Here is a 63,049-nt window from a genome sequence, read left to right as displayed (position 1 = left end):
GACTACGAGAAATAGAATTACCGGTGAGTAAATTCTTATTTTTTCTTTAACCGTGACAGGGCACTGTCTAAAATGGGGGGTGACTCCCACCTTTTCCTGTCCTCTACATGGAAAAAGCTAAGCTGCCTGACTTCTTTTGGGAATCTGAAAATTAATTTTCTTTCCTTGCTTTCGGCGACAGACATATCTTCAGGTGCATATGTAGATGAGAACCCGACCACTTGTCTAGGAGATTCAGTTGGAAGGATCCAGCATGAAATCTTCCGTATTCAGAGGTAACAAGAATCATCCTCTGAGCAGAAAAACTTGCGCTGGCAACGATTTTCATTCCGGAAGTGGACAACTGGGAAGCGGACTTCCTCAGCAGACACGATCTCTATCCAGGAGAGTGGGGCCTCCTTCTAGAGGTGACAAATCTTTGGGGGGGGTTCCTCAAATAGACATGATGGCCTCCCGCCTCAACAAGAAGCTTCGGAGGTATTGTTCCAGGTCAAGAGACCCGCACTAAATGGCGGTGGACGCCCTGGCGACTCCGTTGGTGTTCCAGTCGGTGTACGTGTTTCCTCCACTTCCACTCATTCCAAGGATTCTAAAGCTCATAAGGAGAACAAGATTTCAGGCAATCCTCATTGCTCTGGACTGGCTAAGAAGGGCTTGGTACGTAGATCTTTTGGGTTTACTGCTGGAAGATCCTGGGCCTCTAACTCTTTCTCCTTCATCCACTAGGGGCCACTGGAGCGTAGTTACAATGGGGCAATAGTAGGCAGTAATTGGGAGCTGGCACTTTAAAATTCTCACACTGTGGCTAGCTCCTCCCCTACTATCTCCCCTCCAAGCCAGTCTTGGTTAGTGCCCGAGGTGAGCTGGTTCACTTGGGTTTAGCTGAAGAATTTTTTCTTTTTTCTTTATTATTTTTATTTTTCTTACTTACACTTACAGACTGGCAGCTCTGCCACTGCACCGCGGGAGCTGCCGGCGGGGTCCCATCGCAGCTGCGTGCGGCTCGGGATGGGCCTCGGCTGAAGGAGACACGGAATTCTCCGGAGCTGGCCGGACACCGCTGCGTGCGGCGCGTGTCGGGGCCGCTCCGTCGGCAGAAGATTACGGCAGCGGTAAGTAACAGTGGCCGGACACCGCTGCGTGCGGCGCGTGTTGGGGCCACTCCGTCGACAGAGGCCGGACACCGCTGCGTGCGTCGCGTGTCGGGGCCACTCCATCATCTGCAAGCAGTGGTGAGTAAACACCACCCCTTCACATGGATGTATGATTTATCTATTACATTACACATTTACTGGTGCAATAAGTTATATGTTTATTCCTTCAGTGTGCCCACTGTATGATCTCATGTGTCTGGAGTGGGTCAGATTATAACACAGAGGCGCCTTTTTTGGTTCAAATTCGGCGCCATTAAGGGGGGCGGAGCTTCAGTGCGCTATGCACAGCGCCCGCTCTGTACTGCGGCTCAGCGCTCCCCGCCCGCGACACACATTGCCGGCGGGGGATGCAGGGCGCTCACCGGGCGGGTTCGTTTAAATTTGGCGCCAGAGTGGGGGGGCGGAGCTAACTCCTGCTCGGTACAGCGAGCGCTCCCCGCGCCCGGCCGCTGCATTCCCGCTCTGTACAGCAGGCTCCCTGCTCCCCGCACGCATTGCCGGAGAGGGATACAGGGCGCTCACCGCTTCGTGGAACTGAAGCGGGTTAGTTAAGTTTTGGGGGCCGACCTAATTCCGCTCTGCACAGCGGGCTCCCTGCTCCACGGCCACTTCACGCATTGCTGGAGGGAGAGTCAGGGAGTTTACCGCTTCATTTAATGTTTGAACTGGGAGGGGGAGGAGCTTAATCCCGCTTTGCTCAGCGGGCTCCCCAGCACACACACACACATGGATTAGAGCCTGCTCTATATCAGGGGCTCATTAATGCATCATCATTATAAAGAGCTTTTATAGCTTGGTGGCCATAATAGTGGAGCATATTCACTGTGTTTGTGTGTGTGTATATATATATATATATATATATATATATATATATATATATTTATGTATATATTTATGTATATATATGCATGCAATACCATATATAGGGGGTAAAACCACTTCCGCAATGTTTTATAATAACAAAATACCGAAAACATCTGGTGCACCTAAATTAGCGGTACACTACATACAGGGCGGGGCGTTGCCTTCCCTTTATTATTCCTGGGTGTCACTGGGTACTAATGATATGGGTAATTTGGGGAATGTATATATATATCAGACAGTGTGGCTCAGCACACTAATCCCCTAAACACCCAACTACAGAGGCCTGGGTCAAAGTACCTCCACAGATACTTTAAGGCATCAGACAAATAGCGCTGCGGCTCGGAACGCCAAGTAGCGGGTATATGAACAGGGGGACCAGGGTTTGAATCCCAAAAAAGAAACAACTTTAAAGGGAGCTCCTATAGCCTAGGGCTAAGACTCCTGTTCCACAGCGCAGCGCTACTGGTTCAGGTCTCCGCTGCTCCAGAAAATTTATTTAAATCGTGTCGGTCACTACACATTATAGCGCAGACCTTACATAGGGCTGTGTTTATTTAACCAACCTTTTCTCCTTTCGTTTGTCTCACCTGGGATAGTCAAAAAGAATTCCCTCTTAGGTGTGAAGTATGCGGTGGAGCCATCTGCTTAGCCCTCCACGCACCTGCAGGACACTCCTGTTTGAACAGCTCAGATTATACAGGTAATGTCACTGTTAACCAGAGACCTTGTACATCATTTCCACTTTTCTAAATGAACCTTGATAGCCTTCCAGGTTACACGACTCAGCGGTGGAAAGGCCTCTCTGGGAGGAGGCGAGAGATGTCCAGGATACGGAGGATGTCTGGTTTCGGTGCAGTCTGAACCTGTGTCTCAGAATATCCAGGTGCATTATACAGCAGTTCGTCTTGATACTGCAGGTAAGGGAGGCGGACACGTCAGGTCCATCAGGGTTCGACGCCGATGACTAAATGGTCCAGTTTCGGATGGGCTGGGCGGCCCCGGTAGGCGGCTTGCAGACACCCGAATGCAAAATTTCAGGTATCAAACTATGTTGGTTTTCCTATCCTTTCCCCGCAGACGGAAGGAAATGGCATCAGAACCTCTCCAGGTATACCCCTCAATGTATCACCGGTGCAACAAGCTGCCATTTTCCTGAGGCAACATTGCTCAGGTATCTATCGAAGACACATATACGGCAGCGGGGTTCTACCTTGTCCGGAGCAGGTAGGTTGTGGAACAATTGTCCTCTAGGTTACAGGATATTTCACATCAGGATCAATTGATACTTTGGGACAGATCAGAATCGGGGTTCTGCTTTTATGTTCTTTTGAGGTCTCCACGTCTGCAGACTCGGAACCTGCATTCTCGCTTGGGCTGTCTTAACCCGACGACCTCTAGGGCTGCGACAGTGACAGGTGAACATGAAATCCTACGGGGCAGATGGTTCAGGGGAAGGAACTTTCTGCAGGATTTCTTGAACCATTGGAGGTAAGTCCACTTTTCTTCCTCCTACTGCTGCCTCAGCTCCAAGACGGACCTTTACCGGTCTTTCCTTTAGATCTTTCCGTGCCGTTTCAGGCTTCCGATTCCACACGGGCGATATCTCCGTCGCCAGGGAATCTCAGGGTAACAGGCTGAAGCAGAGGCTCGGCATCCTCGGTCCATTCTGATTTTAGGTCATCCTATACACCCACTACAGGTTAGACCTTCCTACCACCTGGAGGGTCCCGGGGTAGACGCATGTCGGTGGTCCTACGGGGAGACCTGAGAAGGCTTAGGAGGTTACAGACTAGATTTTGGAGTACAGCCGTCTCAGGAGTCCTTCGGCATGGGTCGGCGGATTTACAAGGACAAGAGAGTCATAATGCAGGCGGTGCTACATATGCTTCTAACCGCAAAGGGTGTTGATCCCTGTTTTTCACATATCATTTGAATCGGGACAGTTCTCAGGCCTTTGTTTTCTTTTCGTTCCGAAGCCAGTTGGCTCGGCCAGGCGTATTTTGTCCTTTAGAATCCTTTCAGTCTGTGACTGCTAGTTTAAAAAAAAAAAAAAAAAGGGGTGGGGGTTTACGCGTCCCTTGTCTTCAGGGATGCCTGTTTACTCATTTCCGTTGGGTTTTTCCTCATCGGGCTTTTCTCAGATTCCCATTGCGGGATACTCATTTTCACTGTCAGTCCTTTCCATTCAGTCTCTCTTCCGCTCCCACAGGGTTCAGGAAGATCACAGAATAACTCTTTTTCAAGGGCAGGAAGTGACGTTGGTTCCCTAATGGAACAATCTACTGCTACAATCCCACTCTGTACATTAGAAGGCTTCTGAATTTCCGGAGGATCCAGGAGCTTCTGGTTCGACACGGATCCAATTTATGCTCCTCGTAGACTTTTCTCAACACGGTCTGTCAGAGGATTTTTCTTTCCTCGGCACCAGGTACTCTATTTCTTAAGTCTGGTTGCGACGCAATGAGCGGTCGCCTACACTCCCCTCTGAGCGGAGGACAACAATCTTCTTTCCAGGTCAAGCCGCCAGGTCAGACTCCCGGGTGAGGGGACATTTCCCAGAGTTTTTGTCAGCTGGTCCGCTGTTGGCGGAGATTTCGGATCGACCTCAGGGCGTTCTGACTGACTCTTTAACCCTTTACTACTCTCGGACGTGAGCTCTGGCGGCAGTAGCCGAGGGTGCCCTCAGGGCTCCTGGGAGTTTTCTGGTTATTCTATCCTGCCTCCTTTTCTATTTCTACCTCACTTTTGGTAACACAGGAGGGGAATATGCGTGCTAGTCCTCTTGGTGGCTCCGGTTGGGCCACGCATGACTTGAAGATACAGCTACACCTGTTGTCAGTAGAGGAGCCTTGACTCCTACCTCGACTGAACTGTCTACTTCAACAGGGTCCTTTTCTTTGTTCAATCTTACACTGGTCTCGTTTAACAGTGTGACTGTTCTCGAGACCTCAGAAGGGAGGAGTTCCCTAGTTCGGTTAGGCCTACTGGGCCCCGATTTCAGAAGTCTGTTACCTTTTCTCGCTTTTGCCACTTTTGGAAAAACTTTATCGGACATAATAAGGATAAAAGAGTTTTCCCCTTCTTTCAATTACCATTCAGCTGTCATCTTGGGTTTCTCTGGGAGGTTTTGCTCCGCTGCGCTTCAAACCACATTGACCTGAATTTTAGGTCTCTGCCTTTTTCGGTTTTCTTCCAAAAGAGATTTGCCTGGCGGCCGTAAGTTTGGGCTCTCTTTCAGGGAGTACTCTATTGGCAACTCCCCCGGCTGAGCTTCGGCCTCAGCGGTCGTTTCTTCCAAATGGGATGTCCGTTTTTCATTTAAATCTGACACTAGTGTTTTTCAGTCCTCTTTGACTGTGTTGTCAGGGCTCGCCAACTCTCTCTACAGAGGTCTTAGGCTATTCGACGAAGTGTTTTTCTTCTTTGTTCTGTACGATGCTCCCGTACTAAATAGCCGGGGTCCCAGCATATGCTGGGCTGTTGGATACATCTGACCATCAGACAGTCTTCTTGGCGGTTGCTCGGGAGCCTCCGTTTTCCATTTCAGCGCACTTTACGCACGTTGTGGGACCTTCGTGGGCAGCTGCCCGTGGGGTTTCCATGTCTTATGTCGGGCGGCTACTATATGTCGGGCGGCTACTTGGTCGGACCGACATTCGTTTTGTCAAATTCTACAAGTTTTACACTTTTGCGGCCTCTGCATCACAGTTTGGCAGAGCGATTTTACAGGACTCTCAGCGCTCTCCCACCCGTTTTGGGAGCTCTGGGACGTCCCCATTGTAACTACGCTCCAGTGGCCCCTAGTGGATGAAGGAGAAATCAGGATTTTGGTACTTACCGATAAATCCCTTTCTCTGATTCCACAGGGGCCACTGGACGCCCGCCCAGCGCTGTTCCTCCTTGTTTTTTGCTTATCCTGATTTTGGAGGACCTGCTACAACAGGGGCCCGTACGCTTATCAAGACTTACCGCGGCTACGTTTGACGGCATGGAGGTTGAACGCCAGATATTAGCTCGGAAGGGTGATCCGAACAAGGTTATTCCTACCCTGATACAGGCTAGGAAAGGAGTAACGTCTAAACATTACCATCGCATTTGGAAGAAGTATATATCTTGGTGTGAATCCAAGAGGTTTCCTATGGTGGAGTTTCAACTGGGACGGTTTCTCCTCTTCCTGCTATCAGGTGTGGATATGGGCCTGAGGTTGGGATCCATAAAGGTCCAGATTTCGGCCCCCTCCATTTTCTTCCAGAAACAATTGACTGCCCTCCCTGAGGTTCAGACTTTTTTGAAAGGGGTTCTGCATATCCAGCCTCTCTTTGTGCTGCCTACGATGCACTGGGACCTTACTGTGGTGTTGCAGTTCCTCCAATCGGATTGGTTCAAACCTCTACAGGAGGTTAAGGTCAAGTTTCTCACATGGAAGGCTGTCACTCTGTTGGCCTTAGCTTCTGCTAGACGTGTGTCGAAGCTGGGGGCTTTGTCTTGTAAAAGCCCCTTGATTTTCCATGAAGATAGAGCTGAGCTCTGGACACGTCAGCAGTTCCTTCCAAAGGTTGTGTCGGCTTTTCATATCAACCAAGCTATTGTGGTGCCAGTTGCTGCTGACTCCTAAATTCCATCAAAGTCCTTGGATGTTGTAAGGCCGCTTAAAATATATGTGAAGAGGATGGCTCGTCACAGAAAATCTGACTCTCTGTTTGTCCTGTATGATCCCAAGAAACTTGGGTGTCCTGCTTCTAAGGCAGACTATTTCTCACTGGATCAGGTTCACTATCCAGCATGCTTATTCTATGGCAGGATTGCCGTGTCCTACGTCTGTTAAGGCCCACTCTACTCGTAAGGTGGGGTCTTCCTGGGTCGAACACGTTTGCTAAGTTTTACAGGTTTATGGCCATGCATCTGTGCTGTGCTCTGGGTAGGCGCTCGCTATTTCCCTGTTTATGGCCGTGCATCTGTGCTGTGGTCTGGGTAGGCACTCACTATGTCCCTGATTATGGCCGTGCATCTGTGTTGTGCTCTGGGTAGGCACTCACTATGTCCCTGATTATGGCCGTGCATCTGTGTTGTGCTCTTGGTAGGCACTCACTATGTCCCTGTTTATGGCCGTGCATCTGTGCTGTGTACTGGGTAGGTACTCACTCTGTCCCTGATTATGGCTGTGCATCTGTGCTGTGCTCTGGGTAGGCACTCACTCTGTCCCTGATTATGGCTGTGCATCTGTGCTGTGCTCTGGGTAGGTACTCACTCTGTCCCTGATTATGGCTGTGCATCTGTGCTATGCTCGGGCTAGCACTCACTATGTCGCCAGCAGAATGTTGACCTAACAATATTGATATAACTTCAGTGTCAACAAGCTGAATATCGGCATGGTCAATGTGAACATTCTCATTTTAGCATAATGAATATAGACATAGTGGATGCCGACAAATATACTATATGTGTGTGTATGTATAGATTGTGTGCATTCTGTCTCCATCCACCCCTAGGGACAGCACAGAAACCTATAACACTACGGCGGTAGCAGAGAGCGGTATATCCCGGTGCTGCGACCAGCAGACTGCGTTATGTGTTACTCCGGTAATATACAATATACATGATTACAGCTACGCCTGAGCATGATCATTCCGCAACCCAGTGGTGATATGCAACGGAATATGCTGCTGCTCTATAAATGTTCATCCATGGTGAGACGGGTATTTCAGAAACCTTCCCATTAGTTACGAGTGTGCGTAACGGGAAGATTATATGCCTGAATGTAATTCACACCCTCGTGTATTCTGATTGTCTGCAATATAATGTCCTGCTATCAATGTAAATATGTCATCCAGGTGAGCTGCACTTCTGTTATGTATTCAGGTGACTTGTGTGTGATTCCTAGGAATGGGGAAAAAGGGCCCTAAACTAAAACCACCAACAAGATGCCCCAACTTGTACAGCCACCCTCCCCAGGTCTCAACAAGAAGTAATGAACAGCTGAAACCCCGCTGAGATCCAAAATGTTGGTAAAGGAATAAACTGAGGAGTTCAGAAAGGGACATCAGGCTCGGGCACAGAACTAGCAGAGGGGATGGGGCTAACACAATCCCCTCTGTAACCCCTCCGTCCCCCCACGTCCACCCTGTAACCCCTCCGTCCCCCCACGTCCACCCTGTAACCCCTCCGTCCCCCCACGTCCACCCTGTAACCCCTCCGTCCCCCCACGTCCACCCTGTAACCCCTCCGTCCCCCCACGTCCACCCTGTAACCCCTCCGTCCCCCCACGTCCACCCTGTAACCCCTCCGTCCCCCCACGTCCACCCTGTAACACCTCCGTCCACCCTGTAACCCCTCCGTCCCCCCACGTCCACCCTGTAACCCCTCCGTCCCCCCACGTCCACCCTGTAACCCCTCCGTCCCCCCACGTCCACCCTGTAACCCCTCCGTCCCCCCACGTCCACCCTGTAACCCCTCCGTCCCCCCACGTCCACCCTGTAACCCCTCCGTCCACCCCACGTCCACCCTGTAACCCCTCCGTCCCCCCCACGTCCACCCTGTAACCCCTCCGTCCCCCCTGTAACCCCTCCGTCCACCCTGTAACCCCTCCGTCCCCCCTGTAACCCCTCCGTCCCCCCTGTAACCCCTCCGTCCACCCTGTAACCCCTCCGTCCACCCTGTAACCCCTCCGTCCCCCCTGTAACCCCTCCGTCCCCCCCACGTCCCCCCTGTAACCCCTCCGTCCCCCCCACGTCCCCCCTGTAACCCCTCCGTCCCCCCCACGTCCCCCCTGTAACCCCTCCGTCCCCCCCCACGTCCCCCCTGTAACCCCTCCGTCCCCCCCACGTCCCCCCTGTAACCCCTCCGTCCCCCCCGTAACCCCTCCGTCCCCCCCACGTCCCCCCTGTAACCCCTCTGTCCCCCCCACGTCCCCCCTGTAACCCCTCTGTCCCCCCCACGTCCCCCCTGTAACCCCTCCGTCCCCCCCACGTCCACCCTGTAACCCCTCCGTCCCCCCCACGTCCACCCTGTAACCCCTCCGTCCCCCCCACGTCCACCCTGTAACCCCTCTGTCCCCCCTCCGTCCCCCCTGTCCCCCCTCCGTCCCCCCTGTAACCCCTCCGTCCCCCCTGTAAACCCCTCCGTCCCCCCTGTAACCCCTCCGTCCCCCCTGTAACCCCTCCGTCCCCCCTGTAACCCCTCCGTCCCCCCTGTAACCCCTCCGTCCCCCCCACGTCCACCCTGTAACCCCTCCGTCCCCCCCACGTCCACCCTGTAACCCCTCCGTCCCCCCCACGTCCACCCTGTAACCCCTCCGTCCCCCCCACGTCCACCCTGTAACCCCTCCGTCCCCCCCACGTCCACCCTGTAACCCCTCCGTCCCCCCCACGTCCACCCTGTAACCCCTCCGTCCCCCCCACGTCCACCCTGTAACCCCTCCGTCCCCCCCACGTCCACCCTGTAACCCCTCCGTCCCCCCCACGTCCACCCTGTAACCCCTCCGTCCCCCCCACGTCCACCCTGTAACCCCTCCGTCCCCCCCACGTCCACCCTGTAACCCCTCCGTCCCCCCCACGTCCACCCTGTAACCCCTCCGTCCACCCTGTAACCCCTCCGTCCACCCTGTAACCCCTCCGTCCACCCTGTAACCCCTCCGTCCACCCTGTAACCCCTCCGTCCCCCCACGTCCACCCTGTAACCCCTCCGTCCCCCCACCGTCCACCCTGTAACCCCACCGTCCACCCTGTAACCCCTCCGTCCCCCCACCGTCCACCCTGTAACCCCACCGTCCACCCTGTAACCCCTCCGTCCACCCTGCAACCCCTCCGTCCCCCCCACGTCCACCCTGCAACCCCTCCGTCCCCCCCACGTCCACCCTGCAACCCCTCCGTCCCCCCCACGTCCACCCTGCAACCCCTCCGTCCCCCCCACGTCCACCCTGCAACCCCTCCGTCCCCCCCACGTCCACCCTGCAACCCCTCCGTCTCTCCCACGTCCACCCTGTAACCCCTCCCTTTCCTTCACTCTGTGCATACTCTACCTACCTCATTCCTGCTGCTTCCACCGTGGCAATATCTGTAGAATCTGACCTTTCCTCACCACTGACGCCACCAAAGCTCCCATCCATGCCCTTATTTCTGGCCTTCCTCTTCCATACTGCTGCTGCTTCCCCCTCTATAACCTGCTCCTCTTCATCCACAGAAGACACTTCAAAGGCCATAATGACTCCGCTCTCTCCTACATCTCCAACCTATTTCCCTCCACACTCTGCCTGTCCTCCCCTCCATTGACCGCCAACTACCCTCTGCTCTGGTGGCTTCCTCTCACTCCTGCATCCAGGATTTCTCCTGTGCTGCCCATTCCCTGGGAACTCATTCTCTCGCCTTATCAGAATCTGCAGCGGCATTCACACCTGCATGCGGGACCTCTTCATAAAGCCCATCAGTCCTCATAACTCAGACCCTCTGACCACCCACCTACTAGGGCCAACTTCCATCATTCTGATACTACTGCTGTCCCGTCTCCAATCCCCCACCAGTGACCGTGATCCTGTCTGCCTCCTTGTTAGTCACATGCTCCTTGTGTGCTGCGCAGGGTGAGATGTGACACATACACTCCGGTAATAATTCAGTTTGTTGACTCCCACATAGTGCTGACACAGTGATTATATCAAGGGGTGGAGTCTGGTACTTGTTAGCTGCAGCCAATCAGAACACCAGGTAGTATAGATGGAGCGCTATAACCCTGCCCACCTCAATGGGAGCAAGATTATAGAAGGCTCGCCCGTTTTCGCTACAACTAAACCCGAAAGATGTGGGAGGAAGCGTGTACTGCGCAGCACACCATCCATTAGACTTATGTACAGTACAGTGATATTTCTGTGATCAACCAGTCTATCAATCCATCCTCTCTCTGCCAATATGGTGGTTTAGTAATAGTCTCCAATAAGTCATTTCCACACAATCAGGCACTTTTATTGTTACACATGTTCCAGAACACGTTGGCGAGGCGCAAGAATAGCTGTATGGTCAGAACAGATGTAGCTGATTAGTCATTTGTGTTAATCACTTTATTCCCATGAGAAACACTCTGCAGCAGATTTGTGGCCTGCGCGGATTTGTACACTTCACGCAGAGACGGAAGTGCGTTATATCGCGTGTCCGCGCGGTCAGCTGGAAGAACGGAGGATTCAGGAAGCAGACAGCACTTCGGCGCTTTGCATAAATTAGGTGTAACTGCATTAAAGCGAACAGTTTCTCCTTTCCACATCGTTCCACCAGCGCAGTTCTGATTGTCATTTGTCAGTGTCAGAAATCTGGAGCGAGGCAGCTGTACTTACCCGCCGCTCCCAGCGAGACATTAGTATATGGCTATGTAACATAGAATAACGTGTGTGTAATGTAAACTGTACATCTCAGACTGTATAAACATATTTTACAAGCGCTCATTGTGCCTCCGCTGTATAGGTACCGGGAGGTCCTTGTAGGATTAGCTCTGCCCGGCGTGAGGACCTGTAACCAGGGGGTAAGGTGAGCCCTCTATAGACAGATATGGCAGAACGTAAAGGATATTTACACTTTTGGGACAAGCCTACGATTATGTACAATTAGGAGGGGCCCTTCCGGTGCGATTCTGCAGGGTCAGCACACTGTACACTATAGCACTGCGCAGCCCGCACATGGCGTGGCACCCAGCCGCACTTTATGCAGGCAGGATGGATAGAAAGGTTTCTCTTTATAAAGTCCAATCATAAACTGCAAATAAACAGCTTTTCTCACTTAGGGTGGGATGTACTAAAGGGCAAATGCGGTCCTGAACCTGGAAGTCCCGTCAACGCAAAGCACAGCGCTTATTGGGAGATCGGTCCTTTGCGATACTAATCGCGCACGTAAGTGGCGGACTGTCTTGCACCGCGGAGGTGATGTTTAGTACATCCCGCCCTTACTAGGAGTACGTGCTGGCAAAACCTGGCTTCTTGGGCACAGGAAGATTTAATGATAAAGTATTGGCAGATTTACTCTTAATAACGCTGGACGGAAACGCTGTTACATTTTGCGCGGTCATCTAAAAACCCAAAAGACTGAGAGGAGTGTATCTGGGAGTCATGCGGAGATATTCCGTAGCGAGACAAATAAGGGTCAGATGCTGGAGCCCCCTTGTGGTGACAATGAGTCAGTGCGATACAGTGTGACGTGTAGGCAACAATTCCAGTTCATTATAAACAAGGTGATGACTCCTCTGTGGCCGGTTGCAGGTCCACGTGTGCATCTGACCATAAACCATGAGGAACGGGGCAGGCAGGAGAAATTATAAAGACAGCGATGATGTACGGTCACCTACCCACAAAGGGACTGGGCTAGGGGCAGTGGTGACGGGATAGTGATAAAACCAGCAATACTCATGTCCGTTATATAGATTACATTGTACGTGGCCGGCATACGTGGATCAGTGGCAATTCTGACACCTGGGGTCACATTTCCTTCCGTTCACATTGCACTGGCATCCCCCCGACGTGTCACCGGGACCCTGCGCGTAAAGACGAGGTTAGATAATCCGACGAATCATCGTCATCATAAACAACAACACCAAAGACTTACTTTCTGTGCGTCAATATATCATCATAGTCTATGTGTACAGCGCCGGACAGATGATACAAAATAGAACACGTACATACAAGGTCATGATATAAAGTCACTATCTGAGCGCCGACAGCTGTGTCTCACAATAACGTGACTGTCCTAGGTAATCCTGCAGTAGTCACGCATTTCGCTATGATTTGCCATGCCTCAGATAAAGAAAGAGGGTGGCAACAGACCTACAGTGTGATGTTGGGGACCATAGCTTCTGAGACATGTCCATTTGGTAGTTGTGTAAAGCTATAGAGAGGTGCTTCACTTAGACAGGTTTAGCACCCCATGTGAGTCACTGAGATGACCTCCCCGCGGATAGGTAACATAGTCACTGAGATGACCTCCCTGCGGATAGGTAACACAGTCACTGAGATGACCTCTCCGCAGATAGGTAACATAGTCACTGAGATCACCTCCCTGCGGATAGGTAACACAGTCACTGAGATCACCTCCCCGCGGATAGGCAACACAGTCACTGAGATGACCTCCCCACGGATAGGTAACACAGTCACTGAGATGACCTCCCCACGGATATGTAACACAGTCACTGAGATGACCTCCCCACGGATAGGTAACACAGTCACTGAGATGACCTCCCCACGGATAGGTAACACAGTCACTGAGATGACCTCTCCGCAGATAGGTAACACAGTCACTGAGATGACCTCTCCGCAGATAGGTAACACAGTCACTGAGATGACCTCCCTGCGGATAGGTAACACAGTCACTGAGATGACCTGTCCGCAGATAGATAACACAGTCACTGAGATGACCTCCCTGCGGATAGGTAACACAGTCACTGAGATGACCTCCCCGCGGATAGGCAACACAGTCACTGAGATGACCTCCCCACGGATAGGTAACACAGTCACTGAGATGACCTCCCCACGGATATGTAACACAGTCACTGAGATGACCTCCCCACGGATAGGTAACACAGTCACTGAGATGACCTCCCCACGGATAGGTAACACAGTCACTGAGATGACCTCTCCGCAGATAGGTAACACAGTCACTGAGATGACCTCTCCGCAGATAGGTAACACAGTCACTGAGATGACCTCCCTGCGGATAGGTAACACAGTCACTGAGATGACCTGTCCGCAGATAGATAACACAGTCACTGAGATGACCTCCCTGCGGATAGGTAACACAGTCACTGAGATGACCTCTCCGCAGATAGGTAACACAGTCACTGAGATGACCTCCCTGCGGATAGGTAACACAGTCACTGAGATGACCTGTCCGCAGATAGATAACACAGTCACTGAGATGACCTCCCTGCGGATAGGTAACACAGTCACTGAGATGACCTCTCCGCAGATAGGTAACACAGTCACTGAGATGACCTCTCCGCAGATAGGTAACACAGTCACTGAGATGACCTCCCTGCGGATAGGTAACACAGTCACTGAGATGACCTGTCCGCAGATAGATAACACAGTCACTGAGATGACCTCCCTGCGGATAGGTAACACAGTCACTGAGATGACCTCTCCGCAGATAGGTAACACAGTCACTGAGATGACCTCCCTGCGGATAGGTAACACAGTCACTGAGATGACCTGTCCGCAGATAGATAACACAGTCACTGAGATGACCTCCCTGCGGATAGGTAACACAGTCACTGAGATGACCTCTCCGCAGATAGGTAACACAGTCACTGAGATGACCTCTCCGCAGATAGATAACACAGTCACTGAGATGACCTCCCTGCGGATAGGTAACACAGTCACTGAGATGACCTGTCCGCAGATAGATAACACAGTCACTGAGATGACCTCCCCGCGGATAGGTAACACAGTCACTGAGATGACCTCCCTGCGGATAGGTAACACAGTCACTGAGATGACCTGTCCGCAGATAGATAACACAGTCACTGAGATGACCTCCCCGCGGATAGGTAACACAGTCACTGAGATGACCTCCCCGCGGATAGGTAACACAGTCACTGACCCCAGTATATTAAGGAGCAGTACTGTGGCATCTAAGAACAGTAGCCTCATCGGGCCCCTTTAGGGACCTTCTTTCCTACAGAAAACATGACAGGGTTCACAATGTGTAACGGACTACATCTTACCTGCAGGCCCCAGCGAGGGCCCTTTGTGACCCAGCATATCTCTGTCTGACACATGGTACAGCGGATCCAATCACAGCCGTCTTTCTTCTGGACAATAATCTGACAGGCAGGACAATACATGGCCTCCCCCGTCTGCACCAGCGTCTGGGGAGAGAGGAACCTCGGGTAAATGGGCCAGGTTGTATTTGGAGCATTATTCTTCCCACATTGCTCTCATACATTTAGTGGCCGGCCTGTGAGTAGCACGTTAATCAGGGTGTGAGGGGAGGGGAAAGAGCGAGACTGGCGGGGAGTACTGCTCCCTACTTCCCTATACTTCAGATCTGAGTGCAGCTGGGTAGGAGAGGCATGCTGTAATTACAGAGCACTGGGTAATGGTAATCAGGGTGTGAGGGGAGAGCGGGACTGGCGGGGAGTACTGCTCCCTACTTCCCTATACTTCAGATCTGAGTGCAGCTGGATAGGAGAGGCATGCTGTAATTACAGAGCACTGGGTAATGGTAATCAGGGTGTGAGGGGAGAGCGGGACTGGCGGGGAGTACTGCTCCCTACTTCCCTATACTTCAGATGTGAGTGCAGCTGGGTAGGAGAGGCATGCTGTAATTACAGAGCACTGGGTAATGGTAATCAGGGTGTGAGGGGAGGGGGGGGGGGACTGGCGGGGAGTACTGCTCCCTACTTCCCTATACTTCAGATCAGAGTGCAGCTGGGTAGGAGAGGCATGCTGTAATTACAGAGCACTGGGTAATGGTAATCAGGGTGTGAGGGGAGGGGAAAGAGCGAGACTGGCGGGGAGTACTGCTCCCTACTTCCCTATACTTCAGATCTGAGTGCAGCTGGGTAGGAGAGGCATGCTGTAATTACAGAGCACTGGGTAATGTTAATCAGGGTGTGAGGGGAGAGCGGGACTGGCGGGGAGCACTGCTCCCTACTTCCCTATACTTCAGATCAGAGTGCAGCTGGGTAGGAGAGGCATGCTGTAATTACAGAGCACTGGGTAATGGTAATCAGGGTGTGAGGGGAGGGGAGGGGGACTGGCGGGGAGTACTGCTCCCTACTTCCCTATACTTCAGATCAGAGTGCAGCTGGGTAGGAGAGGCATGCTGTAATTACAGAGCACTGGGTAATGGTAATCAGGGTGTGAGGGGAGGGGGGGGACTGGCGGGGAGTACTGCTCCCTACCTCCCTATACTTCAGATGTGAGTGCAGCTGGGTAGGAGAGGCATGCTGTAATTACAGAGCACTGGGTAATGGTAATCAGGGTGTGAGGGGAGGGGGGGGGGGACTGGCGGGGAGTACTGCTCCCTACTTCCCTATACTTCAGATCAGAGTGCAGCTGGGTAGGAGAGGCATGCTGTAATTACAGAGCACTGGGTAATGGTAATCAGGGTGTGAGGGGGGGGGGGGGGACTGGCGGGGAGTACTGCTCCCTACTTCCCTATACTTCAGATCAGAGTGCAGCTGGGTAGGAGAGGTATGCTGTAATTACAGAGCACTGGGTAATGGTAATCAGGGTGTGAGGGGAGGGGAGGGGGACTGGCGGGGAGTACTGCTCCCTACTTCCCTATACTTCAGATCAGAGTGCAGCTGGGTAGGAGAGGCATGCTGTAATTACAGAGCACTGGGTAATGGTAATCAGGGTGTGAGGGGAGGGGGGGGGACTGGCGGGGAGTACTGCGCCCTACTTCCCTATACTTCAGATCAGAGTGCAGCTGGGTAGGAGAGGCATGCTGTAATTACAGAGCACTGGGTAAATAAGAATTTACTTACCGATAATTCTATTTCTCGGAGTCCGTAGTGGATGCTGGGGTTCCTGAAAGGACCATGGGGGGGATAGCAGCTCCGCAGGAGACAGGGCACAAAAAGTAAAGCTTTACGATCAGGTGGTGTGTACTGGCTCCTCCCCCTATGACCCTCCTCCAAGCCTCAGTTAGGTACTGTGCCCGGACGAGCGTACACAATAAGGAAGGATTTTGAATCCCGGGTAAGACTCATACCAGCCACACCAATCACACTGTACAACCTGTGATCTGAACCCAGTTAACAGTATGATAACAGCGGAGCCTCTGAAAAGATGGCTCACAACAATAATAACCCGATTTTTGTAACTATGTACAAGTATTGCAGACAATCCGCACTTGGGATGGGCGCCCAGCATCCACTACGGACTCCGAGAAATAGAATTATCGGTAAGTAAATTCTTATTTTCTCTATCGTCCTAGTGGATGCTGGGGTTCCTGAAAGGACCATGGGGATAATACCAAAGCTCCCAAACGGGCGGGAGAGTGCGGATGACTCTGCAGCACCGAATGAGAGAACTCCAGGTCCTCCTTAGCCAGGGTATCAAATTTGTAGGATTTTACAAACGTGTTTGCCCCTGACTAAATAACCGCTCGGCAAAGTTGTAAAGCCGAGACCCCTCGGGCAGCCGCCCAAGATGAGCCCACCTTCCTTGTGGAATGGGCATTTACATATTTTGGCTGTGGCAGGCCTGCCACAGAATGTGCAAGCTGAATTGTATTACACATCCAACTAGCAATAGTCTGCTTAGAAGCAAGAGCACCCAGTTTGTTGGGTGCATACAGGATAACAGCAAGTCAGTTTTCCTGACTCCAGCCGTCCTGGAACATATTTTCAGGGCCCTGACAACATCTAGCAACTTGGAGTCCTCCAAGTCCCTAGTAGGTGCAAGGCACCACAATAAGCTGGTTCAGGTGAAACACTGACACCACCTTAGGGAGAGAACTGGGGACGAGTCCGCAGCTCTGCCCTGTCCGAATGGACAAACAGATATGGGCTTTTTTGAGAAAAAACCACCAATTTGACACTCGCCTGGTCCAGGCCAGGGCCAAGAGCATGGTCACTTTTCATGTGAGATGCTTCAAATCCACAGATTTGACTGGTTTTAAACCAATGTGATTTGAGGAATCCCAGAACTACGTTGAGATCCCACAGTGCCACTGGAGGCACAAAAGGGGGTTGTATATGCAATACTCCCTTGACAAACTTCTGGACTTCAGGAACTGAAGCCAATTCTTTCTGGAAGAAAATCGACAGGGCCGAAATTTGAACCTTAATGGACCCCAATTTGCGGCCCATAGACACTCCTGTTTGCAGGAAATGCAGGAAACGACCGAGTTGAAATTTCTTTGTGGGGCCATCCTGGCCTCACACCACGCAACATATTTTCGCCACATGTGGTGATAATGTTGTGCGGTCACCTCCTTTCTGGCTTTGACCAGGGTAGGAATGACCTCTTCCGGAATGCCTTTTTCCCTTAGGATCCGGCGTTCCACCGCCATGCCGACAAACGCAGCTGCGGTAAGTCTTGGAACAGACATGGTACTTGCTGAAGCAAATCCCTTCTTAGCAGCAGAGGCCATAAGACCTCTGTAAGCATCTCTTGAAGTTCCGGGTACCAAGTCCTTCTTGGCCAATCCGGAGCCATGAGTATAGTTCTTACTCCTCTACGTCTTATAATTCTCAGCACCTTAGGTATGAGAAGCAGAGGAGGGAACACATACACCGACTGGTACACCCACGGTGTTACCAGAACGTCCACAGCTATTGCCTGAGGGTCTCTTGACCTGGCGCAATACCTGTCCCGTTTTTTGTTCAGACGGGACGCCATCATGTCCACCTTTGGTATTTCCCAACGGTTTACAATCATGTGGAAAAAACTTCCCGATGAAGTTTCCACTCTCCCGGGTGGAGGTCGTGCCTGCTGAGGAAGTCTGCTTCCCAGTTTCCATTCCCGGGATGAAACACTGCTGACAGTGCTATCACATGATTTTCCGCCCAGCGAAAAGTCCTTGCAGTTTTTGCCATTGCCCTCCTGCTTCTTGTGTCGCCCTGTCTGTTTACGTGGGCGACTGCCGTGATGTTTTTCCCACTGGATCAATACCGGCTGACCTTGAAGCAGAGGTCTTGCTAAGCTTAGAGCATTATAAATTTACCCTTAGCTCCAGTATATTTATGTGGAGAAAAGTCTCCAGACTTGATCACACTCCCTGGAAATTTTTTCCTTGTGTGACTGCTCCCCAGCCTCTCGGGCTGGGCTCCGTGGTCACCAGCATCCAATCCTGAATGCCGAATCTGCGGCCCTCTAGAAGATGAGCACTCTATAACCACCACAGGAGAGACACCCTTGTCCTTGGATATAGGGTTATCCGCTGATGCATCTGAAGATGCGATCCGGACCATTTGTCCAGCAGATCCCACTGAAAAGTTCTTGCGTGAAATCTGCCGAATGGAATTGCTTCGTAGGAAGCCACCATTTTTACCAGGACCCTTGTGCAATGATGCACTGTTTTTAGGAGGTTCCTGACTAGCTCGGATAACTCCCTGGCTTTCTCTTCCGGGAGAAACACCTTTTTCTGGACTGTGTCCAGAATCATCCCTAGGCACAGCAGACGTGTCGTCGGGATCAGCTGCGATTTTGGAATATTTAGAATCCACCCGTGCTGTTGTAGCAGTATCCGAGATAGTGCTACTCCGACCTCCAACTGTTCCCTGGACTATGCCCTTATCAGGAGATCGTCCAAGTAAGGGATAATTAAGACGCCTTTTCTTCGAAGAAGAATCATCATTTCGGCCATTACCTTGGTAAAGACCCGGGGTGCCGTGGACAATCCAAACGGCAGCGTCTGAAACTGATAGTGACAGTTCTGCACCACGAACCTGAGGTACCCTTAGTGAGAAGGGCAAATTTGGGACATAGAGGTAAGCATCCCTGATGTCCCGGGACACTATATAGTCCCCTTCTTCCTGGTTCGTTATCACTGCTCTGAGTGACTCCATCTTGATTTGAACCTTTGTAAGTGTTCAAAAAAATTTTTTTTTAGAATAAGTCTCACCTAGCCTTCTGGCTTCAGTAACACAATATAGTGTGGAATAATACCCCTTTTCTTGTAGTAGGAGAGGTAATTTAATTATCACCTGCTGGGAATACAGCTTGTGAATTTTTTCCCATACTGCCTCCTTGTCGGAGGGAGACCTTGGTAAAGCAGACTTCAGGAGCCTGCGAAGGGGAAACGTCTCGACATTCCAATCTGTACCCCTGGGATACTACTTGTAGGATCCAGGGGTCCTGTACGGTCTCAGCGCCATGCTGAGAACTTGTCAGAAGCGGTGGAACGCTTCTGTTCCTGGGAATGGGCTGCCTGCTGCAGTCTTCTTCCCTTTCCTCTATCCCTGGGCAGATATGATCTTATAGGGACGAAAGGACTGAGGCTGAAAAGACGGTGTCTTTTTCTGCAGAGATGTGACTTAGGGTAAAAACGGTGGATTTTCCAGCAGTTGCCGTGGCCACCAGGTCCGATGGACCGACCCCAAATAACTCCTCTTCCTTTATACGGCAATACACCTTTGTGCCGTTTGGAATCTGCATCACCTGACCACTGTCGTGTCCATAACATCTTCTGGCAGATATGGACATCGCATTTACTCTTGATGCCAGAGTGCAAATATCCCTCTGTGCATCTCGCATATATAGAAATGCATCCTTTAAATGCTCTATAGTCAATAAAATACTGTCCCTGTCAAGGGTATCAATATTTTTAGTCAGGGAATCCGACCAAGCCACCCCAGCTCTGCACATCCAGGCTGAGGCGATCGCTGGTCGCAGTATAACACCAGTATGTGTGTATATACTTTTTATGATATTTTTCCAGCCTCCTGTCAGCTGGTCCTTGAGGACGGCCCTATCTATAGACGGTACCGCCACTTGTTTTGAGAAGCGTGTGAGCGCCTTAGCCACCCTAAGGGGTGTTTCCCAACGCGCCCTAACTTCTGGCGGGAAAGGGTATACCGCCCCTAATTTTCTATCGGGGGGAACCCACGCATCATCACACACTTTATTTAATTTATCTGATTCAGGAAAAACTACGGTAGTTTTTTCACATCCCACATAATACCCTCCTTTGTGGTACTTGTAGTATCAGAAATATGTAACACCTCCTTCATTGCCTTTAACGTGTGGCCCTAATAAGGAATACGTTTGTTTATTCACCGTCGACACTGGATTCAGTGTCCCTGTCTGTGTCGACCGACTAAAGTAAACGGGCGTTTTAAAACCCCTGACGGTGTTTTTGAGACGTCTGGACCGGTACTAATTGTTTGTCGGCCGTCTCATGTCGTCAACCGACCTTGCAGCGTGTTGACATTATCACGTAATTCCCTAAATAAGCCATCCATTCCGGTGTCGACTCCCTAGAGAGTGACATCACCATTACAGGCAATTGCTCCGCCTCCTCACCAACATCGTCCTCATACATGTCGACACACACGTACCGACACACAGCACACACACAGGGAATGCTCTGATAGAGGACAGGACCCACTAGCCCTTTGGAGAGACAGAGGGAGAGTTTGCCAGCACACACCAAAAACGCTATAATTATATAGGGACAACCTTATATAAGTGTTTTCCCTTATAGCATCTTTATTATATATTTCTAACGCCAAATTAGTGCCCCCCCTCTCTGTTTTAACCCTGTTTCTGTAGTGCAGTGCAGGGGAGAGCCTGGGAGCCTTCCCTCCAGCCTTTCTGTGAGGGAAAATGGCGCTGTGTGCTGAGGAGATAGGCCCCGCCCCTTTTTCGGCGGCCTCGTCTCCCGCTCTTAACGGATTCTGGCAGGGGTTAAATATCTCCATATAGCCTCCGGAGGCTATATGTGAGGTATTTTTAGCCAAAATAGGTTTTCATTTGCCTCCCAGGGCGCCCCCCTCCCAGCGCCCTGCACCCTCAGTGACTGCCGTGTGAAGTGTGCTGAGAGGAAAATGGCGCACAGCTGCAGTGCTGTGCGCTACCTTTAGAAGACTGAGGAGTCTTCTGCCGCCGATTCTGGACCTCTTCTTACTTCAGCATCTGCAAGGGGGCCGGCGGCAAGGCTCCGGTGACCATCCAGGCTGTACCTGTGATCGTCCCTCTGGAGCTGATGTCCAGTAGCCAAGAAGCCAATCCATCCTGCACGCAGGTGAGTTCACTTCTTCTCCCCTAAGTCCCTCGTTGCAGTGATCCTGTTGCCAGCAGGACTCACTGTAAAATAAAAAACCTAAGCTAAACTTTTCTAAGCAGCTCTTTAGGAGAGCCACCTAGATTGCACCCTTCTCGGCCGGGCACAAAAATCTAACTGAGGCTTGGAGGAGGGTCATAGGGGGAGGAGCCAGTACACACCACCTGATCGTAAAGCTTTACTTTTTGTGCCCTGTCTCCTGCGGAGCCGCTATCCCCCCCATGGTCCTTTCAGGAACCCCAGCATCCACTAGGACAATAGAGAAATGGTAATCAGGGTGTGAGGGGGGGGGGGGGGGACTGGCGGGGAGTACTGCTCCCTACCTCCCTATACTTCAGATCAGAGTGCAGCTGGGTAGGAGAGGCATGCTGTAATTACAGAGCACTGGGTAATGGTAATCAGGGTGTGAGGGGAGGGGAGGGGGACTGGCAGGGAGTACTGCTCCCTACTTCCCTATACTTCAGATCAGAGTGCAGCTGGGTAGGAGAGGCATGCTGTAATTACAGAGCACTGGGTAATGGTAATCAGGGTGTGAGGGGAGGGGAGGGGGACTGGCAGGGAGTACTGCTCCCTACTTCCCTATACTTCAGATCAGAGTGCAGCTGGGTAGGAGAGGCATGCTGTAATTACAGAGCACTGGGTAATGGTAATCAGGGTGTGAGGGGAGGGGAGGGGGACTGGCAGGGAGTACTGCTCCCTACTTCCCTATACTTCAGATCAGAGTGCAGCTGGGTAGGAGTGGCATGCTGTAATTACAGAGCACTGGGTAATGGTAATCAGGGTGTGAGGGGAGGGGGGGGGACTGGCGGGGAGTACTGCTCCCTACTTCCCTATACTTCAGATCTGAGTGCAGCTGGGTAGGAGAGGCATGCTGTAATTACAGAGCACTGGGTAATGGTAATCAGGGTGTGAGGGGAGGGGAGGGGGACTGGCGGGGAGTACTGCTCCCTACTTCCCTATACTTCAGATCAGAGTGCAGCTGGGTAGGAGAGGCATGCTGTAATTACAGAGCACTGGGTAATGGTAATCAGGGTGTGAGGGGAGGGGGGGGGGACTGGCGGGGAGTACTGCTCCCTACTTCCCTATACTTCAGATCAGAGTGCAGCTGGGTAGGAGAGGCATGCTGTAATTACAGAGCACTGGGTAATGGTAATCAGGGTGTGAGGGGGGGGGGGGACTGGCGGGGAGTGCTGCTCCCTACTTCCCTATACTTCAGATCTGAGTGCAGCTGGGTAGGAGAGGCATGCTGTAATTACAGAGCACTGGGTAATGGTAATCAGGTAAAAGCGGACGGGTCACTGACCTCCCAATTCAAGTAGTGATGGCGAGGGGGACAGACTGGCCTGTATTTTGAAAAGTCGGCTTCATAAAAGGGGTTTTAATACTTAATTCTGGTTTCTCGCCTCCCAGATCTGATCCAAACACAGTGCTGCAAATAAACGCCGCTGCTGCACGGAAGGTGATTGGTGGGAATATGACGAGGAGCCTAGTACTGCAGGGAAGTGTTCCATTCAGTGTTACAATGGAAAACGCCTAGAACTGCGCTATGCTAGTGATCCATGCTGGTATAGGGAAGGGACAAAGCTTTATGTCTTGTACCTCTCTGTGGGATTCTCAGGAACAGGAGCTGAATAAAGCTTGGCCGGGCGGAGCTTGCGGTTCCCTTGGTAATAATCTACCAGTACATTTATAGGAAAAATAAAAGGTTTTACTATGTTAAATGAAGCCAGCAGCAGACTGTGGTGTGTGCCGCTGCGGAAGGGAATCCGGTCAGATGTAACGGCGCGTTTCACATTCCTATTATATGAAACAACGCATTTTACCTTCCTAGTACATGTAATGGCGCGTTTTACCTTTCTATTAGATGCAACAGCGCATTTTACCTTCCTATTAGATGCAACAGCGCATTTTACCCTCATATAGGAAATGTTTACTTCATGGGCTTAGCTATAACTGGATATCTTCTATATATAACAATATGGATTTATTTGCATACATAACGTATATCTACAGTCAGTGATTAAGCCCTGTTGTTATTGCCGCAGGTGGAGATCCTCCGCAGTCCCCTCGTTCTTTTATTATTAATGAGGAAGAGAAAGTAATCTGCGAAACCACATGATAGTCACCTTTAGCATATCGCTGGTCTGCCTAGCGGCAGCGTCATTCTGAGCGCGGATACGCAGGTCATCCTGGTACTCTCTGCAATTCATCCCATCGTGTATGGCCTGAGGGGTAATAAACAATACAGCTCAGTGTAATGTCAGGGGCTTGTTACTGTCCTCAGTACTCTCCAATGTGATGCCTGCAGTCTGCTAAATACTCAGCAGTGGTACCTCCAGCACCCCGGGTACTCAGCTGTGGTACCTCTAGCACCCCGAGTACTCAGCCGTGGTACCTCCAGCACCCCGAGTACTCAGCCGTGGTACCTCCAGCACCCCGAGTACTCAGCCGTGGTACCTCCAGCACCCCGAGTACTCAGCCGTGGTACCTCCAGCACTCCGAGTACTCAGCCGTGGTACCTCTAGCATCCCAAGTACTCAGCAGTTGTACCTCTAGCACCCTGAGTATTCTGTAGTGGTACCTGCAGCACCCCGAGTACTCAGCCGTGGTACCTCCAGCACACCGAGTACTCAGCAGTAATACCTTTAGCCCCTGTAATACTCAACAATGGTTCATGGAGCTCTCATAATACTCAGCTGTTGTACCTGCAGCCACAATAATACTCGGCAGTGGTACCTGCAGCCCCCACAATACTCAGTGGTACCTCCAGCCGCCATGCTGGGGAACATTACCTTGCAGATCAGGCAGTTCTCGGCAGTGCAAATAGGACAAATGAACTCATTGACGGAGTCTTCGTAGATGCACCATCCCTTGCAGTCTGCAGTGCGGCAGTGGTAGCTGTTCTGACTCCTGCTCTCAGCCACGACCAGGCCCCGCTCCAGGAAACGGGTGTACTCCTCCTGAGACACAAGCTGCTGACACAAAGAAGTGGTACTGAGCATTACCTTACGTCAGGATGCAACGTCTATATGCAACAGGAACCTATCTTCTAACCTTTCACCCTCTTACATTTTTTTGTTTTGTGTTAATGCAGTACCCTTATTCTAACACCAGGTGTCATGTTGAGCCACTCTGTTGTGCACCCACTGAAATAAATGGGAAAACTCACTATAAATAATGAATCAATTGTGCAGTATGGTCCCCCTTAAATCCAAAACAAGGCCCCAGTGTTAGACGGCCCGGAATGGATCACACTAAAGCAAGGGGACAATGACCATGGGCCGGCCTGTAACACTGGGTCATAATGTGGGACAGACCCGGCTTGGTCAGTGCGGTATGGGGTCTAATTAAGGGAGAGCCCAGAAATAAACCAGAAGCCCCCTTTCCCTCTCCCACCAGCCCTGAGCTGGTTCTTACACCCCGGGGCAGTGTGTACAGCAGATGAGGCTGGTGGATGGGGTACGGAGTGCTCATTTCGCTGGGTGCGCCTTTATCCAGGCCCCTGATGGCGGCTGTGTGATGTGTAACACAGAGTACGAGACCGGCACTCACCGCTCTAATCTCCCTCTGCTGCAGCTTGCTGTCACAGGCGTACAGGTCATCCCGAAAGGGACACGAGACCTCCGGGTCTTGGCAAAGGTTCACAACCTGCCTCAGACATTCCCTGCCAAGGTGACGGAGGAGAAAGGGGTTAATGATAATGGCACGCAGCACTGTGCCTCCTGAGAGCATGCGGTCCTGTATCCCTGTATACATAGGTCGTACAAGAGCGGTCTCCGCACAGGAAGCTTCTAACAGCAGAGGAGGCGGGAACAGTGGAAGGTACCTGGTGATTGGCGAGATGGTGCGTAAGGGATCACGGAGCGCTGTGTATGGCAGCCGGCCGGGTGTAACGGGTGTAATGGGGCAGGAGCCGACGCCACCAGGGTGGGGAGACCTCTGATGGAATATGGGGGACGTCACCTCTGTTCTCTAGATGTGTTATTTTACTGTAATAAGTAGGATCTATACAGAGCCGGCCTTAGGCATAGGCAAAATAGGCAAATGCCTAGGGTATTTGGTATGTCTAGGGACACCAGCAGCTTCTGCTGATTAAAATGATATGCAGCATGCCTATATTCTGTGTGACTGCGGCTGTATCTGCATATGAAATGCTACGTTGTGTGTATTCCTGGAAATCACTGTAATGTAGCATTTCGTATGCAGATACAGCCGCAGTTGCACACAGCATATAGGCATGCCGCATATCATTTTAATCAGCAGAAGCTGCTTGTGCATCCTAGCCACATACTACTGCAAATAATATGATGTATAAGGATGGAAAGGAGAAAGTCCGCAGAGACGGAATCATGGGTAAATGATGCCATCTGACGGACTTACAATGCGGGATGAATGTTGGCTCTGGCAGAGGTGCGAGCATTAGGAAATCAGCTGCACTAGTGATCTGTTCCGGGGCGGCAGGTGTAGAACTATACACAAGGCCTGATTCAGAGTTTATCGGTGGTCTGCGCTTCGCATGCGTCGTTACATTACCGTCAGCAGTCACAGCGAGGATTTGGCCGCAGTGTGACTGACCGTCAGGAGGCGTTTTTGGGAGGGAATGGGATATGCAGACGTGTCCTGTAAACAGACACAACCGCTTGGATACACATTGGCAGCAGGCAAAGAAGTGGATCTGAGTGCAAGCTCTGCGGTCATAAACTGCTACTGGATGCCTGCGCGGACCAGAGACCGGGCAGACGGCAGCAGTGCAGCACTTACACACAGTCTGATTTAGAGACCAGGTCAGACGGCCTCTCCCCGAGCGCATCATAGGGGTGACAGAAGCAGACGGCCTGTGCGCACGCAATCGCCATCTGCTGCAAGAAGTGCGAGATGACTCTGGTGTGCTCAGGAACCAGATAGTAAATGAGTGCATGTGGGTGATGTGGTCTGACGGATCACGCTGTCTGTACGGGGAAAGGGTCAGGCCGCGGGAAGAGTTAGGTTTAGGCTGTGATGAGGGACGGTTAGGTTTAGGCACCCCTGGGGAGGGATAAGCTGCTGAGGAAGAGGGGTTTGGTTTAGGTTGCGGGGAGAGGAGGGTAGGGTTAGGCTATGGGGAGGGGGGGGAGTGGTTGTTTAGGCTGCAGTAAGGGAGGATTAGGGTAAGGGGTAGCATCCTTCCTGACCCCGGGATTCTAAACAGCGGGATGCCACAGTTGGTATTCTGACCACCAGCATCCAAACTGTAACTCGTGTGAGCCAGGTGTCCAGGTGCACGCCATGAATCCCGGTACTAAGGCGTCCTTTGCCATGGATGAATAGTTTACGTTGGACTTAGGCTTATTGGTGGTCATTCCGAGTTGTTTGCTAGCAGATTTCGGTCGCAGCGCAGCGATCAGGCAAACAAGTTGCATGCATATGCCGCGCAATGCGCATCGTACTATTACAAAGAACGATGTAGTTTCACACAAGGTCTAGTGAAGCTTTTCAGTCGCACTGCTGGCCGCAGAGTGATTGACAGGAAGTGGGCGTTTCTGGGTGTCAACTGACCGTTTTGCAGAAAAACGCAGACGTGGCTGGGCGAACGCAGGGCGTGTTTGTGACGTCAAAACAGGAACTGAATAGTCTGAAGTGATCGCAAGCGCTGAGTAGGTCTGGAGCTACTCAGAAACTACACAAAACTATTTTGTAGCCGCTCTGCGATCCTTTCGTTCGCACTTCTGCTAAGCTAAAATACACTCCCAGTAGGAGGCGGCATAGCGTTTGCACGACTGCTAAAAACTGCTAGCGAGCGATCAACTCGGAATGACCACCATTGGCCCTATACAGGAAGCAGTGTGTACAGGGTTGTTATGGCGGCACTGGGTGGGCGCAGAATGCGATGGAACGCTGTAAGTACAGCGCGTGCGGAGGAGCAGATGCTGAGTGTAGTGTGTCTGCGCTGGATACACGGAGTGCTCACTCACCTGCAGAAGCTATGCAGACACTCTCGCAGTAGGACTCCGTCACCCGCAGGAACATCGGTGTAACAAATGCGACATTCTATGGGCTCTTGGTTGGGGATGAGAACCTCGTTGTCCAGCTGGAGGAGGTATAGAAAGTTCTGCTCTCTTTCCTCCTCTAGAGCCTGGAGAAGAAATGAGGAGGTAGCAGCGCAATGCAGTCACATACACGTCTGACATAGCGAACGCTCTAATACCGGCAATTCCTCATCACATTACTGCTCACAGACCAAACTCTGTAATAGTATAATCCAACAGCCATGGTTACTGCTTCCTTTATATAACAGTCCACCTTCTCCAGCCCGCTGTACAATGTGATGTCATACACCTATCCTTCTTCTGCAATATAGCGCAACCGACGCTCCGCCCCGGGCAATGATTGCAGGAATTTAGCATCTTCTCTGCATCGTCGCTGCAACATGTGGGTTCTAGTGTCCTGAGCACTTCCAGGGTCAGTATTTCTGCTGCAAAGACATTGGTATAACATTGCAGATTAAGTACAACGCCGCGCGGAGCAGTACATGGCATGGCTCCATCTGTTTCCTTTTTACCCTGATCAGCATGCAACTCGCACACAGTAATACTAGAGCCAGTGTACAGTAATACTAGAGCCAGTGTAAGTAATACTAGCGCCAGTGTACAGTAATACTAGAGCCAGTGTAAGTAATACTAGAGCCAGTGTACAGTAATACTAGAGCCAGTGTACAGTAATACTAGAGCCAGTGTAAGTAATACTAGCGCCAGTGTACAGTGATACTAGAGCCAGTGTACAGTAATACTAGAGCCAGTGTACAGTGATACTAGAGCCAGTGTACAGTATTACTAGAGCCAGTGTAAGTAATACTAGAGCCAGTGTAAGTAATACTAGCGCCAGTGTACAGTAATACTAGAGCCAGTGTACAGTAATGCTAGCACCAGTGTACAGTAATACTAGAGCCAGTGTACAGTAATACTAGAGCCAGTGTACAGTAATACTAGAGCCAGTGTACAGTAATACTAGAGCCAGTGTAAGTAATACTAGCGCCAGTGTACAGTAATACTAGAGCCAGTGTACAGTAATACTAGAGCCAGTGTAAGTAATACTAGCGCCAGTGTACAGTAATACTAGAGCCAGTGTACAGTAATACTAGAGCCAGTGTAAGTAATACTAGCGCCAGTGTACAGTAATACTAGAGCCAGTGTACAGTAATACTAGAGCCAGTGTAAGTAATACTAGCGCCAGTGTACAGTAATACTAGAGCCAGTGTACAGTAATACTAGAGCCAGTGTAAGTAATACTAGCGCCAGTGTACAGTAATACTAGAGCCAGTGTACAGTAATACTAGAGCAGGTGTACAGTAATACTAGAGCCAGTGTACAGTGATACTAGAGCCAGTGTACAGTATTACTAGAGCCAGTGTAAGTAATACTAGCACCAGTGTACAGTAATACTAGAGCCAGTGTAAGTAATACTAGCGCCAGTGTACAGTAATACTAGCTCCAGTGTACAGTAATACTAGAGCCAGTGTACAGTAATACTAGCTCCAGTGTACAGTAATACTAGCTCCAGTGTACAGTAATACTAGCTCCAGTGTACAGTAATACTAGAGCCAGTGTACAGTAATACTAGAGCCAGTGTAAGTAATACTAGCACCAGTGTACAGTAATACTAGAGCCAGTGTACAGTAATACTAGAGCCAGTGTACAGTAATACTAGAGCCAGTGTACAGTAATACTAGAGCCAGTGTACAGTAATACTAGCTCCAGTGTACAGTAATACTAGCTCCAGTGTACAGTAATACTAGAGCCAGTGTACAGTAATACTAGAGCCAGTGTAAGTAATACTAGCGCCAGTGTACAGTAATACTAGCTCCAGTGTACAGTAATACTAGAGCCAGTGTACAGTAATACTAGAGCCAGTGTACAGTAATACTAGCTCCAGTGTACAGTAATACTAGCTCCAGTGTACAGTAATACTAGAGCCAGTGTACAGTATTACTAGAGCCAGTGTACAGTATTACTAGAGCCAGTGTACAGTAATGCTAGCACCAGTGTACAGTAATACTAGAGCCAGTGTACAGTAATACTAGAGCCAGTGTACAGTAATACTAGAGCCAGTGTACAGTAATACTAGAGCCAGTGTACAGTAATACTAGCTCCAGTGTACAGTAATGCTAGAGCCAGTGTAAGTAATACTAGCGCCCGTGTACAGTAATACTAGAGCCAGTGTACGTAATACTAGCGCCAGTGTACAGTAATACTAGAGCCAGTGTACAGTAATGCTAGCACCAGTGTACAGTAATACTAGAGCCAGTGTACAGTAATACTAGAGCCAGTGTACAGTAATGCTAGCTCCAGTGTACAGTAATGCTAGCTCCAGTGTACAGTAATGCTAGAGCCAGTGTACAGTAATGCTAGCGCCAGTGTACAGTAATGCTAGCGCCAGTGTACAGTAATACTAGCGCCAGTGTACAGTAATACTAGCGCCAGTGTACAGTAATACTAGCGCCAGTGTACAGTATTACTAGAGCCAGTGTACAGTATTACTAGAGCCAGTGTACAGTATTACTAGAGCCAGTGTACAGTAATGCTAGGGCCAGTGTACAGTAATGCTAGCACCAGTGTACAGTAATACTAGCTCCAGTGTACAGTAATACTAGAGCCAGTGTACAGTAATACTAGCTCCAGTGTACAGTAATGCTAGAGCCAGTGTACAGTATTACTAGAGCCAGTGTACAGTATTACTAGAGCCAGTGTACAGTATTACTAGCTGAGCTCCAGTGTACAGTAATACTAGCTGAGCTCCAGTGTACAGTAATACTAGAGCCAGTGTACAGTAATGCTAGAGCCAGTGTACAGTAATACTAGCGCCAGTGTACAGTAATGCTAGAGCCAGTGTACAGTAATGCTAGAGCCAGTGTACAGTAATACTAGCACCAGTGTACAGTAATACTAGCGCCAGTGTACAGTAACGCTAGCTCCAGGGTACAGTAACGCTAGCGCCAGTGTACAGTAATACTAGCTCCAGTGTACAGTATTACTAGAGCCAGTGTACAGTAATGCTAGCGCCAGTGTGCAGTAATGCTAGCGCCAGTGTGCAGTAATGCTAGCGCCAGTGTGCAGTAATGCTAGCGCCAGTGTGCAGTAATGCTAGCGCCAGTGTGCAGTAATGCTAGCGCCAGTGTACAGTAATACTAGCGCCAGTGTGCAGTAATGCTAGCGCCAGTGTGCAGTAATACTAGCGCCAGTGTGCAGTAATGCTAGCGCCAGTGTACAGTAATGCTAGCGCCAGTGTACAGTAATGCAAGCGCCAGTGTACAGTAATGCTAGCGCCAGTGTACAGTAATGCTAGCGCCAGTGTACAGTAATGCAAGCGCCAGTGTACAGTAATACTAGCTCCAGTGTACAGTAACGCTAGCGCCAGAGTACAGTAATGCTAGCGCCAATGTACAGTAATGCTAGCGCCAATGTACAGTAATGCTAGCGCCAATGTACAGTATTGCTAGCTCCAGTGTGCAGTAATACTAGCTCCAATGTACAGTAATGCAAGCGCCAGTGTACAGTAATGCTAGCTCCAGTGTGCAGTAAGGCTAGCGCCAGTGTACAGGGTACCCGCACACTGTACTATTGTCACATTAGCAATGTGAATATGGCATAGATTTCATACAAAGCTGTGCGACAGGAAGCATGGCAAACCACTGTTACAAAGCCTGTGGGGCACCACATAGCACGAAATTGAGGATAGGGGTATGTGGACAGATCTGTACATAGGGGATCATTAGCACAGAGTTAAGCAGGCAGGAGATTTATAACAGGACAGAGGTGGGAACAGGTGCTGTATGCTGTATACAGAGGTGGGAACAGGTGCTGTATGCTCTCTACAGAGGTGGGAACAGGTGCTGTATGCTGTATACAGAGGTGGGAACAGGTCCTGTATGCTCTGTACAGAGGTGGGAACAGGTGCTGTATGATCTCTACAGAGGTGGGAACAGGTGCTGTATGCTGTATACAGAAGTGGGAACAGGTCCTGTATGCTCTGTACAGAGGTGGGAACAGGTGCTGTATGATCTCTACAGAGGTGGGAACAGGTGCTGTATACTCTCTACAGAGGTGGGAACAGGTGCTGTATACTCTCTACAGAGGTGGGAACAGGTGCTTTATGCTCTATACCAGGGGTGTCAAAGACAAGGCCCGCGGGCCAAATCCGGCCCGCCAGACCTCGTCTGATGGCCCGCGGTGCCGCCGCCATGAAACCCCCTTCTCCCGAGTGCCCAGCTCGGGGGGGGCGGGGTTTCGCGGAATGACGCGATTGCGTCGTGACGTCACGGCGCAAACGCGTCATTCAACGAAACCCCGTCGGAGGAGGGAGAAGGGAGCCGCGCAGACGAGGAGGGAGAGGCGGCTGAAGAGCGGCGAGAACCGCTTCAAATGTAAGTCAGCCCCTCTCCCTTCCTCTCTTTCTCTCTCTCTCCCTCCTTCCACCACCTGCCACAATGTGTAAAATGGGGACCTGTGCCTGCCACAATGTGTAAAATGGGGACCTGTACCTGCCGCTATGTGTAAAATGGGGACCTGTACCTGCCGCTATGTGTAAAATGGGGACCTGTACCTGCCACAATGTGTAAAATGGGGACCTGTGCCTGCCGCTATGTGTAAAATGGGGACCTGTACCTGCCGCAATGTGTAAAATGGGGACCTGTGCCTGCCGCAATGTGTAAAATGGGGACCTGTGCCTGCCACAATGTGTAAAATGGGGACCTGTACCTGCCGCAATGTGTAAAATGGGGACCTGTGCCTGCCGCTATGTGTAAAATGGGGACCTGTGCCTGCCACAATGTGTAAAATGGGGACCTGTGCCTGCCACAATGTGTAAAATGGGGACCTGTGCCTGCCACAATGTGTAAAATGGGGACCTGTACCTGCCGCTATGTGTAAAATGGGGACCTGTGCCTGCCACAATGTGTAAAATGGGGACCTGTGCCTGCCACAATGTGTAAAATGGGGACCTGTGCCTGCCACAATGTGTAAAATGGGGACCTGTGCCTGCCACAATGTGTAAAATGGGGACCTGTGCCTGCCGCTATGTGTAAAATGGGGACCTGTGCCTGCCACAATGTGTAAAATGGGGACCTGTGCCTGCCGCTATGTGTAAAATGGGGACCTGTGCCTGCCACAATGTGTAAAATGGGGACCTGTGCCTGCCGCAATGTGTAAAATGGGGACCTGTACCTGCCGCTATGTGTAAAATGGGGACCTGTGCCTGCCGCTATGTGTAAAATGGGGACCTGTGCCTGCCACAATGTGTAAAATGGGGACCTGTGCACTATAAAAGGGGGCACATGGCTGGGCACTATAAAAGGGGGCACATGGCTGGGCACTATAAAAGGGGGCACATGGCTGGGCACTTTAAAAGGGGGCAGATGGCTGGGCACATATAAGGCAGGTGGAGCGGTAAATTTTGGATAGACCTACAGATACAGCCGGCCCTTTGATGGGGACCAAACTGCTGATGCGGCCCCCGATGAATTTGAGTTTGACACCCCTGCTCTATACAGAGGTGGGAACAGGTGCTGTATACAGAGGTGGGAACAGGTGCTGTATACAGAGGTGGGAACAGGTGCTGTATACAGAGGTGGGAATAGGTGCTGTATACAGAGGTGGGAACAGGTGCTGTATGCTCTGTACAGAGGTGGGAACAGGTGCTGTATGTTCTCTACAGAGGTGGGAACAGGTGCTGTATGCTCTGTACAGAGGTGGGAACAGGTGCTGTATGCTCTGTACAGAGGTGGGAACAGGTGCTGTATGATCTCTACAGAGGTGGGAACAGGTGCTGTATACTCTCTACAGAGGTGGGAACAGGTGCTGTATACTCTCTACAGAGGTGGGAACAGGTGCTGTATGCTCTCTACAGAGGTGGGAACAGGTGCTTTATGCTCTATACAGAGGTGGGAACAGGTGCTGTATACAGAGGTGGGAACAGGTGCTGTATACAGAGGTGGGAACAGGTGCTGTATACAGAGGTGGGAACAGGTGCTGTATACAGAGGTGGGAACAGGTGCTGTATGCTCTCTACAGAGGTGGGAACAGGTGCTGTATGCTCTCTACAGAGGTGGGAACAGGTGCAGTATACTCTCTACAGAGGTGGGAACAGGTGCTGTATACTCTCTACAGAGGTGGGAACAGGTGCTGTATACTCTCTACAGAGGTGGGAACAGGTGCTGTATGCTCTCTACAAAGTTGGGATCAGGTGCTGTATGCTGTATACAGAGGTGGGAACAGGTGCTGTATGCTCTCTACAGAGTTGGGATCAGGTGCTGTATGCTGTATACAGAGGTGGGAACAGGTGCTGTTTGCTCTCTACAGAGGTGGGAACAGGTGCTGTATGCTCTCTACAGAGGTGGGAACAGGTGCTGTATGCTCTCTACAGAGGTGGGAACAGGTGCTGTATACTCTCTACAGAGGTGGGAACAGGTGCTGTATGCTCTCTTCAGAGGTGGGGACAGGTGCTCTATACTCTCTACAGAGGTGGGAGCAGGTGCTCTATACACTCTACAGAGGTGGGAACAGGTGCTGTATGCTCTCTACAGAGGTGGGAGCAGGTGCTCTATACACTCTACAGAGGTGGGAACAGGTGCTGTATGCTCTCTACAGAGGTGGGAACAGGTGCTCTACGCTCTCTACAGAGGTGGGGAGAGGTGCTCTACGCTCTTTACAGAGGTGGGGACAGGTGCACTATACTCTCTACAGAGGTGGGAGCAGGTGCTCTCTACTCTCTACAGAGGTGGGAACAGGTGCTGTATTCTCTGTACAGAGGTAAGAACAGGTGCTGTATGCTCTGTACAGAGGTGGGAACAGGTGCTGTATGCTCTGTACAGAGGTGGGAACAGGTGCAGTATGCTCTGTACAGAGGTGGGAACAGGTGCTGTATTCTCTGTACAGAGGTGGGAACAGGTGCTGTATGCTCTGTACAGAGGTGGGAACAGGTGCTGTATGCTCTGTACAGAGGTGGGAACAGGTGCTGTATGCTCTGTACAGAGGTGGGACCAGGTGCTGTATGCTCTGTACAGAGGTGGGAACAGGTGCTGTATGCTCTGTACAGAGGTGGGAACAGGTGCTGTATGCTCTGTACAGAGGTGGGAACAGGTGCTGTATGCTCTGTACAGAGGTGGGAACAGGTGCTATATGCTCTGTACAGAGGTGGGAACAGGTGCTATATGCTCTCTACAGAGGTGGGAACAGTTACTGTATGCTCTCTTCAGAGGTGGGGACAGGTGCTCTGTACTCTCTACAGAGGTGGGAGCAGGTGCTCTATACACTCTACAGAGGTGGGAACAGGTGCAGTATGCTCTCTACAGAGGTGGGAACAGGTGCTCTACGCTCTCTACAGAGGTGGGGAGAGGTGCTCTACGCTCTTTACAGAGGTGGGGACAGGTGCTCTATACTCTCTACAGAGGTGGGAGCAGGTGCTCTCTACTCTCTACAGAGGTGGGAACAGGTGCTGTATGCTCTCTACAGAGGTGGGAACAGGTGCTGTATGCTCTCTACAGAGGTGAGGACAGGTGCTCTCTGCTCTCTACAGAGGTGGGAACAGGTGCTGTATGCTGTATACAGAGGTGGGAACAGGTGCTGTATTCTCTCTACAGAGGTGGGAACAGGTGCTCTATACTCTCTACAGAGGTGGGAACAGGTGCTGTATGCTCTCTACAGAGGTGGGAACAGGTGCTGTATGCTCTCTACAGGAGGTGGGAACAGGTGCTGTATACTCTCTACAGAGGTGGGAACAGGTACTGTATACTCTCTACAGAGGTGGGAACAGGTGCTCTATACGATCTACAGAGGTGGGAACAGGTGCTCTATACGATCTACAGAGGTGGGAACAGGTGCTCTATACTCTCTACAGAGGTGGGAACAGGTGCTGTATGCTCTCTACAGAGGTGGGAACAGGTGCTGTATGCTCTCTACAGGAGGTGGGAACAGGTGCTGTATACTCTCTACAGAGGTGGGAACAGGTACTGTATACTCTCTACAGAGGTGGGAACAGGTGCTCTATACGATCTACAGAGGTGGGAACAGGTGCTCTATACGATCTACAGAGGTGGGAACAGGTGCTGTATGCTCTCTGCAGAGGTGGGAACTGGTGCTGTATACTTTCCACAGAGGTGGGAACAGGTGCTGTATACGATCTATAGAGGTGGGAACAGGTGCTGTATACGATCTACAGAGGTGGGAACAGGTGCTGTATGCTCTCTACAGGAGGTGGGAACAGGTGCTGTATGCTCTCTACAGAAGTGGGAACAGGTGCTGTATGCTCTCTACAGAGGTGGGAACAGGTGCTGTATGCTCTCTACAGAGGTGGGAACAGGTGCTGTATGCTCTCTACAGAGGTGGGAACAGGTGCTGTATACGATCTATAGAGGTGGGAACAGGTGCTGTATACGATCTACAGAAGAAGGAACAGGTGCTGTATGCTCTCTACAGAGGTGGGGACAGGTGCTCTATACTCTCTACAGAGGTGGGAGCAGGTGCTCTCTACTCTCTACAGAGGTGGGAACAGGTGCTGTATTCTCTGTACAGAGGTGGGAACAGGTGCTGTATTCTCTGTACAGAGGTGGGAACAGGTGCTGTATGCTCTGTACAGAGGTGGGAACAGGTGCTGTATTCTCTGTACAGAGGTGGGAACGGGTGCTGTATGCTCTGTACAGAGGTGGGAGCGGGTGCTCTATACACTCTACAGAGGTAGGAACAGGTGCTGTATGCTCTCTACAGAGGTGGGAACAGGTGCTCTATACTCTCTACAGAGGTGGGAACAGGTGCTGTCTGCTGTATACAGAGGTGGGAACAGGTGCTGTATGCTCTCTACAGAGGTGGGAACAGGTGCTGTATGCTCTCTACAGAGGTGGGAACAGGTGCTATATGCTCTCTACAGAGGTGGGAACAGGTGCTGTATGCTCTCTACAGAGGTGGGAACAGGTGCTGTATACTCCCTACAGAGGTGGGAACAGGTGCTGTATGCTCTCTACAGGAGGTGGGAACAGGTGCTGTATGCTCTCTACAGGAGGTGGGAACAGGTGCTGTATACTCTCTACAGAGGTGGGAACAGGTACTGTATACTCTCTACAGAGGTGGAAACAGGTGCTGTATGCTCTCTACAGAGGTGGGAACTGGTGCTGTATACTCTCTACAGAGGTGGTGACAGGTGCTGTATACGATCTACAGAGTTGGGAACAGGAGCTGTATGCTCTCTACAGAGGTGGGAACAGGTGCTGTATGCTCTCTACAGAGGTGGGAACAGGTGCTCTATACACTCTACAGAGGTGGGAACAGGTGCTGTATGCTCTGTACAGAGGTGGGAACAGGTGCTGTATGCTCTCTACAGAGGTGGGAACAGGTGCTGTATGCTCTGTACAGAGGTGGGAACAGGTGCTGTATGCTCTCTACAGAGGTGGGAACAGGTGCAGTATGGTCTCTACAGAGGTGGGGACAGGTGCTGTATGCTCTGTACAGAGGTGGGAACAGGTGCTGTATACTCTCTACAGAGGTGGGAACAGGTGCTGTATGCTCTGTACAGAGGTGGGAACAGGTGCTGTATGCTCTGTACAGAGTTGGGGACAGGTGCTGTATGCTCTGTACAGAGGTGGGAACAGGTGCTGTATTCTCTGTACAGAGGTGGGAACAGGTGCTGTATGCTCTGTACAGAGGTGGGAACAGGTGCTGTATGCTCTCTACAGAGGTGGGAACAGGTGCTGTATTCTCTGTACAGAGGTGGGAACAGGTGCTGTATTCTCTGTACAGAGGTGGGAACAGGTGCTGTATGCTCTGTACAGAGGTGGGAACAGGTGCTGTATGCTCTGTACAGAGGTGGGAACAGGTGCTGTATGCTCAGTACAGAGGTGGGAACAGGTGCTGTATGCTCTGTACAGAGGTGGGAACAGGTGCTGTATGCTCTGTACAGAGGTGGGAACAGGTGCTGTATACTCTGTACAGAGGTGGGAACAGGTGCTGTATGCTCTCTACAGAGGTGGGAACAGGTGCTGTATTCTCTGTACAGAGGTGGGAACAGGTGCTGTATTCTCTGTACAGAGGTGGGAACAGGTGCTGTATGCTCTCTACAGAGGTGGGAACAGGTGCTGTATGCTCTCTAAAGAGGTGGGGGCAGGTGCTGTATGCTCTGTACAGAGGTGGGAACAGGTGCTGTATGCTCTGTACAGAGGTGGGAACAGGTGCTGTATGCTCTCTACAGAGGTGGGAACAGGTGCTGTATGCTCTGTACAGAGGTGGGAACAGGTGCTGTATGCTCTGTACAGAGGTGGGAACAGGTGCTGTATGCTCTGTACAGAGGTGGGAACAGGTGCTGTATGCTCTGTACAGAGTTGGGGACAGGTGCTTTATGCGGATCAGCGATGCAGTCAGTGGGAGTCGCTGTACAAATCCCTGTGCCTGTGTCATTAGCATATATCCTCAGATACGCTGCAATCAAATACGCACTTGCGTTCACCTCTGATTCCGGTCCAGAATGCGGTTCTCTGTAAGTGCACCTCATACACAACTACGTACCCCGTTGCAATAATTTACTGGGGGTTTTATTCCCATTTCTGGTGCAATGCCCACACCCCACACCCCAACCATGACTCTGTGACTACTTCCGCTTTGGGTAAAGAAATAACCGGGGCTCCGTTAGCCAGGGCCAGCTCGCTAGCAGTATACACGGACTACATAATTACTACAGAACAGTCCACATCTCCGCAGTGATATGTGGCTCTCTTCTATAACTGTATACTTCGGTATTCTGTACATAAGATATGTATGAGGTCATCAGGATGCAGCACATACGTGTGTGTCCAGACTTCCATGGCTCAATGTACAGGACACGTGAGGTGACTGAATATGACCTTCATACTCCACTCTGTATTTATGAAAGATTATCTCACGGTTTTACAATGTTTCTGTTACACTCTACAATCTATAGGTCAAAAGACTGTCAAGCAAATGTTATACTAATGCATAATAAGAATCCTTCAGGTCAGGGTAAGCCTAGTGTCTGTACAGTACTCTACAATGTACATACTGGTGTTTTTATCTCAGATCAGAGACTCCTGATAACATACTTCCATTTACATTCCTAGCCTTCCAACCCATATTTTATCCAGTCATTTTAAATAAATTGGATTAAGAATGTTTTTTTCATATTAAGGTGTTTTTGACAAACGTTTCTTACTAGATCATCATTCATCTCCTGTTACACTCTGTGCTGCTGGGGACCCTGCTCCTCCCACTATATAACTCTCACTCTGTGGCTTCCTGCTGCCTCCATTCCCCTCCTCACGTCACATCACTACCCCTGTCACATGTAGCCCTGTCCTCACTGACACATCACTCATCTCCTGATATACTCTGTGCTGCTGGGGATCCTGCTCCTCCCACTGTATAACTCTCAGTCTGTGGCTTCCTGCTGCCTCCATTCCCCTCCTCACATCATATCACTGCCCCTGTCACATGCAGCCCTGTCCTCACTGACACATCCTCATCTCCTGATATACTCTGTGCTGCTGGGGACCCTGCTCCTCCCACTATATAACTCTCAGTCTGTGGCTTCCTGCTGCCTCCATTCCCCTCCTCACATCATGTCACTGCCCCTGTCACATGCAGCCCTGTCCTCACTGACACATCACTCATCTCCTGATATACTCTGTGCTGCTGGGGACCCTGCTCCTCACACTATATAACTCTCAGTCTGTGGCTTCCTGCTGCCTCCATTCCCCTCCTCACATCATGTCACATGCAGCCCTGTCCTCACTGACACATCACTCATCTCCTGATATACTCTGTGCTGCTGGGGACCCTGCTCTTCCCACTATATAACTCTCAGCCTGTGACTTCCTGCTGCCTCCATTCCCCTCCTCACATCATGTCACTGCCCCTGTCACATGCAGCCCTGTCCTCACTGACACATCACTCATCTCCTGATATACTCTGTGCTGCTGGGGACCCTGCTCCTCCCACTATATAACTCTCAGTCTGTGACTTCCTGCTGCCTCCATTCCCCTCCTCACATCATGTCACTGCCCCTGTCACATGCAGCCCTGTCCTCACTGACACATCACTCATCTCCTGATATACTCTGTGCTGCTGGGGACCCTGCTCCTCCCACTGTATAACTCTCAGTCTGTGGCTTCCTGCTGCCTCCATTCCTCTCCTCACATCATGTCACTTCCCCTGTCACATGCAGCCCTGTCCTCACTGACACATCACTCACCTCCTGATATACTCTGTGCTGCTGGGGATCCTGCTCCTCCCACTATATAACTCTCAGGCTGTGGCTTCCTGCTGCCTCCATTCCCCTCCTCACATCATGTCACTGCCCCTGTCACATGCAGCCCTGTCCTCACTGACACATCACTCATCTCCTGATATACTCTGTGCTGCTGGGGACCCTGCTCCTCCCACTATATAACTCTCAGTCTGTGGCCTTCTGCTGCCTCCATTCCCCTCCTCACATCATGTCACTGCCCCTGTCACATGCAGCCCTGTCCTCACTGACACATCAATCATCTCCTAATATACTCTGTGCTGCTGGAGACCCTGCTCCTCCCACTATATAACTCTCAGTCTGTGACTTCCTGCTGCCTCCATTCCCTTCCTCACATCATGTCACTGCCCCTGTCACATGCAGCCCTGTCCTCACTGACACATCCCTCATCTCCTGATATACTCTGTGCTGCTGGGACCCTGCTCCTCCCACTATATAACTCTCAGTCTGTGGCTTCCTGCTGCCTCCATTCCCCTCCTCACATCACTGCCCCTGTCACATGCAGCCCTGTCCTCACTGACACATCACTCATCTCCTGATATACTCTGTGCTGCTGGGGATCCTGCTCCTCCCACTATATAACTCTCAGTCTGTGGCTTCCTGCTGCCTCCATTCCCCTCCTCACATCACGTCACTGCCCCCGTCACAGGCAGCACTATCCTCACTGACACATCACTCATCTCCTGATATACTCTGTGCTGCTGGGGACCCTGCTCCTCCCACTATATAACTCTCAGTCTGTGGCTTCCTGCTGCCTCCATTCCCCTCCTCACATCACGTCACTGCCCCCGTCACATGCAGCACTGTCCTCACTGACACATCACTCATCTCCTGATATACTCTGTGCTGCTGGGGACCCTGCTCCTTCCACTATATAACTCTCAGTCTGTGGCTCCTGCTGTCTCCATTCCCCTCCTCACATCCTGTCACATGCAGCCCTGTCCTCACTGACACATCACTCATCTCCTGATATACTCTGTGCTGCTGGGGATCCTGCTCCTCCCACTATATAACTCTCAGTCTGTGGCTTCCTGCTGCCTCCATTCCCCTCCTCACATCATGTCACTGCCCCTGTCACATGCAGCCCTGTCCTCACTGACACATCACTCATCTCCTGATATACTCTGTGCTGCTGGGGACCCTGCTCCTCCCACTATATAACTCTCAGTCTGTGGCTTCCTGCTGCCTCCATTCCCCTCCTCACATCATGTCACTGCCCCTGTCACATGCAGCCCTGTCCTCACTGACACATCACTCATCTCCTGATATACTCTGTGCTGCTGGGGACCCTGCTCCTTCCACTATATAACTCTCAGTCTGTGGCTCCTGCTGTCTCCATTCCCCTCCTCACATCCTGTCACATGCAGCCCTGTCCTCACTGACACATCACTCATCTCCTGATATACTCTGTGCTGCTGGGGATCCTGCTCCTCCCACTATATAACTCTCAGTCTGTGGCTTCCTGCTGCCTCCATTCCCCTCCTCACATCCTGTCACATGCAGCCCTGTCCTCACTGACACATCACTCATTTCCTGATATACTCTGTGCTGCTGGGGATCCTGCTCCTCCCACTATATAACTCTCAGTCTGTGGCTTCCTGCTGCCTCCATTCCCCTCCTCACATCATGTCACTGCCCCTGTCACATGCAGCCCTGTCCTCACTGACACATCACTCATCTCCTGATATACTCTGTGCTGCTGGGGACCCTGCTCCTCCCACTATATAACTCTCAGTCTGTGGCTCCTGCTGTCTCCATTCCCCTCCTCACATCCTGTCACATGCAGCCCTGTCCTCACTGACACATCACTCATCTCCTGATATACTCTGTGCTGCTGGGGATCCTGCTCCTCCCACTATATAACTCTCAGTCTGTGGCTTCCTGCTGCCTCCATTCCCCTCCTCACATCATGTCACTGCCCCTGTCACATGCAGCCCTGTCCTCACTGACACATCACTCATCTCCTGATATACTCTGTGCTGCTGGGGACCCTGCTCCTCCCACTGTATAACTCTCAGGCTGTGGCTTCCTGCTGCCTCCATTCCTCTCCTCACATCATGTCACTTCCCCTGTCACATGTAGCCCTGTCCTCACTGACACATCACTCACCTCCTGATATACTCTGTGCTGCTGGGGATCCTGCTCCTCCCACTATATAACTCTCAGGCTGTGGCTTCCTGCTGCCTCCATTCCCCTCCTCACATCATGTCACTGCCCCTGTCACATGCAGCCCTGTCCTCACTGACACATCACTCATCTCCTGATATACTCTGTGCTGCTGGGGACCCTGCTCCTCCCACTATATAACTCTCAGTCTGTGGCCTTCTGCTGCCTCCATTCCCCTCCTCACATCATGTCACTGCCCCTGTCACATGCAGCCCTGTCCTCACTGAAACATCAATCATCTCCTAATATACTCTGTGCTGCTGGAGACCCTGCTCCTCCCACTATATAACTCTCAGTCTGTGACTTCCTGCTGCCTCCATTCCCTTCCTCACATCATGTCACTGCCCCTGTCACATGCAGCCCTGTCCTCACTGACACATCCCTCATCTCCTGATATACTCTGTGCTGCTGGGACCCTGCTCCTCCCACTATATAACTCTCAGTCTGTGGCTTCCTGCTGCCTCCATTCCCCTCCTCACATCACTGCCCCTGTCACATGCAGCCCTGTCCTCACTGACACATCACTCATCTCCTGATATACTCTGTGCTGCTGGGGACCCTGCTCCTCCCATTATATAACTCTCAGTCTGTGGCTTCCTGCTGCCTCCATTCCCCTCCTCACATCACGTCACTGCCCCCGTCACATGCAGCACTGTCCTCACTGACACATCACTCATCTCCTGATATACTCTGTGCTGCTGGGGACCCTGCTCCTCCCACTATATAACTCTCAGTCTGTGGCTTCCTGCTGCCTCCATTCCCCTCCTCACATCACGTCACTGCCCCCGTCACATGCAGCACTGTCCTCACTGACACATCACTCATCTCCTGATATACTCTGTGCTGCTGGGGACCCTGCTCCTTCCACTATATAACTCTCAGTCTGTGGCTCCTGCTGTCTCCATTCCCCTCCTCACATCCTGTCACATGCAGCCCTGTCCTCACTGACACATCACTCATCTCCTGATATACTCTGTGCTGCTGGGGATCCTGCTCCTCCCACTATATAACTCTCAGTCTGTGGCTTCCTGCTGCCTCCATTCCCCTCCTCACATCATGTCACTGCCCCTGTCACATGCAGCCCTGTCCTCACTGACACATCACTCATCTCCTGATATACTCTGTGCTGCTGGGGACCCTGCTCCTCCCACTATATAACTCTGTCTGTGGCTTCCTGCTGCCTCCATTCCCCTCCTCACATCATGTCACTGCCCCTGTCACATGCAGCCCTGTCCTCACTGACACATCACTCATCTCCTGATATACTCTGTGCTGCTGGGGATCCTGCTCCTCCCACTATATAACTCTCAGGCTGTGGCTTCCTGCTGCCTCCATTCCCCTCCTCACATCATGTCACTGCCCCTGTCACATGCAGCCCTGTCCTCACTGACACATCACTCATCTCCTGATATACTCTGTGCTGCTGGGGATCCTGCTCCTCCCACTATATAACTCTCAGTCTGTGGCTTCCTGCTGCCTCCATTCCCCTCCTCACATCATGTCACTGCCCCTGTCACATGCAGCCCTGTCCTCACTGACACATCACTCATCTCCTGATATACTCTGTGCTGCTGGGGATCCTGCTCCTCCCACTATATAACTCTCAGGCTGTGGCTTCCTGCTGCCTCCATTCCCCTCCTCACATCATGTCACTGCCCCTGTCACATGCAGCCCTGTCCTCACTGACACATCACTCATCTCCTGATATACTCTGTGCTGCTGGGGATCCTGCTCCTCCCACTATATAACTCTCAGGCTGTGGCTTCCTGCTGCCTCCATTCCCCTCCTCACATCATGTCACTGCCCCTGTCACATGCAGCCCTGTCCTCACTGACACATCACTCATCTCCTGATATACTCTGTGCTGCTGGGGATCCTGCTCCTCCCACTATATAACTCTCAGTCTGTGGCTTCCTGCTGCCTCCATTCCTCTCCTCACATCATGTCACTGCCCCTGTCACATGCAGCCCTGTCCTCACTGACACATCATTAATCTCCTGATATACTCTGTGCTGTTGGGGACTCTGCTCCTCCCACTATATAACTCTCAGGCTGTGGCTTCCTGCTGCCTCCATTCTCCTCCTCACATCATATCACTGCCCCTGTCACATGCAGCCCTGTCCTCACTGACACATCACTCATCTCCTGATATACTCTGTGCTGCTGGGGACCCTGCTCCTCCCACTATATAACTCTGTCTGTGGCTTCCTGCTGCCTCCATTCCCCTCCTCACATCATGTCACTGCCCCTGTCACATGCAGCCCTGTCCTCACTGACACATCACTCATCTCCTGATATACTCTGTGCTGCTGGGGATCCTGCTCCTCCCACTATATAACTCTCAGGCTGTGGCTTCCTGCTGCCTCCATTCCCCTCCTCACATCATGTCACTGCCCCTGTCACATGCAACCCTGTCCTCACTGACACATCACTCATCTCCTGATATACTCTGTGCTGCTGGGGATCCTGCTCCTCCCACTATATAACTCTCAGGCTGTGGCTTCCTGCTGCCTCCATTCCCCTCCTCACATCATGTCACTGCCCCTGTCACATGCAGCCCTGTCCTCACTGACACATCACTCATCTCCTGATATACTCTGTGCTGCTGGGGACCCTGCTCCTCCCACTATATAACTTTCAGTCTGTGGCTTCCTGCTGCCTCCATTCCCCTCCTCACATCATGTCACTGCCCCTGTCACATGCAGCCCTGTCCTCACTGACACATCACTCATCTCCTGATATACTCTGTGCTGCTGGGGACCCTGCTCCTCCCACTATATAACTCTCAGTCTGTGACTTCCTGCTGCCTCCATTCCCCTCCTCACATCATGTCACTGCCCCCGTCACATGCAGCCCTGTCCTCACTGACACATCACTCATCTCCTGATATACTCTGTGCTGCTGGGGACCCTGCTCCTCCCACTATATAACTCTCAGTCTGTGTCTTCCTGTTACCTCCATTCCCCTCCTCACATCATGTCACTGCCCCCGTCACATGCAGCCCTGTCCTCACTGACACATCACTCATCTCCTGATATACTCTGTGCTGCTGGAGACCCTGCTCCTCCCACTATATAACTCTCAGTCTGTGGTTTCCTGCTGCCTCCATTCCCCTCCTCACATCATGTCACTGCCCCTGTCACATGCAGCCCTGTCCTCACTGACACATCACTCATTTCCTGATATACTCTGTGCTGCTGGGGTCCTGCTCCTCCCACTATATAACTCTCAGTCTGTGGTTTCCTGCTGCCTCCATTCCCCTCCTCACATCATGTCACTGCCCCTGTCACATGCAGCCCTGTCCTCACTGACACATCACTCATTTCCTGATATACTCTGTGCTGCTGGGGTCCTGCTCCTCCCACTATATAACTCTCAGGCTGTGGCTTCCTGCTGCCTCCATTCCCCTCCTCACATCATGTCACTGCCCCTGTCACATGCAGCCCTGTCCTCACTGACACATCAGTCATCTCCTGATATACTCTGTGCTGCTGGGGATCCTGCTCCTCCCACTATATAACTCTCAGTCTGTGGCTTCCTGCTGCCTCCATTCCCCTCCTCACATCATGTCACTGCCCCTGTCACATGCAGCCCTGTCCTCACTGACACATCACTCATCTCCTGATATACTCTGTGCTGCTGCCTCCATTGTCTTCTTATCAGGTCACTACCATGTAACTCACCTGTAGGAGCAGCTGGCACATTTCAACCTCTGATGAATCTTGATAACATTACAGAAGCTGCTCTTAAGATCGCTTCCTTGTCGGTAGCGACATACAGTATGGGCGCAGTACAAAGGCCAGTCATGATTGGCTGTGTTCACCATTTATTTGCACGAATAGATTCTAGTTTTAGAAACTCTGCAGTGCACTTTTGAGGGTCTGTGGGCCTGATTCAGGTTTGCTAGCAAAGCAAAAAAGCACTCAACTAGGCAGAGCCATGTGCAGTGCAGGTGTGGCAGATGTAACATGTGCAGAGAGAGTTAGATTTGGGTGGGGTGTGTTCAAACTGAAATCTATATTGTGGTGTAAAAATAAAGCAGCCAGTATTAACCCTGCACAGAAACAATATCACCCACCCAAATCTAACTCTCTCTGCACATGTTACATCTGCCCCACCTACAGTGCACATGGTTTTACCCATTAGTGTGCTTTTTGCTTTGCTAACCAACCTGAATCAGGCTCTGTGTTTTCTGAATAAACCTTGAGTATTAATGGTCTGGAACGCCCCGTAAGCGCCCTGTCGTTCCTTATGCCGTGCTGCAGTATTTGTTGTAACTGATTAAACACAGTTTACACTTCTATGCCCGGTACTGGCTTAATGCATCCTGTGTGTGGAAATGGTGGAGCGTTACATACAGGATCACCGGTAACGCACCCACATACGCACATGGAGGAAGCTGGCTTATTACCATGTGCACGCGACTTGCGGGTGCCATATAATAAGCCTAAAATTGCAAAATGTATCCCAGATCTGCGCTTACAGGTTACAATGACAGCCCGTGTTCCACACAGATAAGCCTTCACCACGACTTTTTATACACCACGAAATTAGCAAAGTGAGAACTCGCGGCGCTACCGTAACCACAATCACATTCAGAGAAGGAATGTCCCCAGAACCAAAATGAAATCCACTTACACAAATTGAAACTGGATTCTAAAATAACAAAAGAAATAAACACAATAGTGTAATAATAAGAATTTACTTACCGATAATTCTATTTCTCATAGTCCGTAGTGGATGCTGGGGACTCCGAAAGGACCCTGGGGAATAGCGGCTCCGCAGGAGACTGGGCACAAAAGTAAAAGCTTTAAGACTACCTGGTGTGCACTGGCTCCTCCCCCTATGACCCTCCTCCAAGCCTCAGTTAGGATACTGTGCCCGGACGAGCGTACACAATAAGGAAGGATTTTGAATCCCGGGTAAGACTCATACCAGCCACACCAATCACACCGTACAACTTGTGATCAGAACCCAGTTAACAGCATAACAGAGGAGCCTCTGAAAAGATGGCTCACAACAATAATAACCCGATTTTTGTAACAATAACTATGTACAAGTATTGCAGACAATCCGCACTTGGGATGGGCGCCCAGCATCCACTACGGACTATGAGAAATAGAATTATCGGTAAGTAAATTCTTATTTTCTCTAACGTCCTAGTGGATGCTGGGGACTCCGAAAGGACCATGGGGATTATACCAAAGCTCCCAAACGGGCGGGAGAGTGCGGATGACTCTGCAGCACCGAATGAGAGAACTCCAGGTCCTCCTCAGCCAGGGTATCAAATTTGTAGAATTTTGCAAACGTATTTGCCCCTGACCAAGTAGCTGCTCGGCAAAGTTGTAAAGCCGAGACCCCTCAGGCAGCCGCCCAAGATGAGCCCACTTTCCGTGTGGAATGGGCCTTTACAGATTTTGGCTGTGGCAGGCCTGCCACAGAATGTGCAAGCTGAATTGTACTACAAATCCAACGAGCAATCGTCTGCTTAGAAGCAGGGGCACCCAGCTTGTTGGGTGCATACAGGATAAACAGCGAGTCAGATTTTCTGACTCCAGCCGTCCTGGAAACATATATTTTCAGGGCCCTGACTACGTCCAGCAACTTGGAATCCTCCAAGTCCCTAGTAGCCGCAGGCACCACAATAGGCTGGTTTAAGTGAAATGCTGAAACCACCTTAGGGAGAAATTGAGGACGAGTCCTCAATTCTGCCCTGTCCGTATGAAAAATCAGGTAAGGGCTTTTATAGGATAAAGCCGCCAATTCTGAGACACGCCTGGCTAAAGCCAGGGCTAACAGCATTACCACTTTCCATGTGAGATATTTTAAGTCCACAGTGGTGAGTGGTTCAAACCAATGTGATTTTAGGAATCCCAAAACTACATTGAGATCCCAAGGTGCCACTGGAGGCACAAAAGGAGGCTGTATATGCAGTACCCCCTTGACAAACGTCTGAACTTCAGGAACTGAAGCTAGTTCTTTTTGGAAGAATATTGACAGGGCCGAAATTTGAACCTTAATGGACCCTAATTTGAGGCCCATAGACAGTCCTGTTTGCAGGAATCGACCCAGTTGAAATTCCTCTGTAGGGGCCTTCCTGGCCTCACACCACGCAACATATTTACGCCAAATACGGTGATAATGTTGCACAGTTACATCCTTCCTGGCTTTGATCAGGGTAGGGATAACTTCATCCGGAATGCCTTTTTCCTTCAGGATCTGGCGTTCAACCGCCATGCCGTCAAACGCAGCCGCGGTAAGTCTTGGAACAGACATGGTCCCTGCTGGAGCAGGTCCTTTCTTAGAGGTAGAGGCCACGGGTCTTCCGTGAGCATCTCTTGAATTTCCGGGTACCAAGTCCTCCTTGGCCAATCCGGAGCCACGAGTATAGTCTTTACACCTCTCCTTCTTATGATTCTCAGTACCTTGGGTATGAGAGGCAGAGGAGGGAACACATACACCGACTGGTACACCCACGGTGTTACCAGAGCGTCCACAGCTATTGCCTGAGGGTCCCTTGACCTGGCGCAATATCTGTCCAGTTTTTCGTTGAGGCGGGACGCCATCATGTCCACCTTTGGTTTTTCCCAACGGTTCACAATCATGTGGAAGACTTCTGGGTGAAGTCCCCACCCCCCCGGGTGAAGATCGTGTCTGCTGAGGAAGTCTGCTTCCCAGTTGTCCACTCCCGGAATGAACACTGCTGACAGTGCTATCACATGATTTTCCGCCCAGCGAAGAATCCTTGCAACTTCCGTCATTGCCCTCCTGCTTCTTGTGCCGCCCTGTCTGTTTACGTGGGCGACTGCCGTGATGTTGTCCGACTGGATCAACACCGGCTGACCCTGAAGCAGAGGCCTTGCCTGACTTAGGGCATTGTAAATGGCCCTTAGTTCCAGGATATTTATGTGAAGTGACGTTTCCATGCTTGACCACAAGCCCTGGAAATTTTTTCCCTGTGTGACTGCTCCCCAGCCTCTCAGGCTGGCATCCGTGGTCACCAGGACCCAATCCTGAATGCCGAATCTGCGGCCCTCTAGGAGATGAGCACTCTGTAACCACCACAGGAGAGACACCCTTGTCCTTGGAGATAGGGTTATCCGCTGATGCATCTGAAGATGCGATCCGGACCACTTGTCCAGCAGATCCCACTGAAAAGTTCTTGCGTGGAATCTTCCGAATGGAATCGCTTCGTAAGAAGCCACCATCTTTCCCAGGACCCTTGTGCATTGATGCACTGACACTTGTCCTGGTTTTAGGAGGTTCCTGACTAGCTCGGATAACTCCCTGGCCTTCTCCTCCGGGAGAAACACCTTTTTCTGGACTGTGTCCAGAATCATCCCTAGGAACAGTAGACGTGTTGTTGGAATCAGCTGCGATTTTGGAATATTTAGAATCTGACGTGCTGACGTAGCACTACCTGAGATAGTGCTACTCCGACCTCTAACTGTTCCCTGGACCTTGCCCTTATCAGGAGATCGTCCAAGTAAGGGATAATTAAGACGCCTTTTCTTCGAAGAAGAATCATCATTTCGGCCATTACCTTGGTAAAGACCCGGGGTGCCGTGGACAATCCAAACGGCAGCGTCTGAAACTGATAATGACAGTTTTGTACCACAAACCTGAGGTACCCCTGGTGAGAAGGGAAGATTGGGACATGGAGATAAGCATCTTTGATGTCCAGAGATACCATATAGTCCCCTTCTTCCAGGTTCGCTATCACTGCTCTGAGTGACTCCATCTTGAATTTGAACCTTTTTATGTAAGTGTTCAAGGATTTTAGATTTAAAATTGGTCTCACCGAGCCGTCCGGCTTCGGTACCACAAACAGCGTGGAATAATACCCCTTTCCCTGTTGTAGGAGGGGTACCTTGATTATCACCTGCTGGGAATACAGCTTGTGAATAGCTTCCAATACTGCCTCCCTGTCGGAGGGAGACGTTGGTAGAGCAGACTTCAGGAACCGGCGAGGGGGAGACGTCTCGAATTCCAATTTGTACCCCTGTGATATTACCTGCAGGATCCAGGGGTCCACTTGCGAGTGAGCCCACTGCGCGTTGAAATTTTTGAGACGGGCCCCCATCGTGCCTGAGTCCGCTTGTAAAGCCCCAGCGTCATGCTGAAGACTTGGCAGAAGCGGGGGAGGGCTTCTGCTCCTGGGAAGAGGCTGCCTGGTGCAGTCTTTTTCCCCTTCCTCTGCCCCGGGGCAGAAATGAGTGGCCTTTTGCCCGCTTGCCCTTATGGGGACGAAAGGACTGAGTTTGAAAAGACGGTGTCTTTTTCTGCTGAGAGGTGACCTGGGGTAAAAAGGTGGATTTTCCAGCCGTTGCCGTGGCCACCAGGTCCGATAGACCGACCCCAAATAACTCCTCCCCATTATACGGCAATACTTCCATATGTCGTTTGGAATCCGCATCACCTGACCACTGTCGCGTCCATAACCCTCTTCTGGCAGAAATGGACATCGCACTTACTCTTGATGCCAGGGTGCAAATATCCCTCTGTGCATCTCGCATATATAGTAATGCATCCTTTAAATGCTCTATAGTTAATAATATACTGTCCCTATCCAGGGTATCAATATTTTCAGTCAGGGAATCCGACCAAGCCACTCCAGCGCTGCACATCCAGGCTGAGGCGATTGCTGGTCGCAGTATAACACCAGTATGTGTGTATATACCTTTTAGGATATTTTCCAGCCTTCTATCAGCTGGTTCCTTGAGGGCGGCCGTATCGGGAGACGGTAACGCCACTTGTTTTGATAAGCGTGTGAGCGCCTTATCTACCCTAGGGGGTGTTTCCCAACGCGCCCTAACCTCTGGCGGGAAAGGGTATAGTGCCAATAATTTATTAGAAATCAGCAGTTTTTTATCGGGGGAAACCCACGCTTTATCACACACCTCATTCAATTCATCTGATTCAGGAAAAACTACGGGTAGTTTTTTCACACCCCACATAATACCCTTTTTTGTGGTACTTGTAGTGTCAGAAATGTTCAACGCCTCCTTCATTGCCGTGATCATGTAACGTGTGGCCCTACTGGACATTACGTTTGTCTCCTCACCGTCGACACTGGAGTCAGTATCCGTGTCTGGGTCTGTGTCGACCATCTGAGGTAACGGGCGCTTTAGAGCCCCTGACGGTGTTTGAGACGCCTGGACAGGCACTAACTGATTCGCCGGCTGTCTCATGTCGTCAACAGTTTTTTGCAAAGTGCTGACATTGTCACGTAATTCCTTAAATACGACCATCCAGTCAGGTGTCGACTCCCTAGGGGGTGACATCACTAAAACAGGCAATTGCTCCGCTTCCACATCATTTTCCTCCTCATACATGTCGACACAATCGTACCGACACCCAGCACACACACAGGGAATGCTCTGATAGAGGACAGGACCCCACGAGCCCTTTGGGGAGACAGAGGGAGAGTTTGCCAGCACACACCAGAGCGCTATATCTGTATAGGGATAACCTTATATAAGTGTTTCTCCCTTTTATAGCTGCTGTATGTATATTAACTGCCAAATAGTGCCCCCCCTCTCTTGTTTTACCCTGTTTCTGTAGTGCAGGACTGCAGGGGAGAGTCAGGGAGCCGTCCTTCCAGCGGAGCTGTGAGGGAAAATGGCGCTTGTGTGCTGAGGAGATAGGCTCCGCCCCCTTCACGGCGGCCTTTTCTCCCGCTTTTTTTAGGAAAACTGGCAGGGGTTAAATGCATCCATATAGCCCAGGAGCTATATGTGATGCATTTCTTTAGCCATATAAGGTTTAAACCGTGTTTTATTGCGTCTCAGGGCGCTCCCCCCCCAGCGCCCTGCACCCTCAGTGACCGGAGTGTGAAGTGTGCTGAGAGCAATGGCGCACAGCTGCGGTGCTGTGCGCTACCTTATTTGAAGACAGGAACGTCTTCTGCCGCCGATTTTTCCGGACCTCTTCGCTCTTCTGGCTCTGTAAGGGGGCCGGCGGCGCGGCTCCGGGACCCATCCAGGCTGAACCTGTGATCGTCCCTCTGGAGCTAATGTCCAGTAGCCAAGAAGCCCAATCCACTCTGCAGTCAGGTGAGTTCGCTTCTTCTCCCCTTAGTCCCTCGATGCAGTGAGCCTGTTGCCAGCAGTACTCACTGAAAATAAAAAAACCTATTTAAACTTTTACTCTAAGCAGCTCAGGAGAGCCACCTAGATTGCACCCTTCTCGTTCGGGCACAAAATCTTAACTGAGGCTTGGAGGAGGGTCATAGGGGGAGGAGCCAGTGCACACCAGCTAGTCCTAAAGCTTTTACTTTGTGCCCAGTCTCCTGCGGAGCCGCTTTTCCCCATGGTCCTTTCGGAGTCCCCAGCATCCACTAGGACGTTAGAGAAAAGAATGATAAAAATCCAAAGCGTGCTTTTAATGGTTCCACTCACATAGATAGGAGTAATATGTGCATGTCATCCTCATAAGAGGTGTATCCAGGAATCACCAGCAAGGTAATGATTGGAATTAGTCTGTACGCATCGTCCTCATAAGGGGAATATCCATAAATCACCAGTAAGATGCTGAAGACTCATAGATTCAAATAACTTGGAGCGGTGTCTGATGTTACCACGTCACCCTCGGCAAGCCGCACCCAACATGATTTGTTGTTAATCCGACTTCGTTGCAGGGGTTTTTAATCTCACCCTGTGATCCAGGCTCTCTCTTGGGGCAGTGCAGCAGCGCGCGGCTCTCCTGTGTCCCTCCTGCATCTCCGTGTCCCTCCTTCAGAAGACAGCGCGGGAGCGGCGGAGGGTAAGTATCTAGCACTGTGGGGCATATCTGGCACACCTGGCACTGTGGGGCTCATCTGGCACTGTGGGGCTCATCTGGCACTGTGGGGCACATCTGGCACTGTGGGGCACATCTGGCACTGTGGGGCACATCTGGCACTGTGGGGCACATCTGGCACTGTGGGGCACATCTGGCACTGTGGGGCATATCTGGCACACCTGGCACTGTGGGGCTCATCTGGCACTGTGGGGCACATCTGGCACTGTGGGGCACATCTGGCACTGTGGGGCTCATCTGGCACTGTGGGGCACATCTGGCACTGTGGGGCACATCTGGCACTGTGGGGCACATCTGGCACACCTGGCACTGTGGGGCACATCTGGCACTGTGGGGCACATCTGGCACTGTGGGGCACATCTAGCACACCTGGCACTGTGGGGCTCATCTGGCACTGTGGGGCACATCTGGCACTGTGGGGCACATCTGGCACTGTGGGGCACATTTGGCACTGTGGGGCATATCTGGCACACCTGGCACTGTGGGGCACATCTGGCACTGTGGGGCATATCTGGCACACCTGGCACTGTGGGGCATATCTGGCACACCTGGCACTGTGGGGCATATCTGGCACACCTGGCACTGTGGGGCATATCTGGCACTATGAGGTTTGTGTACGGCTAAAGCTGCATTTCCCACCCTAGGCTTACACTCGAGTCAATAAGTTTTCCCAGGTTTTTGTGGTAGAATTAGGTGCCTCGGCTTATATTCGGGTCGACTTATACTCGAGTATATATGGTATATTACACTATTGTGTTTATTTCTTTTGTTATTTTAGAATCCAGTTTCAATTTGTGTAAGTGGATTTCATTTTGGTTCTGGTGAATATTAGACCATCCTTCTCTGAATGTGATTGTGGTTACGGTAGCGCCGCCAGTTCTCACTTTGCTAATTTCATGCCATATAATAAGCCGTGTGCAGGTGCGTGCTACCTGACAGCGTGGAGTGTATCATCCACTCCTCTTCTGTTCCCGGCGCCCACTGATCTGGGAGTGTGTCCGGGAGTGCAGACACTACAGATACACTGCAGCCACAATGGCAGCACCCCTGTACGTGTGCAGTCTACAGAGGGTGCTATAATGACACACAGAGCTCCCGCTACTCGCACCTTCCTCAGTGGCAGATCAGCTCCAGCAAGACGTTCCTGCACGTGTCCTGCTCAGAGGGGAAACTCCTGTATGTAACACCACACTGTGCCCACTAGGGATTCAAGGGATTACAGTGCGCATGTGCGGGAGGGTTGGTAGCGGTGCGGGAGGGAGGGAGGGTGGGTGTAAGTAATAACACTTACTATTAGGCGGGCGGCCATGGACAAGCTGAACGCGGCGGCACTTCAAATGTAGCGCCGGCCACCAGCCAAGCAGAGCTGGCGGACCGGCATCCAATCAGGGAAGCTGCCGCAGCAGCCAATCAGGAGCGACTGCTGCGGTCGCTTCCCTGGTTGGCTGGCGGCCGGCACTTCATTTGAAATGCCGCCGTGTTCAATGTGTCCATGGCTGCCGCGGCCGCCCGCCTAATAGTAAGTGTTATTACTTACACCCTCCCTCCTGCTACCAACCCTCCCGCACCGCTACCTACACCCTCCCTCCCTCCCGCACCGCTACCTACACCATCCCTCCCACACCACTACCTACACCCACCCTCCCGCACCGCTACCTACACCCACCCTCCCGCACCGCTACCTACACCCTCCCTCCCGCATTGCTACCTACACCCTCCCTCCAGTGCTGATCCCTACAACCTTCACTAGTCCCTACTGCAATCCCGGGATTGAAAAAACGGCCCGGGATTGGCCTCCCTAGTGCCCACACCCCCACTGTCATCGGTCTACTGCAGGCTGCAATGTGCTACCATTAGCCGTGTACCCCCAGAAGCACACAAAGTACAGTAATCCCGCAGTTACGTAGAAACCCCTTTATTTTTGTTTACAGCAATTTACACAGATTATAAGAAACAGTTCAGTGCGGGAAGAGAGAGAGCGGCGCTAATACCTGAGAGTGGATATAATGATTACAGGCAGCAGAGTGTATAGCATGTGCAGCAGAGGAGAGAACACTGAGGGGAATTCCAAGTTGATCGAAACAGGACATTTTTTAGCAGTTGGGCAAAACCATGTGCACTGCAGGGGGGGCAGATGTAACATGTGCAGAGAGAGTTAGATTTGGGTGGGTTATTTTGTTTTTGTGCAGGGTAAATACTGGCTGCTTTATTTTTTCACTGCAATTTAGATTGCAGATTGAACACACCACACCCAACTCTCTCTGCACATGTTATATCTGCCACACCTGCAGTGCACATCGTTTTGCCCAACTGCTAAAAAAATTCCTGCTGCGATCAACTTGGAATTACCCCCATTGTACATCCGGACCTCATCTCTACGGATCTCATCTCATCTCTACGGATCTCATCTCATCTCTACAGATCTCATCTCTACAGATCTCATCTCATCTCTACGGATCTCATCTCATCTCTAAGGATCTCATCTCATCTCTACGGATCTCATCTCATCTCTACGGATCTCATCTCATCTCTAAGGATCTCATCTCATCTCTAAGGATCTCATCTCTACGGATCTCATCTCATCTCTACGGATCTCATCTCATCTCTACGGATCTCATCTCATCTCTACGGATCTCATCTCATCTCTACGGATCTCATCTCATCTCTACGGATCTCATCTCATCTCTACGGATCTCATCTCTACAGATCTCATCTCATCTCTACGGATCTCACCTCATCTCTACGGATCTCATCTCATCTCTACGGATCTCATCTCTACAGATCTCATCTCATCGGATCTCATCTCATCTCTAAGGATCTCATCTCATCTCTACGGATCTCATCTCTACGGATCTCATCTCATCTCTACGGATCTCATCTCATCTCTACGGATCTCATCTCTACAGATCTCATCTCATCTCTACGGATCTCACCTCATCTCTACGGATCTCATCTCTACAGATCTCATCTCATCTCTACGGATCTCACCTCATCTCTACGGATCTCATCTCATCTCTACGGATCTCATCTCATCTCTACAGATCTCATCTCATCTCTACGGATCTCATCTCTACGGATCTCATCTCATCTCTACAGATCTCATCTCATCTCTAAGGATCTCATCTCTAAGGATCTCATCTCATCTCTACGGATCTCATCTCATCTCTACAGATCTCATCTCATCTCTACGGATCTCATCTCATCTCTACGGATCTCATCTCATCTCTACGGATCTCATCTCATCTCTAAGGATCTCATCTCTAAGGATCTCATCTCATCTCTACGGATCTCATCTCATCTCTACGGATCTCATCTCATCTCTACGGATCTCATCTCATCTCTACGGATCTCATCTCATCTCTACAGATCTCATCTCATCTCTAAGGATCTCATCTCTACAGATCTCATCTCATCTCTAAGGATCTCATCTCTAAGGATCTCATCTCTAAGGATCTCATCTCTAAGGATCTCATCTCTACGGATCTCATCTCTACGGATCTCATCTCTACGGATCTCATCTCATCTCTAAGGATCTCATCTCTGTATCCTTTGCTACTGCAGACAGTAGGGAGTGAGGACCGGGTAAGATTGGCCTCTGTACAGTTACCTGTTCTCAGCAGGTTACAATGATAACACAGGGTACAGTCACCTGTGTGACAGCTGTACACACAGGAAAGGTAACCGGTAATGGCTGCGGATGATGTGTGTATAGGAGGACACTGCGGAGACAGGGCTGTGGGGGAAGTCACCTGCCGCTCTCTCACTCCCTGTACAAGCAGATGCAACATTCCAATGGACGTGGAAACACAGGGATATCCTGATGTGCAGGAAATCCCACTGTGGCCCTGTCATGGTTCATACATACACAGCGGTGCTGGGCGCAGGAGAGTCACATACATGCTGCAGCTTCCATCACCACAGAGGATAACCGTCTGTTCAGTGACCGGGGACAGGCATGTAGTCGGGGTACAGAGCAGCTTTTACCCTTCTGCCACCTACTATGGGGGCATTTACCACTCTGATTGCAGCCCTTACATTCAGACCAATGCCCTCAGTTGTGCCATTTCAATAGAACTCATGCCAATGTCCTCACAGTCATCTGAATAGCACAAATGTGCATGTTACAAGCTGGTAGCACACGGAATCCACACGCCAGGAACATACAAGGTTATCTGTGTATCATACATCATACAAAATCCGCCCTGTTCCCGGATCACAGATGCCCGCTTTAATCAGAGGTAACTGGTACCTAGCGCGTCAGACGATATGATGCCACAGACGGTGGTGCAGCCACAGCGTAATGACTGCGGGTATGATTCCAGCAAAGGCGACAGGTCATCAGATGCACACACAGGACGCGGCGTTACATTCATCCACAACAGTACAATACTCATGGTGCCGCTTACTGGAAAGCGCAGGGTTCTCCTCGTTACATCAGGAGAGTTCCGATAGAATCGCACACTAGATAAAGCGCTCTATGGTAATCCGCACACGCCAAGGGGAAGCCGGTCTGACAATCACTCAATTATCTAGATAAAGCAGCAGATACCAATCTGAGATCAGACACAGGGCCAGCAATGGGGGCGGCCTGGCGTTGGCTTCTGCATGTTGCATTCATTAAAACAAACGTCCGATTTATCAAGGAAAAACCAAAGTACCGCCACCCAGGTCAGCGCTGGGAGGAGAGATAACTGAATCACTTACATATATCTTATATACTGAAGGCACTAAAGGTTTGCGGTACGCGTCAATGGCCAAAGCTGTGTAATTGGGCCATCCGGCAATTATAGCTTGGACACACTACGATAAAAAGGGAGATATCAGCAGCTACAGGACACCTGCCCAAGCACCCAGCATAGTCCCTGGTGATCCCGGCACAGACTTGTACCTTCCTGAGTATTCAGCTTCATTATTCTCCGGCTGTTCCCCTAAGCAGCGCATGAGGATAAAACGTCTCTAAAAACATTTACTTTGATCGTTCTCTTTTTCTTGGGCTGCACAAAATGGATTTCCAAGTAGAACCTACAGTATGGGGCTCAGGTCCATTCCAAAGCCGTCCGATGCTATTCCGGGCAGCGCACGGCCGCAGCGGGTGCCACAAGAGAAGAGGCCACGGTTAGTGTCTTGCAGGGCTGGAGGCTTATGGTCCAGGTACACAGAACCCGAGTTACGCAGACAAGAGGATGAATTCCTCCAGGGAGCCGGTTGTCTGCTCCTGCTGGGAAGAGGACCCGTCTTCTCTTCTTCCTTTTCCCTGGTGAGATTTAAACACAAAAAGAAAGAAGAGAAGAGTTTGGTCAAAAAAAATTTGTCACTTCCCAAACACGCAGGCTTTCCCCGCTGCGCCCCATCTATAGCTGCGCCGGCTGCGCAAAGGATTCATGCAGACAACGTAAGCGGCCATTGCCTTGCGTTTCCCATATGATGGGTCTGACTGTCTCCTCTACATGATCAGGTAATCTAAGGAGACCTTGTTCCCTGCCAGTCATATTATAAGCCCCCAGTGTAGTGCAGCCAATCAGGGCCTCACAGAGAGCCGGGCAGGGTCTGCACATGTCATCATCAGCGCCAGCCAATCCTTAGTTGATCTGTAAAAAATCAGCTGGATCTTCGAATATCCGGCAATACTGTCTGCACGCCCACTTATCCTACGTGGAAACACTCACGTTGCCGCCCAGTTACCCCCACTGAGCCACAAGTGGATATGCGGCTGATTTGTGCGTAACTGCGTTTCGATCACAGTTGCTCCAAGCTGCACACACGCACACAGGCTCCGGTCGCTGCAAGAGCCGTCGCATAGCGGACATGCACGCATCTGTGAATGAGGCCCAAAGTTACTACGCTGCGTCTAAGGGCAGATTCCGCCTGTGCGATGCTCTGCGTTCTACATGGCTGAAATACAGGAAAAACGCTGAGGACTTGGGAAGAGTACAGGGAGTAATGCAGCATTTCCCGCGCGTCACCTACCGGGTTCCTACCTCGCTCCTCTGTATGAAGCCTGATGCTAGGGATTTGTACAGTGTGCTATCTTCCACGTCACATCGCTGTGCACAGAATTCAGTGGGAGAATTGGGTGGTGTGAATAAGCCCTAATCCTCCGCTAGCTGGTTCCGGTACAGATGTGCCCTCATTCATCCACAGCTATTGCACCATATGGCGTTAGATGCACGGTGTCACTTAGACGCTCCACCACAAAAGTCTTGGACTTTATGGCGTCCGTGTGGAAATTCTCTGCTGCCAATAGTCATAGCCAATAGTAGCATTCAGGGTATTCGTGCATTGTACTATTATCGCAATCGTGGTGTGAATAAGATGCCCATTCAGCGCAAAACTGTGTGGTGGGACGCATGGCGCGGTTTAGTCGCAGTTTTATCCTTTGGATGCGATTTGGGGACAGTTAAGTGAGGACACATCTGTACCTAGACCGGAAGATGGGGAATCGCTCCCCTGCCACAGTATATCGCCTGCACAGAGGGCCTGATCCGGGTCTGTTAGCATAGCAAAACAAGCACAGAACTGGACGAAACCATGTGCACTGCAGGGGAGGCAGATGTAACATGTGCAGAGAGAGTTAGATTTGGGTGGGGTGTGTTCAAACTGAAATCTAAATTGCAGTGTAAAAATAAAGCAGCCAGTATTTACCCTGCAAAGAAACAATATAACCCCCCCAAATCTAACTCTCTCTGCACATGTTACATCTGCCCCGCCTGCAGAGCTGCAGTAAGCGGAGCTACTTGTGCCCTGTGACAAGCGGTGTGACCCTGAGGAGCTGATCTGCAAACTGACGGCATTCAGTGAAGGGAACACACAGCGCAGCCGGCTTACATAAATACCAAACTAAAATGATTCAAAATACAGTAAATCTAAAAATAAAATTATAAAAAAAATAAAAACTATATATAAGAAGTCATACACCTCACCTGTAGTACAAAACGCAACATGACACGATCATTGCCGATCGCCCATATCATGGCTATGAATATTAGGATAATAGAACGCTGTAAACCTCAATCTGCTTTGGTACCAGTAAATCAGGAACCACAGAGGTCCCCCACGTGTTGCAACACACAGCCACTGCAGCGTTTCCCAATCACTAGCACAGATCTCTTATAACACCGGTGGTCTATGCGTGGTTAATAACAGAGTCAAGGAACATGGCAGTAATTATTCATGGACCAGGGAGCAGTGGTTGTAATAACTAACTAAAACACCAAATGATTAGGTGCCGACCACAAGAAACAAATCCTCTCTCTCCTCAATCAGTAATGTCTCGTAAGACGCGTTTCGTCTTATGCTTGGGGCATATTCAAAAAGGGGATTCCCCCGGAGTCTCAAACTCACAGCATACTAGTTAGCAGCCTGTCAAAATGACGGAACACGGCGCCATCTATTGTCCACCAGTGTGCAAAACGCTTGCATTCCCCCCCATAGAGGTGAGGAGCCGCGTTAGCCTTTTATTATTTAGGATAGACATTCTGCAATAATTCACACCTCCTGATCAATTATCCACACGTTTCTTCCAGCTGTATACTCAATAATAAATATACATCAATGCATTAGACATATTTAATAACATAACTGTCCATGTTGATACTATTTATATTTCCACACACAGCAAAACATTCCAGTGGCAAACTTACACGGTCTCCCTGACCCGACGCGTTTCACGCTCACAGGACACTGGCAGTCTCATTACTCATGGAGCCGTCCTCAGGATAAAGCAGTTTGCAAAGAGCTCATTTGTAGCAATTATCTCCCCCCAATGCTCTCTTGTAATATCGAATAGTTAATTTATGTACACTATGACACACATTGTAAGCAGAACTCTGTAATACAGTGACCGCTAGTCGTCTAATCTGTCAGAGTAATTATACTGTATTAACGATCTGACATCATAAGGGACTACAGAGGAACACTGTTTCCTAATAAGCGTTTTCTGACAAAGCGCTTTACCTCTGGCGGTGGACAGCTGCCCGAGTATGCTTCTGCAAGCGTCGCGCGAACATGACAGGGCAGCCTGCAGGAAGAATTATTACCGAGACCAAATCCATCAGCTGAAACATGATCGATAATTATTGATGAAGCCGCAATTAGCAGATTATATACTAATGACCGGGAACATCACACACAAAGCATAGAACAGGTCTCTGCCTGTGCCGGGGAAACACACTGCAACACACCTATGTCATCATACCCAACAGGTACTGCAGAGAAGCAGCAGGATCACCAGTTATCACCGCACAGTGCCGTATTACACGCAAACACCACCACCAAGGACGATTATCGTTATAAAGAACGTTTGTGTAACCCCTGGAGATACAGATGCTGTAATGCTAAGGGTCAGTACTGTCGGGACACCAGGCATATGTGTAGCACTTCTGCCAGCACGGCCCCCCTGGTCAGAACAAGCACTGGTATGTGCCACATGACAGCAAATCACTGCGGCTCCCAAACTTCTCTGTTCATTTTTTCCCTCAAAATTCTACACACAATACCCCATAAGGACAACGTGAAAAAAGTTTGTGCTTTTTGCTAATTTAAAAAAAAAAAACCTAAGAAATCACATGTACATAAGTATTCACAGCCTTTGCCATGAAGCTCACAATTGAGCTCAGGTGCATTCTGATTCCACTGATCATCCTTGAGATGTTCCAACAGCTTACGTGAAGTCCACCTGTGGTAAATTCAGTTGATTGGACATGATTTGGAAAGGGACACACCTGTCTATATAAGGTCCCACACTTGACAGTGCATGTCTGAGACACAAACCAAGCATGAAGTCAAAGGAATTGTCTGTAGACCTCAGAGACAGGATTGTCTCGAGGCACAAATCTGGGAAGTGTACAGAAAAATATCTGCTGCTTTGAAGATCTCAATGAGCACAGTGGTCTCCATCATCCGTAAATGAAAGAAGTTTGGAATCACCAGGACTCTTCCTAGAGCTGGCCGGCCAGCGATTGGGGGAGAAGGGCCCTAGTCATGGAGGTGACCAATAACACGATGGTCACTCTGTCAGAGCTACAGCATTCCTCTGTGGAGAGAGGAGAACCTACCAGAAGGACAACCATCTCTGCAGCAATCCACCAATCAGGCCTGTATGGTAGAGTGGCCAGACGGAAGCCACTCCATAGTAAAAAGCATATGGCAGCCCGCCTGGAGTTTGCCAAAATGCACCTGAAGGACTCTCAGACCATGAGAAACAAAATTCTCTGGTCTGATGAGACAAAGATTGAACTCTTTGGCGTGAATGCCAGGCGTCATGTTTGGAGGAAACCAGGCACCGCTGATCACCAGGCCAATACCATCCCTACAGTGAAGCATGGTGGTGGCAGCATCATGCTGTGGGGATGTTTTTCAGTGGCAGGAACTGGAAGACTAGTCAGTATAGAGGGAAAGATGAATGCAGCAATGTACAGATACATCCTGGGTGAAAACCTGCTCCAGAGCGCTCTTAACCTCAGACTGGGGCGACGGTTCATCTTTCAGCAGGACAACGACCCTAAGCACACAACCAAGATATCAAAAGGAGTGGCTTCAGGACAACTGTGAATGTCCTTGAGTGGCCCAGCCAGAGCCCAGACTTGAATCCGATTGAACATCTCTGGAGAGATGTGAAAATGGCTGTGCACCGACGCTTCCCATCCAACCTGATGGAGCTTGAGAGGTGCTGCAAAGAGGAATGGGCGAAACTGCCCAAGATAGGTGTGTCAAGCTTGTGGCATCATATTCAAAAAGACCTGAGGCTGTAATTGCTGCCAAAGGTGCATCAACAAAGTATCGAGCAAAGGCTGTGAATACTTATGTGCATGTGATTTCTTAGTTTTTTCTTTTTTTAAGAAATTTGCAAAAATCTCAAAACAACTTTTTTCACATTGTCATTATGGGGTATTGTGTGTAGAATTTTGATGGAATTTTTTTTAAAAATTTTTCCAGTTTGGAATAAGGCTGTAATATAACAAAATATGGAAAAAGTAAAGCACTGTGAATACTTTCCGGATGCACTGTATATCATACAATCCTTCATCCTCCTTATACCATTATCCCCCTATTACCCTCTCTCTCTATAACTCCTTATACAGCATTTATACC

General features: G+C 50.7%; 1 protein-coding gene across 1 annotated transcript; it reads right to left on the bottom strand.

Moving 5' to 3' along the window:
• Positions 1-10,953: 10,953 nt before the first annotated feature.
• On the bottom strand, positions 10,954-27,970 carry LOC134928728 (ranBP-type and C3HC4-type zinc finger-containing protein 1-like). The gene is made up of 7 exons (XM_063924744.1): positions 27,935-27,970; positions 27,673-27,833; positions 25,274-25,385; positions 24,514-24,693; positions 23,848-23,946; positions 14,706-14,849; positions 10,954-12,521 (listed from the first exon to the last, which is right to left on the bottom strand). The coding sequence occupies exons 1-7, from the start codon at positions 27,968-27,970 to the stop codon at positions 12,441-12,443; spliced, it is 813 nt and encodes a 270-aa protein (XP_063780814.1). The 3' UTR covers positions 10,954-12,440.
• Between the last annotated feature and the right edge of the window lie 35,079 nt (positions 27,971-63,049).

Source organism: Pseudophryne corroboree, chromosome 5 (assembly GCF_028390025.1).
Source record: "Pseudophryne corroboree isolate aPseCor3 chromosome 5, aPseCor3.hap2, whole genome shotgun sequence".
NCBI lineage: Eukaryota > Metazoa > Chordata > Amphibia > Anura > Myobatrachidae > Pseudophryne > Pseudophryne corroboree.
The sequence above is the reverse complement of the archived record's forward strand: the minus strand, read 5'-3'. Positions and strand labels throughout refer to the sequence as shown.

Coding starts and splice junctions, on each gene's coding strand:
- LOC134928728 (XM_063924744.1), bottom strand. CDS start 27,970: ATGGCTGTTGGATTATACTATTACAGAGTTTGGTCT. Junction 25,386..27,672: donor TGTCTGCATAGCTTCTGCAG/GTGAGTGAGCAC, acceptor TCACCTTGGCAG/GGAATGTCTGAGGCAGGTTG. Junction 12,522..14,705: donor GCCCTCGCTGGGGCCTGCAG/GTAAGATGTAGT, acceptor CTTTACGCGCAG/GGTCCCGGTGACACGTCGGG.